General features: G+C 46.6%; 2 protein-coding genes across 2 annotated transcripts in view; both read right to left on the minus strand.

Moving 5' to 3' along the window:
- Nucleotides 1–1,543: 1,543 nt before the first annotated feature.
- On the minus strand, nt 1,544–59,431 carry LOC131286345 (protein commissureless 2 homolog). The gene is made up of 2 exons (XM_058315286.1): nt 58,870–59,431; nt 1,544–2,500 (listed from the first exon to the last, which is right to left on the minus strand). Exons 1-2 carry the CDS (start codon nt 59,363–59,365, stop codon nt 1,893–1,895), a joined length of 1,104 nt encoding a protein of 367 aa, XP_058171269.1. The 5' UTR covers nt 59,366–59,431; the 3' UTR covers nt 1,544–1,892.
- An 11,704-nt stretch (nt 59,432–71,135) lies between these two features.
- Nucleotides 71,136–72,089, minus strand: part of LOC131285556 (zinc finger protein ZFP2-like) — a 2,047-nt gene continuing 1,093 nt past the window's right edge. Inside the window, exon 2 of the mRNA XM_058314414.1 lies at nt 71,136–72,089. This exon is cut by the window's right edge and continues 846 nt beyond it. Coding sequence (XP_058170397.1) covers nt 71,136–72,089 — 954 coding nt within the window.

Raw genomic sequence — 72,089 nt, forward strand, 5'->3', positions numbered from 1 at the left:
GCCAAATATTTGAAAGAGCTGCATACAATTCTAAATAAAACTAGTTATTCCTTCTAAAACGTTATACGTGTTCAAACGAATACTTTATGCGGAATCTAATGGACGAAATAAAATTGCATTATTTTTCCACTTCAAGAAGTCCGCCACAAAACTTATTGATTTTAGATTAAAAATAAAAACTAACGTTGATTGTGTTGAAAAACATATAAACAAGACGAAAATTTTAATAATTATTTACGGTATGACGTAGGAGCCCCGTTTATTTTACCGCTTTGGGCCACAATGAGTGTAAACCCGCCACTGATTTTTGCATCCATTCCCCGAACTGAAATTCCCTTTAATTTATCCAACCGACTTTTCTTTCACGGAATCTTTCATAAAACAAAAACACGCAAACAACAATGTTTTAATTAAAATTTCTTTGAAATATTATTTTTCCAATTTTCACTCCGCAAATAATTTATTGAGCTTCGATTCTCGCCTCGGAGGATGGAGCCTATTGGACCAGGGGCGTTAACACACTACGCGGGGCGCGTCCCACCTTCCCTCCCTACATCCCTCCGCCGGCTTTCTATCAATCCTACCTAACTCCCGGTGCAGGAGAAATCCCCACAAAGTTTAAAAGTCTTCGCTCTTCCAGTCAATGGTTTTTCGTCCGCTCCAAACGCACCCGGGGATGTACGGATAGCTAAAACTATCTTTGCGCACTCGCTCTACACAGTCTAAAAAGGAAAATGCCATAGGGAGTCTTTTAAATCTTTTCGTTACTATGTCCTACCATCGATCACCGGATTTCGTTACACAATTTTTTTTTTTCGTTCTGCTCATGCCTACGAACGCATCTACGAGAGCGAGACAAAACCAGTGCGAACTTGGAATAAGAAACAATCTTCACGTTTTGTTCTTGTAAATATATGTTCGAACTCGTATGTATAATGGTCTAATAATGGGCTAAAGTTTATCCGGAATTTTCATCGTTCGTTAATTTCTCTCGCTTTAAAACCTAATCTCTCAAGTAATTTAACATTCCTCGCGCGATCATCTATCTGCTGGTAGTCTGGTATAAGTAAATCGCTCTATAAACAATCTATCTTTCTATCTCCCCGTCCCCTGGGCCAGTCCGTTCCCAGAAACACCCACAACAGGAGAGTGTTATGTTGAACAAGTGAAACTGTCCGTACGGCTTCGTCCACTTGTCTTGCGGTGAGGCAGAAGAGAAGTCACTTGCAGCAACACCAAAAACACACTGTACGAAGCACTGTACGTCCTTCCAAGTGCACACACACAAAACCCTCATGGGATCGGCCTAGTGGGACACGTCGGCTGGAGCAAGGGCGTGGGAGAAACGGAAAAGGTAAAATCGCACGTAAACCCGACTAGAACCCTTAAACAGCTAATGTGCACACACGCACGCGTGTCTTAACTTTATAGTCGCTTTGTATCTATTTCCGTTCGTGCTCGTCCATTGCTCGGGTTGTGAAGCGTTTGGCTGTCTTTTGCGGGAAAGGACTCTCCTGCCACACATGCCGGGCTATCCTTGGGAAAAACTCACTCGGTTAAACGTCCCTAGCACGGTGACGGTCGAACTAACCCCGATCCGGCAGCTCGCCCGTTGGCGCCTCCAGTCTCAGGTGCGTGTGAATATTATGTGATCTAAATCCTGTCCCCCACTTCAATGTGCCTTCGCTACCCCACGACGCGACGTGGAACGAGCTAAATAGTACGCTATCCTAATAAATTAATCGTTAATAACACAGTCAGTGATTTGTAATCGTCGAGCTTTGTTCGGTAGCATTCACGTTGTTCAGTTATTGTACCGGGCGATGGCGTCGTACCCGGCCGTCCTCCAGCCACGGGTCGACGACGATGGCGAACTGGAGCGCGGTCGGTCTTCAACTGCGCCCCGCCGCCCGCTCGTTCTCCACCGTGTAGTGACACACGCCGATCTTCTTCTGCGGCCCGCGGATCGCTCCGGACAGCTCGGAACCGGCGACGCCACAGCATGGCGCGTGAACCACCGTGCTGCCGGCCGTGCTCGATGTGGTGGAAATCGTTGAAATCTGACTCTTGTACGGTGGCGGTGGTGGCGGGGTTGTAGTCGACGATGGCACCGATGTCGCTGGCGGTGGCACGACGGTCTCCCCCGTGGTGGTGTCAAGCTGGCTCGTACCTTCGACCGCGATGGGCATCTCGTTCACGGACAGTGGGCGGGCAAAGGTGTACCGGATCTCCTCGAGCTTGTGCGCGGGGTTCGGTGAGGCGGAAACGACCGCCGGACCGTTCGCCAGCAGGTCCTGCGACTCGAACAGCTTCATCACGCTCGGCCGATGCACCCGGACGGGCTCGTAGTACTTCAGCCGCTTCTGCTTCAGCTGCTCGATCGCGTCCTGGTAGCTCGGCAGGCCCGACACGATCGTGTAGCTGGGCAGTGACTCCACGTCGTACGGTGGTGGCGTTTCGATGTCCATCGAGGAGAGCGTCTGTGAGCGGGCCGTCAGCACTGTAGGGTGAGGAAAAGGGGAAAAAACACAACCGATTAGTTTCAAGACGTAAGACTGCATGTTCAGGTCCGTTCATTCCCCTCTTTCAAGTGGCAATCATGGGAAGTATGGTCAACAAATACGCCCGAGGAAGGGTGTGCTGTGTGTCAAAATACTATAAATATTATCATCCCCTATCAGTATACATTTATTCCAACGTCCCTGCCTTGTGCACCTTCCCCCCGGTCCAAGTGAATTTGATTAGATTCGATTCGAGTACGTTCCAGAGTTAAAACACACACACACCCCACACCTTTGCAAATCGATCCACATGCCTCCCCTTCGGCAACCTTCGAGTAGCTGAAAGTGTGGCAATTTCCACTCGGATGATGATAGTTTCTTTTCATGCTTCCCACACACATGCGGCAAGTTTTTCCCGTCCAGACGGAGCCACCGTCGGAGGTTTCCGATTGCGTTCGCTTCGGTCAGCACTTGGCGCTTCCGCCGGGTTTTAATCCGATGTAATGTGCACCGCCGCACACACACACATCTGTGTCGTCCAGGCATCAATTTTCTCGGAAGAACTCCGACCCAACCCGGCGGTTGGCGACAAGTGTTGCATCCATTTCGCTTTCGGACTCTCTCGGCAATAATATCTTGGTAAGTGTCCGGCGTCTTTTACGTTACCCTCAACAAAAAGAAAAACCTCACCGTACCGTGTTCCACCCCAGCGCGAAAGATGCAATGAGGCCGGTTTTCTTCTTATAAGATGCGGGTCCGACGGGAAACTTCCCTTTTGCTCCCTTCCCAACCTTCGACCTTTTCAGCTGCCGGATCGATTTCGTGTTCCAAAGAAAGCATCAATCATTCGATGGCCCTTCGGCGGGCGAAATGAAATGATGCCGGGCACACTGTACAGCACCGTGACCCCGGAGGGAGTTTTATGTTATCGGATGCAGAGAAGTTGGCTCCGTTATACCCTATATACGGCCTCGGACATTTAGGCAATTGGCCCCGGCGCTACCGGGCGCAATCGAGCGGCGTCGTGGAGCAGCAAGTTCGGTCATTTTTCATTCCCAACTAAAGAAGACGGCCGGAAAAAAAAAACATGTGACGGGCCGCACACAAAGGGAGCAACTCCATCATCCCTCGTGGGTGCAGGGGTTTGGGGGGTTTGGGGGACGCGAATGCAATTTTTGAAAGCAAAAGAAAAGGAAAAACCCCAGACCGAACCGAACAAAAGGATCTTCCTGACTCGGCCTTCTCCATTTCCCGACGGCAATGTCTGGAGTAGTCTGGAGTGTTTTTGGTTTTTCCAAACCGGAGCGCTGCCCAATGTAGCGCACATCTAATGTCCGGCCGCAAAACGGAGCACGCGGGGTCGGCCCTATTGTGTTCCCATCCCCGGAGCGAATCTAAGCACAAAACCGCCAACCGTTTGTGTGGATAAATGGAACGATATTAATAAGCGACCCGGCGGCTCCGAGGGGGTTGTTTTTCGTGCCCGAGGACGATTTCGCACCCCCCCAATGGGAGGGCGATTTTCGATATTCGCGCCACAGGGAAGGACGAGCCGTTGGAGCTTCTTCCCTAACCTAACTTTTCCCGTCCGTTCGTCGGTTCGTGGTCCGATCGATACCGAAATGGAAATCGATTTTGATGCTTCAACAACAAAACAAATATAAAAAAAACACACGTTTCGATCACCCTCGAATATTTCCTTGGAAACGAGTAAAAAAGCAGGCAGTAGGCCCATTTCTAGACTACTTTTTTTGATTAAATAAAATCCCTTCGCATGTAAAAAAAAAAAGTACAAAACAAGAAAGGGCGCGCACGGAATAGACATTTTAATCAACGTCAGCCACATTCCGAGGGATAGATTTTCCCGTATTTCCTCCGATTCTGTCCATTCCATCAAATCGAATTGATCATCGCCTCGCACCACCACACGTTTCCCTCGCTCAGGCTCATCATTAAGATCCTTTCATGCACAGATTATTTCCAAATTACACGATATTTGTTTCCGCTTACTTTACCCGGGATCTCACCATTTTTCACCCGGCAGCGGGAAATGGGAAAAATCCCGACCCGACCCTCGATCGATCAAGATATCGTTTCGATCGGGTTTTGGGTTGCAACAACCCGTCCCCGGGCCCATTCGAAACCCATCAAACCCAGCGTGCATATAAAGCGATCCATTAATATTCAACAACGGTTGGCAGGCCCGGGGCTGGGCGGGGTGGAAATGAGCGGACACAAATTTTGAAATGGACAAAAACCAATGTATTCCAACTCGTGCAGAGGATCCCCTGCGCGTCATTCATTCAGTCGAAACCCTCATCGATCGCGAGCGCGGACTTCGGAAAAGTCGGCCTCGCGGATAGTTTTTCGCTCCCGGGCAGAACGAAGGGCTGTCCAGGGCCTGACTTCTCGGAAGATATCGATGGTTGCCAGCAACAGGACGAACGGGCTCTTTGTTTGCTGCCGGACTGTTTATTCATTGCGAGCCAAGGGCCCATTCGTTATTCGCTGAACGGGACGGAACCTGACCCGACCTAACCACGCCGGGGTTGCCAGTAGGCCCGGTGAAACCCACGGTCATCATCTAGCGTTCCGCCGATTTGCACCGACCTCCGAACGCCCGGGGTTCGAAGGGTCGTGCCATAAATTGAAAGTTTGATGACGTGACAGTTTGGCCCGAACCCAAAAACCGGCCGGCCCTGGTTACAGCACACCACCGCCAGAGGAGGCCGGTTTTACGATCTCTTCCCCGAAAGATGGTGGTTATGTTGTGATTTGATCCTTTTTTGTCCAGAAAACAAGCCTCGAAGGATACGTAGCGCGAAGCGGAACGGAACGAGGCGGGCTTACACAAGAAAACACAAGACGCTCCAGGGGTCCACGGTCTCCCGGAGAGTCGGTAGGCTTCGCTTTAACCACGGTAAAGTTGGACAACATGTGGAACCGATCATTACGCACGTTCTATCCTCTCGTAAAACACACGTCGACATACTCCGGGACGTGATTATGCGATCAAAACCGAGCCGATGAAAAGGGATAACGATTAGCGGTGCAGTGAAGGATCTGTCGGTTTCAAAAGGATTCGAAAACGAGCAGGTTCGTGTGTACCTGTGTGAGAACACTTGACACAAGCTGCGGGGAAAAACCCTGCACTGGAAAAGACAGACACACGCAATTGGGAAGAAACCTTTTGGCAGCTCAAATGTCGAGCACTCTTCGTAAGAACCTTTCCAAACCGCTTTACTCATTCCTGTCAACACATGTTTCCAATTCCAGCCTCCTTTAGGTTCCATCGAATGCAAGATAACGGCGTTGCTCCGAAGAATATGATTTCAATAGATCAACCCTCGGAGGAAAACAAAACAGCCGAAGAAAAGGTTCCTCAAAAAAAGGGACATCCCCTGGGAAACGGAGAGGAAAGCAGCAAAGAATGTAAAATGAAAAAGGCTGAATAGAAAACCCATTAGATAGTAAACCCTCTACCTCTTTCCCGGTCGTTTTGCGGAAGAATCGGAGCAAGTGTTTGCGGGACAAACACCTCCCGAGAAAGAAACCTTCACTTTTCCCCGGATTCCGGCCGGGAAGGTGACAGGATTATCAAATCAAAGCGAGTCCCCGGAGGGCAAACGCAAAAGAAACACCTTCCCGATACCGAGCGGAGCAGGTTGACAAGCTCAGCAGTCCACAAACAACACCGAAAGCAAAATGAACTAAAGCAGGGGTCGGCAATGTCCGGCCCATCAACTGATTCTACCCGTAATAATATTTTAATGCTTCATACAATTCCTTTTCAATTCTTATCGGATTTGTTCACGATGTCAGGTTTTTAAAGATGATTAATTGTTGAACGAGTAGTTCAATACCAAGTGACTTTCTTGTACACTTTTTGTTAGACCTTTTTTCTATCGTATTTGCATTATTGAACGTTGTAAAATTTCCTACCGTCGTGACGGCAATAATTTGTTTACTTTGCATCCAAAATAGCTACATTCGAGGAATACAATTTTCATATCGATCAGAAAATAATATAAGGCCCAGAATATCTGAAACTTATCGAAACTGAGTTACTTTAGTTATTCAGAGAGAACGCCATTAAAACTAAGATATTTTAAAAAAATGTGTGTACAGGATTAATTTCAAATACAATTTAAACCATCAACTAACAATCAAATAAACCAACCAATATATTGATCAAAATTCAACGAAAATAAGTTTGGAAATGTTTAAAAAAGTTTAACGAAATAAATTCAAATAGATTTGCTTATATCACTATACTATTTATGAAGTTGAAACTCTATTCAAAAGAGTTAAATGTTACTTTGAAAACATTAAATATTCGTTTAAGGCATCCGACCCTCGCTTTTTGTTCTTTTTTAATCTTTTGGCCCTTTTGGGAAAACGTGTGCCGACCCCTGAACTAAAAGTGTGGTAACCGGGAAACAGGGCAGGGGGGAGCCACAGAAGGAGCCTTTTACTTTGGTTGGCAAACAAAAATTGGCATATTTTGTGTGTATCGGAGAGTGTTTCGCCCCCCGGATAGGGAAGGGAGTATGGGGCAGGAAATTGGAGAACTCCATCCAACTTCCACCGGAATGCGGCATCTTGCTGCCGTTGCATTCCATTCCTTAGGCGTGAGAAACTTGGTGAGATCGGAACATGGATGGGAATAAATCGACCAATCAGCCGGAAAGAGGTTGAGAGCAGACAAACTTTGCGGCACGTTCCGTCGAGCGCCTTTCGTTGTGGCGAAGGACCCTCTCTACCTTGACGAGAGGGATAAGTGCATCGAGCAGAACAATCGATGCACAAATGCGTGCAAACATTGTGAAGAACCTACCGAAGCATGCAAGTTCAACGACTTCCTCGACTCCTGATGAGTTGGACGCGTTCGGGGAGCATCATCTTTGATGGCGCTCTCGTTTCACTTCGTGGCAGACACGCCGGGTTCGCCCACAAGCATCCTTGATCACTGGGACGTGAAATTATTCAATCAATAGAGCGGTCTCGAGCATGCCAGGCGGAAACTTTTAACATCGGCAGCACTTCAAGTTCGCCTTCACCAAGACGTCTGACAAGGAACAAGGACGTGCCACACAATCCAACGGTGGTCCAAGGTCGGGTAGGGGGATCGGGTTCCACAACCCGGGAAGCCAGTAAGGTGGTCTCGAGTGGTTCCGCACGACAATGGCAACGTCTAATTACAGGATGTTGTTCCACGCCGGAGGGAAGCCTTTCGGAGACGTCACGGACGACATATTCGTCACAGTCTTCTTCCTCCCCCCCCACCCCGAATACCTTCCGGCTGCTTTTTATCCCTTTCTTCCGGTGTCGATTGCGGGGGAAATGCTTCCCCGAGAGCTACCTTACCTTAGTTTTACGCTGGTTTTACCGAGTTCACCGGGAACGTTGCAGGTGGTTCTCAAATTTCCAATTTCAAAGCCTTTCCTCCTCCGAGAGTACATGTCGTGTTGCGGCACGAGGAGTTCCGCTTCCCCCGGGTGATTCATCCGGCCCTGACAATGAAGACATTTGGCCCATGGGGAGGGGGGGCTTGGGACGACGGGCAGGCGGGCGGGGTAACATCGCCAAAAGCGTCAGAATCAGAGAACCCTGCCAGAAACAGAGCCGTACGCAATTCATCTTCTCCTGCTGTCCCCGCTGTCCTCAGACCCCGCCTCCAGTCCCCAGAATTCATAATCCCGAAACCTGCCCGATCTCATCTCAATCACAGCGGCATACATCCACATTCATAGTCATCTTCCTCTTCTCCTGCTGCGTCAGGTTTTTGGGCAATGTTACCAATTTTTTATTCCATTTCGAATGGAAAATAGTTCTACATGGTTCTACCCTCCCCAGGCAGGGGGACAGTAGTGGCAACCGGGTACCCTGCGGGGCGGGGAAAATGGCAGAATATTTATCGTCCCTTTCGCATCTAATCCCAAACGAATCGCGAACCGATCGGTAATTCTCGGGAGTTGAGTTGAGTCGCTGGGGGGTGTACCGACCACCCGGAGGTGAAGGAGGGGAGTTTTCTTTCACGGTCTGGCAAGGGGGGGAAAGGAAACGGGATCCATAAACCGGAATCTTACCGAGCCGGGGTGTGGGAGTTCGGTTGGAAAATAAAAGAAAATCCCATATCCCACCTAAAATCGGAGACCGACCGTAGGCCCGGAATGACAATGACGGTATGATAAAAGGGCGAAATCTTGCATTCACGCAGGGAAAAACGAACAACACACGCACACCCACACATACAAATGGGACAAAAACGACAGACAGGCTAGGGAAGCGGGGGAGGGAAAACTCACTGGTGACTCCCGGAGATTGGTATATGCCGGAGTAATGGATTTCGATTCCATTCGGATCTCGGGCTTGGTTGATTCCACGTCGATATTTATTTTATGAAGTTTTTCTTGTTTTCCCTTTCGTCTTCTTTTCCGGTGAGTCCAGGACATTTCGTTTTTTTTTCGCATTCGTTCTATATCTTGTCGAATTTCGAGCCATCATTCGCAAAACTCGATCCTTACGGCTGGAGCCGGATGATTTCGCTGGTTTTTCACCCACCGACCCCAAATCTCCACCCATCCGCCTTCGTCGGGCGGGGAAAACCCCGGGTTGGAAATGCAAGTTTCTTTTATTCTCCCATGCGCCGGAAAGCAGGAGAACGACATCGGAGCATGTTTGGTTTTTTTTCTTTTCATTCTTATCCCCGTTAGGCGAAAATGGATTGTAAACAAATTTCCCTACCAATTCGAAGCAGCACCAGCGTCATTCGAACGACGAGGCCGACGACGAAGGACACGGTAAGCCTTCGCCGGAGAACATTTTCCCGAACTTTTCTCACCCACTTTTTATCTCCTCCAGACCGGAGGCTTCGAACGCAGTGTCTGGTGATCGCGTATTTTGTTGTTGCAGGGTGATCAGGGGCAATAAATTCCATCTGAATCGAGATAACATTGATTGAGACAGTATGGTCGAAGGGCATAAACCTTTGAAAAAGACTTTAATGATCATGACTTTATCTAATTGTATCACGGTTTAGCGATATAGATGAGAGAAAACACATATTTGAAATTAAAAAATGTTTTATTTTAATTTTGACACCAACTAAGGCGTTGACATTTGAGCATATTTAAAATTTGCGAAAAGAAAAATTCATAGAGCAGAAATATAAAAACCCGTATGATTTCAATGAACATGTTTTAAAACGCCATGTTCAATGGTACAAAGAACTGTTAAATGTGTCAACTTCTTCAGAGTGTACAAATACTTTTGAAACCGCACAAATAAATTCTAAAACCATTTAACAGTCTCAATTTGTTTACCTTAATTAAACACAAAGTTGGTGAAGATGGACACAAGTAGAAAAAAAAAAATTTTATCACTGTTTTGAGTTGTTTTAATCGTCAGGATATTTTTGTTTACATATTAAAATTGGTTCATCGAACGTGCTGTCAAAATTCCCGCTAGACATTTCCTAACGGTTACCCTCAAAACTCTTCAGCGCGTACAAAAAACTCCCAATTTTTGTATGGGCCGAAGTCGGCTGAAAAAAAATCAGGAGATTTTTCAAGCTTTCGAGCAGTTTTTCGGGTAGAATTGCTGTTTCGAGCAGAATCGAATTTATGTAACTTTCTTAAAACAAAAACAACAGAAAGTTAATGAATGTATCTTCATGTTTGAAATAATTTAAGTCTTGTAATAAAAATGTTGAAAAAGTACAAGTACCTGATTCTGCCCTCTTATCATAAACACCCAAAACGGTCCATTTTGCCCCAAGCAACCCTACCCAGTGCTTTTCAATTTCTCTCTCCCGGTTTGGCACGTCAATGTGAAATGAATTTTCATCGAAATGCATTCTCGCCTTTCCCGGCTCTACAGCCCAACACGGCTCAGGAAACTCTCGACATCGATGTAAATGGCATTCCTGTTTCGCTCCTCTTTTTTTTTCGTCAGAAACGAATGCGGGGCGGCTTGAGAAGCGAAAAAACTTCCATCCAATCCTGCGCGAAACCGGGTGAGATCTATCCATGGAGCAAGTCGTACCGCAAGAAAAACTGTAGCAGAGAGGGGGAATGGGGAGGCAGCAACAGTCATGAAGATTAATGGTGTCTATTGCTCAAAACCTGAGCAATTTCTGTTTCCTCCAATTGCTTCGCGTTGGCGAGGGAGGGAAACTTTATCCTTCAATTTTGCGATAAGCTGCGTCCCGGTTGATTCTTTTCCACAGAACGACTTTGCCTTGATCATCTTTGGAGGTCTGGAGCGTCATTGGTGACGACATTGAGACGGGCCGAACTTGGGACACGGGGGACTGTGATTCATCATGGCAATAATAATCTTCCGAGCAAATAAATGGTCAGCCAATTATCGTGTCTTCCGTCCGTGAAAGCAAACTATCCTTCGTGCATATTGAAATTCCATTCCCCTCTCCCCACCGAGACACCGAGTTTGGATTGTTGGATCACTTCCAAGCTTTAGGGAGGAAATGGAAAATGGACAAGTTTGTATGCGTGTTCTACGACCTGCACACGGCCTCCTGCCCTAATGGATTGTTTGACTCATTGATTTGCATATCACATCCGCCGGTGGACCCTTCGCGAAAGACCACACACGCACGCCACATGGCCGCCTTGGTCGGAAGTGTCATAGAATAGTTTGACCTGACCACCCATTCCACACCGGAGACCCACGACTCCTCCTCCTACCTCCCAAGTCTAAGACTAATAGTTAAGGCGAGCACATTAAGGCTCAACCGTTCCGGGGATTTTCCCATGCCACCGTTTAAAACCGATCCTTCCCACCCCGCCCCCCTATCAGGGTAGCGCTTTTAGTTAATGTATCTAATCTAAATTGTCTCTCCGCTCGGTTGCGTTTAATTTCCTGCCTTACATTTGCATGCACGCGGTCACAACAACCCACAGGCAGGCTGAACTTATTTGTGACCCTTCCCAGGAGTGATTATTGGACATCAGTCCTTCTGTCCCTCCAAGTGGACAACTTCCGACATTAGTCCACACGGCGAACTCCAGGAGAACTAAAGTCGTCCTGAGCGGGAACTTAAGTGTTTCATTTGTGTCCACATCAACTGTCTTTTCTCCAGCAATCCATTAGTCTACTGCCCTTTATTTTTTCGTTTTCTAGCCGTACGCATTCACAAGGATCCCATTCCGGAGCCCCCTACCTACCCCCCACTTCACCGTAATGCTTCACGGAGCGGTCCGGAAAACTTTACCGGTTGTGAAGTTTTCCCCGGGACCAGTTGCTCAACACGACCAACGTGGTCTGGGTTCCCCGAGGGGGGGGGGGGGGGGGGGGGGGGGGGGGGACCGACAAGGAATTAGGGGAGCGAGGCCACCATAACACATCGTTTCACTCAACCTCAGGGACTCCGGGAAGGAGTCGCTTTAGGTTTCATTAATTGAAAATTTATAAGCCCATACACTTGGAAACAACATCGCAACAAGCGTTCAGCGAATAAACACTCCGAACATGGGGAACACTCCGGAACGGCAGGCATGCAACCCGAAAACATAACCTCAACTGTAAACACGCACACGATGTGCGGGTGTGCGTGTGTGTGTGTGTGTGCGTGCTAAAAATATAATGAGAAGTGAACGACGTCCCAACCCGGAAGCCATAAATCGCGCCCGTGATCGGAACGCGTAGGTGCCTCGTCGGTTCCTTGAAGGATATGAAATATATTTTGCAACACTCTGACGTCATCCCTGCGTCATTGTTGCGTTTTTTCCCGGGGAAAGAGGAAAAGACTGCACGCACAACTTAACTTCCGGACTACAAAAATATCCCAAACCTACTTAAAATAGGACGAAGGCAAAAGGTAACTTAATAACTTATTTCATCCGCACGGATGGAAGGAAGAAGGATTCGATTTCCTTCCCGTAAATTCTGCCCTCTCTTCTCCCCTCCCTCCCTTTCCCGGGGGTTTGCGTGCGATCGAGGATCAAAGGCAGTTGGTTTTTATGCTCGATATGGATATACGTTTTGTTGGCCTACCCCTCCACCGTAGACATTTTCACCATCCGGAACCCCTTTTTTTTAATGCTAACATAAATAAAATACACTCAATCGTATTTTCCTCTCGAATTTCGGTAGCCTGCCTACTCTATTTGCCAGCACGGGTTCGTGCCTGTGCCGAATGGTTTATAATTTTTAAAACAAATAGAGCTCGCTTACCGCGCCGGCAATAGTTTATGATTGAACGCGTTGTGGCGCGGGACGGTCGAGGGCTGCCCCGCTTTCCACCCGGCAAACACCCGGACTAATGATTTATAATTGTTTCGTTTTTCCGCTTTTTCGATCGAGTGCTTTTAACGATGCTTCAAAATTGTGTACGTTTCATGCCGACGTCAATACACAGTTGGGAAAAAAGAAACAACCGAAACACACCACTTTTTCGTCCGGGAAGTTTCAATTTCAGAAAAACCCCAACACCACCACCACCGCCGGCCAGGTTTCCGGTGTAGTAGAAAATTAGCTCACGAGCAAAAGGTACCGACCGGGGTTCGGGTGGTTTGGAGTGCTCGCCAACACGTTCACACCTCGCAACCGCCTGCCTCCCAGGACACTCGCTTTTTATTGACTGCGGGAAGCACTGACTTTAAAACCGTAGGAAATTGGGTTTTCCCACTCTGCATACGAGCTGGTCGTCGTTGTTTATGGTGCGGTGTGCTGTTTCGAGGAGAGGAAGGAAATTCGATCGGGTTTGTCGAATCGAGTTGATGGCGTGTCGAGAAAATGATTTCTCCCGGTACCTAGAAAAAGGAGGTTTTAGTGGGTGTGTGTGTGTGTTTTCTAGCCTCAACACTCTGGCCTTTATCCGTTGACTCACCTTTTGCGCCGCTCTAAACCCGGAAGTGTATAAATAATTTTCCCATAGCGCAAACGAGCGCCCGACCGTTGAGTCCTTCCAGAGTTTGAAAACCCAAGGGGAAGAGCTGAGGGATGATGGCGGGAAAACAGGGTGCTATGGTGAGTAATTAACCGGAAGAGTTGTAGTTCCGGTAGGCTGGCAATTCTAGGTCCCCCGTGTCGATCGGACCTACCCAAACCAGGGGAGAAACACTCGACCCTCGTTGGCCGATGAAAAGATGGAGGAAAAACCTCCACTAAAACCATCCTGTTTTCCCACCCAGTACAGCTTCACACTTCCCCCGCCGGGAGGCGAAAAGTTCTCCCGTTCAGAGCCGGGTTTTTAACACCCTCACGGGGGGCGTCGTGGCAACCTGATTTAAGAAGGCGTCCGCTTGAAACCAAAGCTGCCCGAACGCCGGTAGGTCACGTAAACGTGTGTTTCCTGATTGTCCAACAATTCTCTTGTTTGATCGTTATTTATTCTTCCCAATCAGGAGAGCGCAGGACCCTCGATAAATTTCGCTTTTATTACAAGCGAGAGGAACAAGTAAGATGGTGATAAAAGGAACGATATCCGCTAGCTCCCGGATTTCGTGCCATTCTTTTAATACACAATATGCGACACGCACGGATGGGAAAATCTCCCCTCCCGGGGTTCGCTCGAAATCCTTGCATTAGAAATAGATAATGAGTAATTTCGAAACCATCTCCCGGCCGGGGGTTCAGTGGGCCGGAGAAGCCGGTCTACCGAAGCGGTCGAAGGTATAATTGTATTCCTTCTAATAAATTCTTCCTCCCAAGCTTCCGCCTCCTTTCTGCTCTATTATTTAAAAGTTGCGGAAAATACAATTTCCGCCCACCTTTCCCCTAGGGGGGGCGGGTGAGGGAAACTTAGAACAGGGTGATGAACGAAAAGCAATCCACCCGGGCCGGCTGGCTGAGCCAGGATTCCCTTATTCTTCCGGGGGTGGTTCCGTGTTAGATTAGCTTCGGATTAATTTTTGCACCATTCATCGAAATTAAAACCTATCCCGTACGTTGCGTTTTCCTCGGAATGGAAATGGTGGTTTTATCCATTCGCTTCAGAGGGTGGTCGAAGGTGTCCCAAGGCCTTGTGAAATCCAGCCGACTTCAACGGAGGGGACAAATAAATTACGCTGCACGGATTATGACACGTTTTTCCCGAATTGCTTTTGGTAGAAAAACAGGAAAACAGCAGACACAAGAGCGAGAGAAAAAGAGCGGAAATGTGGCACTGCGTAAACTTCCGCCCGCGGGATGAATTCAAGAAAGCCAGGACTCCATGGAGGTGCAAAAAGTGAGGGAAAAGATTTTTGACAACAAAACTCACGCACAAAAGAGTCCACCAACTCCACCAAGTGGTAAAAAAAAGATATTTAAACCTAACTCAACAAATAACTCACCAAAACCAACCCGGCCACCACCACCGTTGCCGCGGAAAACCCCATCAACAAAGTGTTTTCCACCGGGTGTCTGCGCGAGCGGGTGAGGTCCTGAGGCCGTGCGGTTTTTGCACCATGGCTTCATTGTGCATGGAAAACTTTTCTCCCCAAAACTCCCCCCAAAACTCCCCCCTGAACCACAAGCAAAAAGGAAGAAGAAAAAAAACCCCAAACACGGAGAACTGGAACAAGTTGTCTTAGCATTTAATTTCAACGAGACTTTTTCCCGCCGTTTCCGATGGCGAAAGTTGGTGGAGGAAAATTTTGCGCTCGCTAGAAAAATGTGCGTAACCTCCCGCGTTTCCATGGGAGCAAGCGAACGAAGGGAGGGACAGGCGGGAAAGAACACTTTCCCGAAAATGGAGCCGACGACGGCCACGGTGACGGTTAACGGTTGCACAACTTTTCCCTTCCCTTTTGGAGCTGCTGATTGGTCACAACAGTTTCCAATTTTCCTTTCTTTGCTTTATGATTTTTTATGAACTTGGCATAAAATTTACCACTCTCCCACCACCCGCCACCCATCCCGACGCGCCTGCTGATCGTCCATTATAATGCGTTATTTATGGCGCCGAAAATTTCAAGGATAACGAAGTCCTGGCGAAAGCTGACGAGGCCGGGCCGTGGCTTTGTTTTTGCAGTTTTCTCTCCCCCCCCCCCCCCCTCCCCCCAGCGCGGAAAAAAGCCGGACCAGTGGCGGAGTTGGCGAGCTGATGAAAGGATTTTCTTCCACCCGAGCCCGAGCGGAAGGACAAGAGGTCGGCCGTCTGTCGGCCGGGGAGCTCGACGCACACAAAAGTTTTTCATTGGCCAAGCGGTTTACGAGATCCACTTTCACGCCGGCCACCCGTTCCACTCGCCATTGTTCCACCCATCCCGAGGCCGGGGATGACGTAAAAGGTGATTACTCAACACACAAGCCGGCAGATTTTCCCTACCACCTTGCTTCAGCACTTTTTCGACTTTCGAGAAGCAACACAGCACAGCACTTCCAGCCTTAAGGTATTGCGAATTGTGCAATGATCGCCCTCTCGTCGCCTCAAACGATGAGGGGATGAAAAACGCGTAACTGGCCTGTGCAAATCGGACGCCGACTCCTTTGGCTTCCGGAACCCCTCGAAGTTCTGGAACCTGGAGAACCTCAGCGCGGAAACTGTAGCAACCGTTCGGTGTGGGGAGGGAGAGAAAAGCGGAAAGGAAAAAGGAAACCCCCTTCTACTTCGAGCTCCGCAAACGAAATTAAATAAATTTCATTCGACTTTAGACTTATTCCCGAGTGCCCGACGGCGAAACGTTACTTCCTGGGGTTTTTCCCTGTTTTCTGGGTTATCCCCGTTGCCATAAGCTACAGGCAGGGAGTATAGTTCGGGGGAAAACATCAGGAAGGGGGACTGAGCCTTACCTACACAATGTTACGCTACAGGTTTTTCGCACCGTTCGCCAACTCCAACAAGTCCTAGCTGCATCCCTTTATGCCTTTTGGGACGTCCAGGAGGAGTTAAGACTTTTTGTTTTTCACACCACCACCAGCTCGAAGTCGCTTCGGTTTTTGCGTGCGCCGAAAAAGCGACCCTTTTTGATGCCACCGAAGGGGGATGACAGTTTCCCCCAGAACCCTCGAATGTGTTTGAACCGAACACGTCGGTTGGGGAGGGAGATGGAAATTATTTTCCGGGAGACATCCACAATTCGCTAAGCTGTCTCAGGTTGGAGTGTTGATCCCGACCCGGACTCGGCAAAGTCGGTAGAATGTCGAAGGTCGAAGTATAGCTCCCCCTGCTGGTTCGGTAGCGTCGGGACGCGGTGAGAGTGGTCATGAATATTTATGTCGACAAAACCTGCCAAAAAAAGGGTCGGTGGTGACGGGATCGGAGGCAAAGACAGATAGCGCGCGACGTTGTAGCTCGCGTAATGAGTTGACTGTCAGTATTTTCGTTTTTAATTTCACGGAACCTGGAATTCATTTATCATCCCATCATCTACAGGAGGTTAAGGAGGGATTGGAAGGGGCAGTATCGGAACAGCGTGCCCGGCAGCGGAAGTACACGCGAAGGGTGGTGGTAAGTATAGCCCTTCAAATACTCCACTATCGGGATGGAGTAGAAGTACGGGGGAAAAGTCAAGCAGGGCCTTCATCTTGCGAGTCCTTCGTCGTCGATGGTGGTGTTCCATTAACGAATATTATCGTGCCATATCCGGGGCACGTCCCGACCCAGTCCCCAACTCCTGAAGACTCTCGGGTACATGATGGGTTACTCGGTTTGCGTGGCAAGTATGACGAATATTTCCTCCGCTTCCGCTGGCCACGTCCGCCTCGCACGCTTACTAATTCAACCCATTAAGTCCGGGAGGGCGAACATCCGATACAAGTGACGATAACAACCTGACCGGGTCGAGGTCCATAATAATAATAAGTAGCTCTCCGTCGTTTCCCTTTATGGGGTTTTCATTATATTTTTTTTCCTTCGTTACCTTCTTGGGACTTTGTTCCTACGCAGCTGGGAAACTCAAAGTGTCTCACACTTTGATCTCCTCGCGGGAAGGATGAAGACCGGCACGTGGGAGGAGGAAGGGTTGGTTGGTCCTTCGCGTGTTACGTTTCCTTGTGGGATTTGTTGGCCCATGTTGCCTTTTTTATTTCTTTATCGCTCGCGCAGAGAAACCCGTTTGTTCCATCGTTTGTTCATTCCTTCCATTTTCATGTCGTTCCTTCGTTTGCAGAACCCATCCGTCCTTCTTGACGGATTCGAAGCTGAATGGAACAACTACACAAAAACACAAAACCAATCTCTCCCGGGTTGCTAAGGGCCTGCTGCTCCGAGTTGCTCTGCTTGACATTCATGTCACATCAAGTGTAATAAATAATTTTCCTTACAACCCGCGCTCGCCTTCCGTGAATTTCCTACGCGCCGGGGCCAATATTGTTATTATGGCTAATCCTGTCCGATGGGTTGGTGGGGGAAGATCGGGGGGTGTTCGATGTTTCCGTGCTGGTCACGTTTGCTGCTTTTATGATGGATTTAATTTTTATTTTAATTTAATCTCTTCACGCGCCTCCGAGTCCCGACGTCAGCAGGAAAAGCCCTCCAGCCGATGTCCATCGGGTGTGTTGAATTTATTTCCCTTCAGTATCCTGCATTGGTGAAGGTAAGCATTTTTTTTTTGTTTTCATATTTTCCTCTAAGTTCTTGGGAAAGGTCTCCCATGATTCCATGGTTACCCCAAATTTGTTGGCGCTGCGTAAGAAAAATATCACGCTCTTGAGGGATCCGATTTGGAGGTTAAACGCCGGAAAAATGGGAACCATTCAGCCACTGACAGTCGTGACCACCGGGCGTTCACACGACACGTTCGTGGCAGAAACGTGAAGACCGGCCCCAAACACGTAATGACCCGGGCCGGGGTGTATATTTTGGTGAAAACCTCCTCGAGCAAGAAAATCTTCCCTTCGAGCGCGCTCTCTCCCACGGTTTTCTTTTTTCCCTAGCAGATGGTGTATTGGTGTTCGATTTCCTTAGCCCCGTTCGGGGTAAACACACGCACCATCCTTGGCGTTGGCCTTGGCGTGTGGGAGTTAGTTAACGTCCCCTTCGCAGAACTTGCTTCGAGTTCGCCCCTGCGCCCTTGTTGTGCGCTTGTCACTTCGATGTTCGGTCTCCCATGACAGCTACGATCGAAGCAGGCGACGACGCGACGATACAGTGTAACAAGTCTTATCCCGTGCGTCTTCAGATTTCTTTTCATTTTCGTCCCACTCGTTTGCGACCGAAGGGACGCCGCAGACGCAAATGTCAATATGTTTACAAAACAGCAGCTCGACCGAGCGGGAAGGTGGGAAAAAGTCCACCACTGAAAAAGGGAGACCAATCGTATCGGAAAACACGAAGGATAGCTGAAGAAAAGGAGCGCGCCCTGCAAAGGCAGTAAGTCAGTGGAATCGATGAGAAAACTGTCTCCGAGGTTCCGTCGAGGGTGCGAACGAAACATGAGAAGGTGAGAAAATCAGCCACGTCCTCAAGAGGACAGCGAATTAACAGTAAACTACTTCCAGCGAATGCTACTGCCCCGCTGGAAAGGAACTCGAAACATGGCGTTGGAGTTGTTGTTTGTATTTCCCGCCCGGCCGGCACTTGTTCGATCGGTTGCGTATTGAGTTTCACCTTGAGAAGTGGCAGCAGGCAAAGGCAGCAGGGAGATGTAGCTAATGGGAAGATTTGTGCAACTCGACAAAGATTTTGCCACCGTCGATCGGCGTTCCTACGATGGAACTGCGAGAAAATGGAGCGAAAACATTTTACCATTCAAGGATGTAATTGGATTCCTGCAAAGTGGAGTTTGTTTGTTTAACCCAGGGGTCGGCAAAGTCCGGCCCGCCAACTGATATTAACCAGTCCGTAAGAAAATTTCAATTCCTCATACAAAAAACACATCTCAATTCTTACCAGATTTGTTCACGGTACCTGGTTTGTTTGTTTTAACAAATGAGGATTAAAATTGTTGAACGAGTTGTTCAATACCAAGTGACTTTCTCGAACACTTTTTGTTAGACTTTTTCTATCGTATTTGTACTATTTATCGTTCTTAGTTTCCAAGTCTCGTCCAAAAGCCGACGGCATTAACTCGTTTAGTTTTCCAAATAGCTACATTCCAGGAATACAATGTTTATACCCATTAAAACTAAAACTAAACAACCGAATCAAAATAAAGCTCGCCATATTGAAAACTTATCGAAGCTGAGATATTTTAGTTCCTCAGAGAGTACGCTAGTAAAACTAAGTTTTTTTTTAAATAAATGTTATATCGGATAAATTTGAAGTATAATAAAAAAATGCAATTCACAGTACAAAAAACCAAAATGGATATGTTAAACAAAATTTAATGATAATAAGTATGAAAATGTTTCAGTAAGTTTAACGATAAAATTTCAAATATTACAAAATGGCCTGGCCGTCCAAATATATACAAAAAATTCAAATATTTTGGTTCATATCACTTTTAATGGAGCTTAACTATTTAGAAAGTTGATATTCTATTCAAAAGGGTTTAGCACTACCTTGAAAACATTGAATCATCGTTTAAGGTATCCGGCACTTTCGTACTCTGTTAAATCATCAGGCCCTTTTTGGGAAGCGTTTGCCGACCCCTGGTTTAACCCATCGCCCAAACGAACCGGCTCAAAGCGGCGTGGCTCCGGTTCGTGGCTGTTCAACTTTAAACAACGCTGTACTAAGAGTGTACTAAAACACGCCAACGGTACTTGTGTAACCGATCCTGCGCCCCTTTCCTTCCTCAGAATTCATGCCGTGGTACGTTTAATCACGTTTCAGAATTTATTTCCAATCTGTACATCTAATCTGCACGAACAAATACATCCGGCGCTATTGTTTTCCCGAGCTCCCGAGCTTCCGAGATGGGGGAGGAAGTGGCGCAAAATTTACAGCATCATAATTTACCGCCGCTCATAATTGTCCGCGTCGAGCGGGCATGATCCGCAGGATACACGCAGGCATTCACTCTTCCAAAAGTTAATTACATCTAGTTACGGAACGCGCGCGTGCAGCGCGCCATCCTGTGACATGGCACTCGCGCACATGCAGCTGATGTTTCCGCACGCAAAACAACATCGACTTTGGCGGCCTAAAAACACACACAGGCGCACACACGCATATATACGCATCGACGGGATGTTTCGCTATATAACTGTCAGCAATAATTTAGAGCCATCATTATCTCCGCTCCAACTCCTGCAGTACCAACTCCACACGTGCAAGGAGCGGGAACCAACATCGCAACATGGAGCAGAGCATCGGCTTTTGCATGGGGTCGATAAATCAAACATCAAAACGCATCGGGTAACAGGAAACACGTACCGAAGGCTGATACCGAGCGAACGAGAGCAGGCCGAGCTGGGTGGAACACGTGCGGTCGGAGTCTGGAGTTGGATCGGAATCCCTATGCGAGCCGCTGGCACGTAACCCTGCGTACCAATTCGATTGTTCGGTGCAGGCGAACCAGCTGGATCGCATCTGATTCGATGTTGTCGCCGCTGAACCGTACAAGTGGTGTGCGCTGGTACACTTGCTTCCGGTGAATGGACGCACCTTTTCGACCATTCCCTACCTCATTCCTCTCGAGGGAGTCCTCTTTATAGCCTCCAGCTAAAGCAGAAGCAACAGCAGTAGTAAAGATAACGATCACACGAGGGATGTTGTCAGTAGTTTAGGTCCTGAGGGTACGGTCCCCTTCGCTCCGGGGGCAGAAAGGGAAGAACCGGGCACACTATCATTCTAGGGTTGGAACCACTTCCATGGGAGCTTTCGATAGCAATCAAATTCCCATAAAATCCGAATCTACATAATTTGATTGTGTTGACATATTTCTAATTATAAATCATTGCCCGGTGCGTATCTTCCTAGCCCCATCTAGCCATATGAGGGCTCGGTCCAGGTTGCTCCCCCCACCTTCATCAGATAACCGTACGGGGAGTTATATGGTTCAATGGAGCAGCCGGCGGAGCTGTGGAATTCGGTTGATCGAATCTTTGACGGAGCACGAAATTTATTTGACAACATCCCACCCCGATACTGCTCCGGGACCACACGAGCACCCGAACGAAAGAGAGAGAGGGAGAGCGAATCGTACCCGAAAAGAACCGGAGAACCGGAAAACAACTGAATCAATAAAACGCCCGAATTCGACTCCGTTCGCGTCGGGAGCTTCTGAAATGTCGTAAATTAGTGGGGAACTGCTCCACCGTCACGCGGGTTACTTGTAGCTTCCGGGGAGCTTTTCCCAGCATATTTTATGCCCCGCACGTTTGGGGGCCAGCAGCGAACACAAATCTACGATAACATGAGCCCGGACGCATATGGTCGTCGTCGACGTCGTCGTCTGCGAATCATTCCTATGGTAGAAATAGCGAAGACATTGTTGGAAGATCGCCCAATCGTAAGTATTAAAATACGATGCCCAAGACGGCCCCCGGGTTTGTGTTTGTGTGTCACACGGAACGGAACGCACATGCCATCTCGAATGCTGGTAGTGGATCGAATTTCCAGCAGGCCACACACAGAAGACAGCATCGCCTAACGAACTGCGATGAAGTTTAAAAATTTATCTATCCACAATACTCGCGCCATAGGACGGGCTTCGATGCTGGCAACGATACGCAGACGCAGCGGCACATACATACAGACACGAGCAGGGGATATATCTCGGTGCCATAAGGGATATTAAATATGTTTGAAATTTTATTCCCAGCGCACCCCAAAGGCCAGCTGATGCCAAGTGGTGCTCCTTTGTGTTCGCCCCGGTGGACTTCGGCTTCTGATTGGAAAGCAAAAGGGAAAGATTAATTAGTTTTCTTGAAGATTTTAATTGCATTACCAATGAACCGGAGGCTGATTGATCGGGTAGCTAGGAACCGGGACCGGATGCCGGACAGAGCCGTTCCGAAGCGTAAGGGCAAGAAATCAATTCTTCTGCTCCGACTTGGCTCTGCTGCCATCCCGCAATCGATGAATGCCGCATTATTCAAGGCACGCCTCATCGATCGAAGCCGCAAGAGAGGGAGGTGGTTCCCTGAGTACGTGTGTGACAAAACCCATCATCTCGCCTTACACCCCCTCCCTCACGGTGGTGTTGTAGTTAGTGCCCCTTTTTCCCATTCGTAACGGGAGGAAAAGTGTCCCAAGATGCATCGCTGTAAAGCACGGCCATAATTAGAACGAATCAACAGTCGAAAAAGCCGAGCCCAAGGTTGGCCTTCTCGGTTGTACAGAAGGGGACCGATTTGTACCGCTTGCTACTTGAACCTCTGTGCAATGGTCCTTGGTCAAAATTGCCTTTTTTGTTTTCGCCTTGTGCGCTTGTCGAAAGTCGAAAGCGGACGACGGTGAATTCCGGAACCCCTAATCCTCGACCATCCTTGGGAATGTTGCCAGCGCGAGATACAGGCATTACAGGGTAAGGCTCGTTTTGGCGCTTCCCCGGGCGTCTCGGAAACAGTTTGCCATTTCATGGGTCATAGCCATTTCTTGCTGACATAGTCCCTCACGTCTCCGTCCCTTTCCCTATCGTCTTCGCCTTTACCGAGGCTCCTGACTCCTGGCATTGAATGGGCTCGGTCCCCTATTCCGGTTCGGTTCAGTAGATTCTGATTACTTGTTCTTGTGAACGCGAAGAAACAAAACCAAAACCCGGAAAGGGGGAAGAAAGAACCGTTGCGAAGAGGGATTCCAACGTGGTGATGGTGTTGTGTGCCTCTTCCCAAAAACGAGTCCCCTGTAAACTAAGCCCGAGCAGCCGGCAGGGGTAGTCTGCCCCAGCTTTTGCGGTAAGACTATGGAGATGAATGGTCATAATTTTATTTTTATTACATTTCTCCAACTCCCGGACCCTGATGTGAGAATCTCTCGGGCACTCGCCTTGGCAAAGCGAAAAACAAATAGCCGAAAGATGACGACGACGACGCTTGAGCCGAACCGTAATCGGGACTCTTGATGCGCTTGGGAAGCTTGGGTAGGGAAAATATGAAAAAAAAACCATCGTCCAACCGGAGACCAACGCCGGGAGATTGAATGAGTCACATTCACCTCCCGCCCTGTGCACCGATGTCGTTTTTACCGCGAACTTGGCAAAACCGTAACGACCGGCTACAGCTGTGACGGCTGAAACCGCAATGGACGATGGCTCCGGGTGCCAGATGGTGCTCCCTAGATGAAGTTCTGCAGTTCAACTAGGATGAGGTTTATCACTCCATCGGTTGGACCCACGTGTCGGGATTGGAGCTGTAAGTGGGGGACAATTTTTAATTACTCCCTCTAATGCGATTCCATCTGGGATTAGGAGCAGGGATGCATTCGCCGCAATGCTGATTGCGGTCTCGCATCCATCTTCTGCCAAAGTGTGTCGTACCCTCGAGAAGTGGCGGCTGCTGATCCTCGATGCTTGATTAGTTGTCTAAGCCATTACTTATGCATGTAACCAAATACCGCAAAGGGATAATGGAGCGTGTTAAGCGATAACCCACTTCTCCCGCCTCCGGCCCAATAAGGTAGCGGGCAACAAGTGGAAGCAATGCGCATTTACAACGTAATCCGGAGCACCCAAATCGAAGAAGCGAATAAATCATTCAGTTTCAATCCAACCACCCCCGTCCACGCCCACCCAGGGGGCTTTCCGGAACGCCGTAGAAAGAACTTGAAATTAAGGCTTTATCCTCGACGAGAAAACAAAACTGAACCATATTCCGCTTCTGCAGCCGAGCCTGAATCTCCATCTCCTGGCATCGCCAGCAGTCGAACCAATCGAACAAATGGTCCGTGACGAGAAGATCCTGCTCCAAATCCGCTGGCATTATCCTTCACACAGCTGCAACCGCAGCTCCGGGCAAGGATGTCAAGGTTTTCGGCTTCGGCTTCTTTTGCCAAGCCGCTTGGTTTCGTTCCCTTTTCTCCCAAGTTCTCGGGAATTTGAAACGCCTTCTGGCGCCATTCTGCAATTCTGGAAATTGCGAATATAAAGCAACAATTGCTCACGCCGCGATTATTCCAATTCAATCTTCCGTGTGTAATGAGGTTCTGTTGCAAAAACGGTACGATTTTGAGTCGAGCAAAATTTTACACGTGTCAGGCAAATGGTAGAACATGAACCACAAGGATGAGTTGAGCCACTAAAGCACCCCACGGTATCGATTTGATTTGCGGGAATTGTGATAAATGATGATCGATAGCGTGTGCGCGCCTCACGGTTTTGGGGCGCTTTTCGCAATCGCATCCAATCTATTTGTGGAACACAATTTTAGGAACCGCATTCCCCGTGCATGCCTTAACCACGACGTTAATTCGGTTTGGCGAATGTGTTATGATGAATCGGTTCTGATCCCTCGTCTCGTTTACGCGTTCGTCGATTATTTATCGATCCCCCGTATGAACGATTCGATGGAGCATCCTTTCGGATAAATCATCGCTCGAGCTATTATTCACGATGGAGAAGCGAAAAGGCCATACAGGTTTGTTGCAGATTCCCAATCCCGGGAGGGGGGAGATACGATACGATAAAGACTATATTTTGTAGCGTTGCCAGTTCTTTTCCCTCGGTATATCCCATTACCGTAGGATGCATCTATTTATGCTCTTAGTTGATTAGGGATGGTCGGAAGGGGGCATAAAAAGCTATATCGCACATTAAGCACATCAAAATATGCCACCTTCACCATATTTAGCGGTTGAGAACCCCTTTTGGACCGGGGAGCCATAAGCACTTGCTGTGGAGGAGTTACACTCACGTTCGTTCACCAACAAGGCGAAGGTCGACCGGTCGTTAAAAGTTACCGCTAGTGCTGCTGCTGCAACTGCACCACACGTTACCTCCAAAGTGCCGTAATTAATAGCCCGATGGGTGTAATTTGCAAACCGGTACACTACGGCTGGAAATAAAACGTTTCAAGAACGCTCCACCCGCCATAATCGGCCTGTGCAGCTTCCTTATTAGCATACATTGATTACTGTTTATTGAAGAGGGAGAGAGAGACAGAGGCCACAGAGTAATCCCCGAGGCGGACGAAGTATAACTGTCACCAATCTTTGCACCTTCCGTGTTGCATGTCGAGTAAAAAACCCATTAGGCTGAACCAGAATGTCTCTCTAAGCTTGAGGGTATTTTAATTTTTACAACGTCAACACGTGTACGACATCCAACCGGGTAAGGCGAACAGATAAATCCTTCCTAGAGACATGGGACAGATTTCGGGATTGAACAAAGCGTCCAAACCCCTTCCGGTGGAAGGGATATAGACCAACCAGGAGTACTCTGCTGTACGCAGCGATATAGGAAAACCTCTTCCCGAGTCCCTTGGAAGCTCCTTATTTGTATTCCATCCAGCATGCCCACACAGTACTTTTTGTTGTTTAGGGTAAGCGCTCAGGTGATAAGCTAGCTGATTATGCATGAACACGTCGGCGTCACCAAAGTGGATAGAGGCCTCATAGACAGGGAACAACAACATAGTGCAACAGTATGTCTAGCAGAAGGACGGGGACCAGAACCACCTCCAGAATCTCCTGCTTACGTTGCCCAAAAGGGTTCGGTAGGGCATCTGCAGCATTATCCAGAACCCAGGCACGACGCACCGGGTTCCATTATTTACTTAAAATTCTATCCCCTAACCTAGTTGACTTCAAGCAGGACGTGGAGGAGAGCGTAATTTTCGGTGCTCTCTACCTTTAAACCAGATAAATATGGGAAGCAGAAACCAACATTCAAAAAAAACCCAAACACTTATGATTTGTAACTACGAGCTGCGTCTGCAGATGACAGTGTGCCTACCACGCGCCAACAAGCGTCGGTGCGTCACGAGGGAGGCAAACAACTTGTTCTTCATTTTTATCTAAATATTTATCCGCTTTAGGACCGGAGTGGAAAAAAAACTGCCCTACGAACGTCGTTGTCATCGTCGTCATAGAGAAACACACGCAAGTGGAAGAATATGTTCACTACCGCCCGAGGGCCCTAAGCAACGTCTCGCTTTCCACGCGGTGGAAAAAAGGGGGAAAACCACTTGCGCCACTGGAGAAGGAGAAAAAAATAGCGGCAGCAGTTGTAAAATATGGAAGGTAAATTACTTAAGCACAAATTGCTTCTGGTTTGAGGCACTTTTGCGTTATTACTCTTTTTTTTCCACGTTCCAAAGCGGACAAACCTCCGGAGGGCGATCGTACCGCTTAAACTAGTTGAGCTACTTTAAGGTTCCACCGGGTCGTTATATGTTTCCTCTTCGCTCGTTTTCCCTCCCGCGCTTATGTTCAACGTTGGTTTTCCTTTTCCGCCCACTTCAAGCGAAGCCACTCCACCCCGGCTGTCAGTGTAAGGATATCTTTAATTTCGTTAAAATCTTTCCATCGCCATCCTGGTCGCGCAGGTCAAGGTTTGCCGTTCTTTCTCTCCGCTCGAACGGAAGGAAGGAAGTTCCACTCGAGCCTTGGCTTGCCCCTTCCGCTTTCCTTCCCGCCAAAGCTAATGTCACGCGCGTATGCAAATGCGTAATGACTTCCTTGGCGAGGACTGTTTAAGACTTGAAGCCTTCGGAACTTCGAGGACGGACACTAACCAGACACACAGCTCGACGGCAGATCATCTTTTGGTAAACATTTAAAAACGACACCCAAAAGTAGTGAAATAACGAAGCTATCTCGAGAATTTAAACTGGTACGAATGGCTAACGATTTCCCTTTCGTACAGAGGGTGGAAATTGCGTCGCACAATTCGGATGAGTGCTCGCGTTTCGGCTCGTATGAGTGTAAACAACCAATTTGTTTGTTTCTCTTGATTCCAGCGCAAGTTCATGGGTATTCGGGCCGAAAGTTCAAGAACGAGTAGTAAAAGAGCAAACAAACAAACGTCCCGCATGCCGATAGTGTCACTCAGCGTTATCGCAACAGAGGTACTTAAGAATGCCCACAAAAAAAAACAGCCTTATTATGGTCTATCGCCTTACAGCGTGATGTGCTCCGGAATTATCAGTTGGAAGGACCTCCTCCACTGACCCCTAGATTTGGGCTTTAATCAGTTCGAGTTTTTTTCGACTACCTTGGAATCCAAGTTCAGGATTTCGAAGGTCGTTCGGGTTGACCGTGCCTTGTTTACTGCGTCGACGTCGTCCCGCGTGTCGGCGCGTGGAGTTTCCGAGGTTCACCTAATCACATTTTCTTACATCACTTCCCTATCATCATCCGCGGTAAAGTCGCTCTCCCGGGGACCTTTACCAAACGTTGGTGCTGATAATAGCGTTTCGCTTATTCAAAATAGAATCACACAAAATCGGGATCTCAAACGCAAACCGGAGCCACCCGAGGGAGTGGATAAATCCTGCCGGAACTCGGCATCAGCGATACGCGCGTAAAGGATGTCGTTGTGTCGATGAACAGAGAAAAAAAAACCAAGGTGCTAGACACCGGGTCACCTTTTCTGATATACCGCACAAACCTTGGTCGACCCCGTCCTGGCGCCACCATTCTGTGGCGTAATTTAATTTCCTTTCGTTGAGGTGCGCGCCCGGGGTTTCGGCACAGGATATCTGTTTTCCTACGAGGTCTATCTAGCGAGCCTGCCTGGATCCGTTTCGCACCGAGCCTCGGCGTACTTGCACGGTCCCAGAAGCAAGTCTTCTCTAGCATCTACCGAGGACTTTCTTCCCGCAAAGCCAACGACAAGCTGAACGTGCCGAAGCGCAACCGTATCATCTTTTTAAGTTTTCACTCGTCGCCCGCGTCTTCGTGTCCGCGCTCGGCGTGGCATCTGCGGGGGCGAGGGTAATCGAATTAGAAAGCTACTTCCATTGCACATCGCCGTTTCCTCCGTCGTCTTGCGTCTCTGCATTTCGCCATTCAACAAGAGAGGCAGAGAAAACCCCAAACGGCTGCACCGGCGGCACTTCAAACGCGCGGATCCAAATTCCGGTCCAACCAAGAAACAAGACACTCGCACACACAAACACACAGAAATGAAACACTTCTTTCGTTGGTGCTATGGAAAGAAAACTCGAGGAAAATCCCAGCGTAGGTTAAGCACGCGGTGCACCAAAAAGATAAGGAAAACGTCGCGACCGTTCGGTGGAAACTGATTCCTAATGTTTTTCCTCGCTTTCGCTTCATTTGCGGCGGGAAACAAAAGGGCGGGACCGGGTGAAGGTTTGTCCACCGTCGAAAAAGAATAATCCGAGATCGGGGGAGGGCCGCAGGGGAAAAACATTATTAAATGGGGAGCGGGGGGAAGGCACCGACAACAACCTACCGGTTGCTCCCAAAACCCCGTGCGGAGGAAATTGTGTCCCAAGATACTTTAAAATCATCATTGCCCGACGTTTGTTTGGTAGGAAAAGTGTCGACGACGGACCGAATGGAAGCGGAAAAGTCTACGAATTCCAAACGATAGCACACACAAGCGCGCCATGTACACCATTAACCTTTCCGTTCGTATGCGGACCGATTTCGGGTAATTCATGGTGGAAAATGAACTTCCCGGCAGCTTAAAGCAGCTTGGCCGGCGTTCTTTCCACACGTGGAGCGCCAAACCTTGGTTCTTCGAAACACAATAAGAAAAGAAATGGGTGGAATGGGTTGAGGAGAGCCGCCCTCCTGCCCCCTTGGCGGTGGAAAAGAGTGAAAGAAAATTCTTTACTTTCACTATCGTAGCATTCTTTCCGTCCCGGACCGCGGACGAATAGAACCGAGCGGAAAAAAGGGCATGTGTGTGATAACCCGCCGTTCACTTAACCGAATCGACATGCAAACACACCACCACCCACACTCACACACACACATACACGGAGACATCTTGTGGGGAAATTTGTTGGAAAACCAAATTTTACCAACGTTGTGGAAAGTGCCTTTAGCCTTTCTTTTTCTGCATACACGCTTCGTTCTAAGCCCTATGCGGTGCGTTCCCGTGCGTTCGGGGAAGTTTTTCGCCTCGCCACAGACCGAGGACCGAGGGTCTCGATTTTCCGCTGGGAAGAAAATTTATAACCAACCCGAAATCCATCCAAGCCTTTTTATAACCGCGGCATTTGGAACGAGAAGATTTGTGAGCGCGCGCGCGAAGGCCAAAAAGAAAAACCCATACCCGCACCACAAGAAGGGGTTTTCCATCACCCGATCATCTAGAAGCGATTTTCCACCAACCATACAAAACCGGGTAAATTGAGCATGATGAAACCGGCTGGAGAGTAAATTAACGTTACGTACATATGGGATGATGGCCGTTTTGGAGCCATGTTTTCCCCACACCTTTTTTTTCGCCCCACCGTAAGGAAAAGGTCCAGGTTTCCCCCCCGTTAGCTAAGGGGACCCGTGATGGATTGTGGTTTTGTGCCTACGTCGCTCAGCCGCGGCCATAACCATATACGCTTAATTTGAATACGCTTCGGTTAAATGGTTTTCACGGTGGACACTTTGGGGTGGAACGAAAAACGAGATTTTAATTATTGAATACGGTGGGAGGAGTGATCGACAGTGGAAATGATTTTCCATACCCGGTTTGGGGGGGGGTGAATCAAAGGCTTGAACACGTGTGTGCTCATCCTGTTGCGTCCTGATCCGCCGTTGCCCATCAGTTCCACGACTCGTTTGATCCAGTTTTTCAATTTTAAATTAGTCCTCTTCATCCTCCACACAGCCGGCTTTCGATGGAGCCGGGATCGCCTTGATGATGGGTTATTTAAAATCATTTTACCTACTTTCTTTTTCATTGGAGTCAATGAGTGCTCGGGAGGGAGAGAATTAATTTCAATACACAACATAATCAAACAACGTAATGGAATCCTCGCCCTTCTACGGAACGAAGCGATGTGGACTAATTTTTACATATCCGAGCTGGAATTAATGTCAACGAACAGACAACGGAATTAATTAAATCACGCCCCCTCACAGAGACCATGGTTGAACGTTTCAAACAATTGGATGCCATTTTAAAATGCAGATTGCATTGGTCAGAGAGAGAGAGAGGGAGAAAGAGTGTTCCATTAGGGATCGACCGATGGAAATGTCGTACCCAAAATGGCACAAAATGGGTCCACAAACCAGGTGATGACCATCATCAAAAAACGATTAGAGAACAATCAGACGCAACATTCATGTCGACGAAGGACGCTACTCTTTACCTCGTCACCAACGACGACTCGGTTGGCAGGATTAAAAATGAATTCCCTCGTTTCCCTATATTTGCACACACACACACACACACACACACACACACACACACACACACACACACACACACACACACACACACACAAAGAATGCTTTCAAATTAACACAATGGGAACTAAATCCGTTGACCCAAACAGACTAAAAAAACAAAACCAGCAGGAGACGAACGGGTTCTGCATATTGGGTTCGAATCGCAAAAAGTATCCTCAAGCACAAAGTTGCACGAATCTGAATGTCATCTTTCGGGACACACGAGGGATTCATTCCCTTCGTTCGAAATGGTATAATCCCCCCCCACACACACACCCAAAACGAGCTGAAAGATTGACAAATAAGGTGTCATATGGTGACAAGCTTTCCGAGGAACTGATGCCATCATGCCGGCAAAGGGTTTTGAAGGATCCGGTGCGACGTTGGGTGGAAGCAATTTTCCAAGTTTTGCACATCCGATTACAACCCTGCTTTTGCACTCAATCACTCGCCAGGGAACAAAACGTCACACACGGGGGGCTGGACAGAGTTCTCGCTCCTTGAAACGGGGTTCGCCGGCGGCAAATCAAATAACTGTCCGAACCCGATCGGATAAAAGTGCGTTAAAACAATCGTACCGAACAATATAAACAATCGATGCTCGAAGGTGGTTCGTAACCGGAGTTTGTCCGAACCAGAATGGGAATGAACGCCGACGAACCTACGCCTATGTGAAATGACTCAGGGGCCCCGGAACGGTAACAGTTAATCTCACTCATATCAAAACACTTACTGTCAGTCAGTCGGTTAACCCCTTTCGGGAACCTCACGTGTTTTCGTTCTGTTTTTGTGTACCGCTTTCATTATTCGCCGCTGACAGCTTCCCTTCGGCGACTGGGCCGCCGGGGTCGGCCAGTGGACTGGACCTGGATCGAAATAACAAGGTCCAATGAAGCTCAACCTGAACGATGCCGGGTAGCAAAAGTAGAGGCGAAGGACCATATTGTGTCCACTCGCTCGTGTTGACACAATTGTGCCGAAAGTGTTTGCCTTTTGTTAGCGGACGGGAAGAGGGGGCGAAAGGATGCCCGATGCGGAATCGAAGCGCTGACCCTCGCATCGAGGACACGACCGCAGGACAATTCGGTATCGCTGTTCATCACCGACGAGAGCCGCATGTCGACGACGTTGATTGTTGATCGAAAATTGCTGCACGCGAAATATTTATTTTACCTTCACTCGCTGCGCCATTATGTCCTCAGTGTGTGTGTGTGTGTGTTTGTGTGCGTGGTGTTTGTGGAAAAAAGCAAAAAGGGCTCAGCAAATCGGCGTGATCCATTTTCACCGTATGGCATCCGGCATGCCGCCTGCCCGGAAAATCCCTCCCCGGCCTGAAAGAGGTCACCTTTTAATTTGATTATTTAAACCGATATCGATAGGAGAGAACATGGCCGCAAAAATGACCAACCCTCAGGGCCAGGATTGGGCGTCGACATCCCCGTCAAAAATCATCCCGAGGAAAAATCGGCGAACCTCAATTCGGGGCTCGTTCGGCGCAAAGCGAAATATCGGTTTGTCGAACCGCAATCGGTTTGTGTGTCGCGTCCATTAAAAAGGATTTCCTCGCGTCCCGAGGGCAGGGGGGGCGTGCGTACGCACAACGGGTACGCTTTATGGTTATGGTCAAAATGATGTTGTAACACATGTTTCCATTTTCCCCCGCGCGCGTGCTTGAGCGAAGCGTTAATCCGTTTTCCCGTTTGGCGCAAGTGGTGAACGGTTTCGCTTTTCCCAGATCTGCGAAAGACCCTGGGAGACTAAAGTAAACAGTTACTGCACTCAACCTTGCACCTCCCGTGTGGTGGTGCAAGGAACTTTATGCAAACCCCCGCTCTTCATTCCCCCACACCGGAAAAAGATTACAAAAAGGCTACCAGTACCAAAAGAGCAATAGAGCAAATTTCGGGACAAATACTGTCACTCCTGTTTACCGAAGGATTTGGGATTTACATTTGCATTTCACTCCGGGTTGACGGGCAGCTCTTAGTAGTCTTCTACCCGCTCCCTCTCTCCTTCCTTTTTGCTTTCCACATCCCTTCTTCCCATTGGGGTGGCCATTCGGTTCGGATAAGGATAAAAGTTTCCGATGTAACATCATCATCATCAACATCATCGTCGTTCCGTCGGGGTTTGAGGTTATGTCGGGTTTGCATCTGCCGTTTTGCCGAACCGGAAGCGAACCGGTGGCGAAAAAGTTTGCTGCAACCAGGGCCGCCGCATGAAGCCATCAAACGTCACGGGGCGTGAGATGCTTGGGCAAACCCCCCTCTTTGGTGGTGGAGAAATGGATCATTCGCTCGCATCGCACAGTTTGTTTCCCGGGTTGGTGTTTTTTCCTATTTTCATTTTCCTTCTAAACTGCACCCGTTACGATTTGAAGCGCCAAAGGCCATTACACTAACGATTTGTGACTTTACCGACCCGCTACGAGTGGGCCTTTCCTACACATTGAACTTTCCTGTTCCTGTTGGGTGGAATGATTTATGGCTTGTGGGGTATCCCTTTTTTATACTCCGTACGGACGTGAGTGAGTTTTCTCCGATTTTCTCTTGTTGTTTCGTTTTAAAACTCCCATTTGTGACCACTTGCACCCCATCTCTTGTTTTCATTTCGAACACAACTTTTAGTCGTTGTCGTTTGTTACTGTTTGGTTTCTCAATGTACCGAAACCTAAGACTTGTGTGTGTTTGTTTTAAGGGCACATTGATGCACACTGTGCTCGAATTCATCGCGTCGATGGTTGTCATGCATTTTATGCACTTTATGCACTTTATATGCACTGCTTGATGCGCTGCTTGACTCTCCTTTTGACCACGTGTATATGTGTCTCCATGCCCGTTTGTGTGTCGTCATTTGCAGCACACTTATTCTTTGACCCGTTTGCTTCCGTTTTGCCTGGTGGACGAGAGATCTCTTTCTGCTGTCATATGAACATTTGTACCACTCGTTTTTTTTCTTGCCCTTTTCGCCTCATTCTTTTGCCACGTTTCGGGGTACGCCACTTGATGTGGTTTTGCATTCGGTTGAATGCATTTGTTTTCTCTTCCCTTCAGGTTGGGCTCTGCTCTGCTTCCCAGTGCTCGTTTCTTTTTCATTGCACCGGGCGGGATGGGGAAAAAAGATATGTTTTATAGAGTGGGGGTATCAAAAGGAAGTCCTTGCTTTTTCCTTTATTTCTCTTTTTTTTGTGGTGACTATGTACATGCCAAATGCGAACGGTTTCGTCCTTTCTTGCGACCCCTTGGCTTGTTTAATGAGTGCTGAATGGGTTTCTTGCCGGTGGAGGAATGGCAAGTTGGAAGTTGCAGCAAGAAAAGAAGACAGATCCATTTCAACCCTGACTAAAAAAAACAACATACACACACCGACACACGACTCATTACTCCCATGTTCCATTTTAGCGACATCGTTGACGACAACGACGTGAAAAGCGACGTTCGGTTGCATTGGAGCATAGTACTTCGGTGGTATGTTGGAATTTTCATTCAACGCTGTGTAGCGCCTTTATGTAGGCACTAAGCAAATGTTTAGTTTATAGTTATAGGAATTAAAGTTATAGGAATTATAGTACTAGTAACTAGTGTTAGTGATAGGAATTTATAGTTATAGGAATTATAGTTAGATACTAGTGTTAGTGATAGGAATAGATATAAAAGGACAGGGGCAAAGAGGCAAAGGATCATTCGCGAGTCAACCAAAACTGAAGCAAAAGCGCGTTACGAAAGATCCAAGAAGTTACTAATAAATAACTACTTAAACTAAAGCCACTAAAGTTTAGTTCGAACGTCACGATACGAAGACGTCAGTATATAAAGAAAAATAAAGATTTGGAAGAACACCACATGGCGACCGTGACAGAGTGAAGAATCCTGTGCCACGAGAAATTTAGCCACGTGCTTATTAGTGGCTTTGTGCTGCGTGCGGTGTGTGCCCAACGATGACCTTACGATAACCTAATGCAGTGGCAGATAAAAGACATCCGTGTATGGGAGTAACGCAAGATTGTAGTGCGTTTCAGATAAAAAATATCCGTGTACAAAAGTAACGCAAAGCGGCAACGAACGAAAAATTTAGCCACGTAACCTTACGATAACCTAATGCAGTGGCAGATAAAAGACATCCGTCTATGGGAGTAACCCAAGATTGTAGTGCGTGGCAGATCAAAGATATCCTTGTATAAAAGTAACGCAAAGCGGCAACGAACGATAAATTTTGCCACGTGCCGATTACTGGTTTTATACTGCGTGCGGTGTGTGTGTCCTATGGTGACCCTACGATGACCCTACGATGACCCTACGATGAAGCAATGCATTGCGTGGCAGAAAAAGGATATCTGTGTGTGAGAGTAAAGTGGCAACCAACGAGAGCAACGAACGAACATAGTCAGGAGACGACGGAGAACTACTACCAGCAGAGACAACGAAGCTTGACAAAGTGAATCGCCCATGGGAAAAATGCAGGAGAAAAGGTAGAGAATATAAAATTGTAACTTGTTCAACTGGGGTTTCCGCATTACTTCATCGATGGTTGTAATATAAAAAAAAAAAAAAAAAAAAAATTATACATGCATATATATATATAAAAAAAAAAAAAAAATTATTATAATAATATTTCTTCCAAAAATAGTTTTACTAACAATCTTACAATTAACCCCAGTACGTCTACGAAAATCCTTATGCTCGCAAAAATAACTCAGAAGCTAAACCGATTACATGAAATTGAAAAAAAATTAAAACCTGGTGAGAAGAAATTTCGCAAGTGCTTGCTTGACAGTTATAACTCCACAGCCAACGAATTATTCCTAAATATTCAGAATCTCATTGCTAAATTAGAGAACACGGATTCAACCAATACACTTGCAGATCTAGAACTTTCCACGAACACCTGTTTTAATACTATCAAATCATACTTAGATATCCATCTAAAAGACAGAATACATTTTAAGTTCAAGACCTTAGCGAAAGTTTGCATTGCATTACACAAGTGGAAACCAAACAAAATGGAGGACTTTGATATTAAAGTTGCTGCCTCATTGATCCAACCCTACGATGGTAAAGCAGAAAGCCTTGATAATTTTATTGGATCAGCAAAATTGATACAAACACTCTACCCCAAGGATCCAAAAAATATTCTAGTGCAATTTTTAAAAACACGATTGACGGGAAAAGCACAACTAGGGCTAGCACCCAACATCACGGATGTTGACACGCTAATTAATGACGTTAAAGCTCGTTGTGAGGAAAAAATAAATCCGGACAAAATAATAGGCGAGTTAAAGTCAATCCGTTACACAGATACAAAATCACTCTGTGACGAGGTAGAGGCTCTTAGTACAAAGCTAAAATGTATGTACTTAAAGCAAAATATACCAAATAACATTGCAAATGAAATGGCAGTCAAGCGAGGAGTAGAAACATTGGTGGAGAAAGTAAAACTGATGGAAACAAGAATTATTTTACAAGCAGGGCAATATGCGCAAATTACGGATGCAACGGAAAAGGTTTTAGAAAGTGAAAGAGTTAACGGTTCATCGCAAGTCCTCTCTTTTAGAAGGAACCACCCACAAAATCGTTCCTTCTTCAATAGAAATCCAAACCAATATACTACAACCTACAGTGGTAAACCACAATATCGAGGTACTGGTAGGTCTTACAGACAACAAAACAATAGATACTCAAATCAATACTATCATAATAACAATAATAGATCCACGCAACAAACCCAAAATAGAAACCATAATAGAGTTTACACAACACAAGCCAATAACGAAACATCAAATTCGGCTGCAGCTATTGAAAACGCGTCTTTTTTAGAGAACAACCTGCAGCCTACAGATTCCCAATCCTAGCATTAAACTTAAATGCAAATAATTTTATTAAAATTAGAGTAGCAATGGCCACAGATGAGTTTAGCGACCTCATAATAGACACTGGCGCAGACGTGTCTTTATTCAAAATTAATAAAATAAAACAAAACCACCGATTACATTCCCAAAATAAAATCAATTTAACAGGTATCACTACTCATTCAATTCACACTTTAGCTACAGCAAACACCACCTTACAATTTGGAAATGAAGCAATTAATCACATATTTCACATCATTCCAAAAGAAATAGATATCAGAGCAGATGGTATACTAGGAAGGGATTTTTTCGCAAAATATAAATGTGTTATTGATTATGAGCATTGGCTTCTTAATTTTAATTTCAATGGGGTAACAATCTGTCATCCTATAGAAGACAATATAAGCGAGGGTTTCATCTTACCAGTAAGAAGCGAGATAATACGAGAGGTAAAACTGCCAAACATAGAGGAAGACTGCGTAGTCTTTGCAGAAGAAATCAGACCTGGAATATTTTGTGGCAACTCGATAATATCTAAGGAAAAACAATTTGTACGGTTTATAAACACAACCGAAGAAGATATCTTCATCAGTAATAGATCGTTTAAGCCACAAATAGATTTGGTGAGGAATTATAACGTTACATGCAGAAAATCCAATGAATCTGATAAAATTCTAAGAACAAGCACAATTTTAAATAAAGTAGATACACAAAACATTCCAAAATACATTCAAAAGGAGTTAAAAGAACTAATTGGAAATTATACCGACATTTTTTGCATAAACGAGGATCAAATCACAACAAACAATTTTTACACACAGTCAATACAATTGAAGGATAAATCACCATGTTACATCCCAAATTATAAGCAGATTCATTCCCAATCGGAGGAAATCAAACGACAAGTTGATAAGATGTTAAAAAATGACATAATCGAGAACTCCGTCTCTTCTTATAATTCTCCAGTACTCCTTGTACCCAAAAAATCAGATGAAGGAAAAAAAATGGAGGCTAGTAATAGATTATCGTCAACTAAATAAAAAAATTATCCCAGATAAATTCCCCTTGCCTAGGATCGATTCTATATTAGATCAACTAGGTAGAGCAAAATACTTTTCAACATTGGATCTAATGTCAGGTTTCCACCAAATCCCTTTAGAAAAAGAATCAAGGAAGTACACTGCTTTCTCGACCTCTACGGGACATTATCAATTTAAAAGGCTACCATTCGGACTAAACATTAGCCCCAATAGTTTCCAAAGGATGATAACCATAGCTATGGCAGGTCTAACACCGGAGTGCTCGTTTGTTTATATTGATGATATTATCATCACAGGATGCAACGTCAATCATCACCTGGATAACTTAAAGAAAGTATTCGATAGGATACGGCAGTACAGCCTTAAACTAAACCCAGAAAAATGTAAATTTTTCAGAACAGAGGTAACTTATCTGGGACACAAAATTACAGACATAGGAATATATCCGGACGACTCCAAGTTTCAAGTAATAAAAAATTACCCCAAACCATGTAATGCAGAAGACGCCAGAAGATTTGTCGCCTTCTGTAATTACTATCGCAAATTTATCCATAATTTTGCAAAAATCGCAAGACCCCTCAATGAATTACAAAAAAAAGGGAAATCCTTCGATTGGACAAAAGAGTGTCAAGAAGCCTTTGATACTCTTCGGTACAAACTATTGTCACCTACAATTCTGAAGTATCCTGATTTCCAAAAAGAGTTCATTATCACCACAGATGCTTCAGATGCAGCGTGTGGGGCCATACTTTCGCAAGTCTATCACGAAGACGACCACCCAGTGGCATTCGCTTCTAAAAGTTTCACCAAGGGTGAAAGAAATAAGCCTACCATTGAAAAGGAGTTGACTGCCATACATTGGGCGGTCAACTACTTTAAACCATACGTTTATGGGCGGAAATTCAAGATTCGCACCGATCATAGACCCCTAGTCTTCCTATTTAACATGAAAAATCCTACGTCAAAACTAACTCGCATGAGGCTAGATCTCGAGGAGTTTGATTTTGAAATAGAATACGTTCCGGGAAAAAACAACGTAGGAGCAGATGCCCTGTCAAGAATTACTTTTACATCCGAGCAGCTGAAATCTTTAAAACAAAATCAAAGTGATGGTCCTGAAAATCAAACATTAATAGTGAAAACACGATCAATGACTAGAACCAATAATGATGAGGAAATCCCAGTGCCAATGACGGCACATCTTGAAAAGAAATATACCAATACTCCATCATTTTGGCAAACTGAGAATCCCTCAGAAGTTGACAAGCTACTAAAAATACAGACTAATATGCACAAAGGTTTTACAAAACTTTCACTGTGTAATCATAATTACAACAAAGAATTAGGCAATGTCGTTATTCCAAATAACCAAAATGGAAGTCAGGCGATCGAGCTTGCTCTTCTAGAAATATGCTCAATAGCGAAAAGATTTAATAGAAATAAAGTTGCCATCTCTCTAAACGACGAAATATTCAATAACTATGCGTATGAAACCATAAAGGAAATCGCTAATAGAGCCATTTCCGGTTGTGAAATTATCGCGTATATTCCACCCAAGTGGATTACAAAAAGAGAAGAGATTAATGAAATCCTAAGAACTTATCACATGCTACCTTCAGGGGGGCATGTAGGCCAATATCGACTTTATTTAAAAATTAGAGCAAACTACAAGTGGAAAAACATGAAAGAGGAAATTAAAAGTTTTGTAAGAAATTGTCAAAGGTGCAAGACAAGCAAAACTCTCAGACACACTAAAGAAAAAACAGTGGTAACAACAACCCCAGCTAAGCCATTCGAAGTTATTTCAATTGATACGGTTGGTCCATTGCCAAGGACGGTAAATAACAACAGATACATTATAACGGTCCAATGTGACTTGACAAAATATATAATACAGATACCAACCAGCAATAAAGAGGCGAGCACCATATCCAAGGCACTTGTAGAAAATGTAGTATTGAAATATGGAAAATTCGTGGAATTTAGATCTGATCAGGGGTTGGAATACAATAATCAAATATTGAAAAAAATAAGTGAGTTATTGAAAATCAAGCAGACATTTGCGACTGCCTACCACCCTCAAACCATGGGAGCGCTTGAACGAAACCATAGAGCTCTCAATGAGTACCTACGAGCATTTACAAACGAGCATGGGGACGATTGGGACGACTGGGTAAAATATTATGAATTTACATACAATACCACTAACCATACCGATACCGGTTACACTCCATTCGAACTAGTTTTTGGAAGAAAAGCTAATTTACCACAAGATATGCTAAAAAAAATAGAACCTGTGTACAACCACCATGAATACTATAATGAAATGAAGTACAAGCTACAAAAATCGAATGAAGTGGCGCGGAGAAATCTAGTTGAGCGAAAAGAAAATCGAAAGGAAACAGAAAATCAGAAGATCAATCCACTTAAAGTAAAGCTAGGAGACCTGGTATATTTAAAAAACGAAAACAAAAGAAAACTAGACCCATTATATATAGGTCCATATATAATTACGAATATCGATAACCCAAACTGTACTATAAAAAATAAAGTAACAAATAAAACTAGCGTAGTACATAAGAATAGGTTAATTAAATGATGAAAATTCTACGCAAGAGCATAATTTTCATCTATAAAAGGGGGGAGGTGTAGCGCCTTTATGTAGGCACTAAGCAAATGTTTAGTTTATAGTTATAGGAATTAAAGTTATAGGAATTATAGTACTAGTAACTAGTGTTAGTGATAGGAATTTATAGTTATAGGAATTATAGTTAGATACTAGTGTTAGTGATAGGAATAGATATAAAAGGACAGGGGCAAAGAGGCAAAGGATCATTCGCGAGTCAACCAAAACTGAAGCAAAAGCGCGTTACGAAAGATCCAAGAAGTTACTAATAAATAACTACTTAAACTAAAGCCACTAAAGTTTAGTTCGAACGTCACGATACGAAGACGTCAGTATATAAAGAAAAATAAAGATTTGGAAGAACACCACAGCTGCACTCGAAGGAAGAAAGTCATCCCCCAGGGAGTTCCCGGGTGAAAGTTGCAGATCACATATGGGTTAAAACTAGTTCGAGCGGCTGACAGCTGTGAAACAAAAACCTCGTGCTACGAGTGGTCCATAGAATTTCCCGACTCATTCATTCATGCCACCAGAACCACATTTTCAGCATGTGCTTGTGAGGAAGGTATTTTTTTTTTCTTTATTCGGGAACAACCGAACCGAGCACAGAACACTGCATGCTGCCACTGTGTGAGGTTATGTAGGGCTTCCTGGTTTCCTTCCTGGTTACGTTTGACCTCGGGAAATCGGAGAATCTCCGCCGTTATTATGCAAACCTAGTCGAGGAAGACGTTTTACGACCGGCGAGCGATAATCAGTTGTGATGATTTTGCAAATAACGCGACGTGCAATGGGCGGTGGTCGTAATCTTCTTCGCCAGGAAATCGTTTGGCAGTTTGTATATAAATACACGGGCACCAGAAGCTGGACATGGGGTTCACCGTTTTACGATCGAGATCGCATTTCGTGACCACATAAAGTTCCACTCTTGCAGCCGTTGGGAGCGAAACCAATCAACACTTTCCGTTCGTAAAATCACGGCCGCAGGATCGCTTGCGCCATACCTCACCCTCACCCTACGGCCAATGAATCGCCGACGTGCCTTAAAGACGGGTTCTAGCCGGGGGCTGCGACTCCAATATACCAAGCCACCCACATTCCCTCGAAACTGCTGGACGGATTTCTTGCGGTTTTTGCGTCAATAAACCGACTATGCATATTTATGAACCTATGCGAGACGTGACCGCACCGCGAACGTCATTCATACGATTCTTCGAACCCACAGAAGGGAGAAGTAGTTGGAGTATGACGAGCTTACCCCGGTTCAGTCATTGACGCTTTCGGTAGCCGGTAACTGGTTAACGGTTTAACTGGATTATAATGCCGTGCCGTAAATGAGCTTGCCGATAGATCATGTCGCATTCGGTACTACTCCCCGATCCGCCATCGAACAGATCTTGTTGACAACGACGGTGGACATTACTTGTTCAACAACCGTATTAAAGGGGGTTTTCAACCTCTCGAGGAACCTAAGTAGTCGAAGGCAACCTTTAGAACGATCGACGCAACGCACGTCACCTGGGCTGGGAGATCTCTTGGACATTATTGGAACTCGTTTCTAGACCTGGTACCTTTCCAGAAGTCTTTACCGAATGACGCAAGTGAGCGCAGTAATCGGCAGCGCAGTAAAGGGCACGCCAATTTCTGGTCCGTAGAATGCAAAAAGTGTCTGGGACGCAAAACTGAGGGCGGAGAAAAAATATTGTATAAGTCAATCGGCAACAAAACAATGTTCGCTCGCTGTTCAGTCTTATCTCCAAACGATGGACCGAGGAGTCGCGGCGGTGAATCGAAGGCATCCGATCATCAGCTTGTGCTAATGGAGCTGTTGGATTGGCAAATGTTTACACTGTCTCTACTCCCGGCTTTGCGTTTCCACTCAAGAACGCGCGGGACCGGATTCCTCGCGCGACTAAGCAGGTCATAACCGAGACCAAACCACGATGGTGTGATGCACCCCGACGCCGCGTTGGTGATCAGTTGCGCAATAAATCGTAGCCACCTCGATCACGCCTTCTTCTGCTCGCCGGGAGATGGCTCGAGGAACTGCGACTCGAAAGGCGGCTTCTCCTTCTTACTTGACTTGAGGAAGATTAAATAATTAAAAGGGCCAACCCTCTACTACGTCGCTCGAGAAGCTCCGGCAGCTTTACGAGCGATAGCGGAGAATTGGAGCATTGTGGAACTACGTCATACTTTGCTCTAGTCACAAGTTCCCGGTTGTCCCAGTGACTTGCGAAGCGCAGAATTGCATCATTGTTTGCACGTCTGTAAGGCAACCATTGTAGCGGTCCACCTTCTCGAGTCCCATAATGGGCGGCGTAAGGAAGTAATTGGGTTCAAATGGATCGGCCACAATTGTCACACCGGCACGAGGCAACCGCCGCCCGGTGCATTCAGGTTAAATCCACAATTATCAGCCCATCGGAGCGGTGATTAGAGAGCAAGCACTCTATTCGCTCTATCCAATTCCGCAAATAACCTTGCATTACCTGCACCAGCACTTCATCATCGACGGCAGCAGCCGTGTCCATCCAAGCGGATGTTAGCCGGAACAATTAGCGTTACTTGCTATATCGCTAGGCGTACACGCCATGTTGACGACCACACTTTTATTATGTCGTTGATACGGATCGCCTATAATTCAACCTTAGAACGTCCTCTCCGCATCGGGGTTTTTGAGAAGCACCTGACATCGGACCGGAATGCGTGAGTCAGAAAACCTGCTCGCTCCTGCACGTCGACCCTGTCACATGCCACACAGTTGTAGGGCTACAAATTAATTTTTATAATCTTCCCTGTCCGATCGAAGTTCACCACCGAACGCGCTCGTGGGGTCTCCTTGTCCGGCACCGGTTGTTGAGAACAAGACAATGCGTTTGGTTCCTTGCTTGGCCTCAAAGCATGGAATGTCTGGCGTCAGGATAGAAGAGGCGAATGTTGTTTTCCCTCCGTTCGAGAAAATGAAATTAATTTCAGGTTATCGTTTGTTTACAGGGCGAACACGATATGATGGAGCCGCGCGCGGACCCAGCACCCGAAACGAGTGTACCTTCCGGCCCTGTCCATCCTGATTCCGGCTGCCTGATGGCTAGGCTTTATTGTTTCACATTGCTGCACGTTTGCCACAGTTCATCCCGCAATATCGCAGGATCTTGCCTGGCTATGTCTGCCGTGTCCGAGCCGAGGAACAGCATGTCGTAATAATAATAATAATATTTTACTCCACACCATCCTTTTTCTACTTATTCTCTCCTCGTTGTACTGCTTCGTCCTTTCCGCCTTCCGTCAGCTGCTGCCCGTACTTATATCGAGGATAAAAGTGGAGAAATAAAATGAGACGAAATGCGAGATCGTCCTCGGCGTGCTCGGGCGAAGAAAATAACAGACCAACACCACGTCCCGAGATGGTCTGCAACTGTCGGCTCAAGAAATTAAGGCACGCACTCGACCTGTTGCATCGCAGGACCCTCTTTCTCTCCCTTTCCCTTTCCCGTCGTCTCCGTGTTGGATGCCTTCCCAACAACGATGAAGTTTGATGTCTGAATTCAGTGTCGCTTCCATTCCTGCGCAGACCATCGACAGCATCAACGGTGTTGCACGAGTTTCTTATTATGAATCAAATTATTATCGTCCCCTTTTCAGCCGTCGCAGCCTCTTTGCTTTCCCATAATTTTATCCTCTCGGCGCTTTGTTTGCGTTCTGCTGGTCCTGCGCTTCCTTTCTCCTCCCAATTTCCCACCGAAATTTCCTCAACTGTTTGTCGTATTGTTGGGAAATCGTTCTTTTTTTCTCATCTCTCTGTACTTCTTTCAAGGGATTTCTTTTTATAAATTGTTCTGGTTGCATCTGGTTGGTAAACATTATCCCATTTTTTATTTCACTCTTTTGTCTCTTAGTTTTTCCTCACTTTCGTTTATTAAGCTTAATTTTTTTGATAACTTTTTACTCAAATAAAAACTTTTTCCCTTTACTTTGCAAAACCGCTCCCGGGCAAGCGGCCGTGGGCTTCGGTCTGACTCAATAGACGGATCGTTGTTGTTTTTTTCTCTCTCTTTTTGTATTCTCATCCCCGATACAACGGTATGCAACGCTATCCTGATCCAACCGATGGTTATATGTCGTTTCAGGTTGTACTTTTTTGCCTCGGTGTGAACCAACTCTGCTGAATAACTCGCGGGCAAAATGCAATATTGGGATCATCATGGGCCGGTGGGTGCACCACTGCCCGAAGGCAAAGCACCGAAAAGGATTAAAGTGTCGTCCTGCAGCACGGAATCGCGATCAGGAACGCGGCCTCCATCGTTTTTTTTTTTGGTTTCAGCTGTAGTTTCCCGGTTGACGTAAATATGGGTCCGACGATGTTCCGTTCGCCTAGAAACCCGGTGTGTCCAGCCGCCAGGATCACATCGTTTTCCCTACTCCACCGTCACGGGGGAAGCGACGAGGCACGGGAGGGGCATGTTTCGTTCGAAAACAATGTTGATTAAAATTCATAAAGCATAAATTTACCTCGACCCTCGTCGTCACCCCGCTCGATGGAGAATATGTATTGCTCGCGGGGCGCATACCGTCGATCATCGTCGGATCATCATCATCATCGCTATCATCAACACCGTTGCTTTACGTCGGCGTCGATGAGCGTCTCCCTGCGTCACATCCTTCCACCAGCCCAACGTCCCTTGCCAACGCGGTACGGGTCGAGGCATTGTGTTTGATTTAGCGTCCACTACAAGCGCCATCCGACATCGTCACCGAACCACATCACCGCCTCCCACCCATGAAATCACATTTTCTTTCGACAAATTTCCTCTTTTTATAAACTCTCCCCTCCTCTCTCTCTCTCTCTTTGCACTGCACACCATAAGCGCTTTTTCACTGCGAAACCCGCCGGCAATGGCGGTACCAATTTGGAATTTCAAATAGTTTTGCACAAAATCAGTGTTCCATCCTTCCAGAATGGGAAGGCACGGAACCAGTTCTACCCAGTTGGGGTGGATGCCGACGGAAACGGCGCACGTTACAGTTCAGGACCGAAAGAGCCCGAAAACGTGGCTGGAGAACCGGTGACCGGGAGGCAACCCGGGCACAGCATTTCAGCAAACGACGCGATGAAATAAATTTGTGAGTCGTGTCGTGCATCGGGAATAAATGTTTGCCGTGCATCCGTATTTTACCAGATGATAAATTAAACGCTTCATACTGCTTTTACCACCGCCGCAGCATTGATGTTCCATGCCCGGTTACAATCTCTCGTTTCGCACTTGGTGGGTTTTATTGAAGTGCAAAAAAAGGGGTTTCTTCTGTGGTACATAGCATTTTAGAGGCACTTTTTTAATTTGGCCCTTCTTTTTGCGCAAAAAAACACAGATGTAACAACATATTGTACGAACGAAATCGGCTTCCAGTGATTCGTACCGCTGCAAATGCCCATCGGGAAGTGAACAATCGTGTATTGGAGAAGAGGATTTAAGAGGATTTTTTGAAACAATATAAAGAATAGGAAATGTGTACTCCGACTGTTGTTCGTACTAGACATAAAAAAGGCAAAGGAAAGCTTATCTCGATCGATGGTTTCGATGCGAGAGATAAAGGAAATTCCCAACAACGTCTAATGAGTTACACATACAAACACACACGCACATGTGCTGAAAAGGATCGAAGTGTACATCGAAATGCTTCCAACAAACCCACCCCCTGCCCGTAAATCCGAACCACATTACTCGGAACGGATGGAAAAATCCTAATCCTCTACATTCGGCATTATCGTTCGATCTTGCTTCGATCTCGCTAACCATCAGGCTACCAGAACTCGTTAGAAGTGGGCCACCAAAGTATGTTCTAATTTGTTTCGGTTTTTTTTGTTTTTCATTTCGGGTAGTGCATGTTTTTTGTTTTGCTTTTTCCTATCGACTCCTTGTCAGCTGCTCACTTTTCGAGCGAATATCCTTGCCAGCGGCGAAGGAAAGATCGGACCAGACCGATAGGAAGCGACGGGTTCAAACGGTTCCATTTCCAATCGCCCGAACCGGGATTCGAGATTGGGATGCAGAAGAAAAACATGAGAAATGCATTCCAGACGGACGGACGGCAAACTTGTTTGCTGCTGCTGCTGGAATGCTGGAAGCGGTAGAAGTTGCACACAACAACAAAACAACCTTCTCTCCCTCGAGCCAGGAAGCTGCAAAGTTTAGAACTTGCAAGAAGCACAACAAAAAAAAAGAACAAATCCCACCGTCGAATCAAATCCGTACGACCGAAATTTCATTCCGAACGAACTCCGATACCGTTTCGCCGGCGGGGCTTTCGAAGGCCTTTATCCGCCTGACCCATCGAGTCGTGGGCTTATCGCGACGAAAAGGATCAGTTTGCAGCAGAGGATCTTTCGGACGAACGACATTGGGAATGCATCGCGTGGAGTGCTGGCATAATCTCAACCTCCACGGCTTGTCAATGGTGGCCTTTTCACGAGCAGCGGTGTAGGAGGCCCAGTTTTCCGTCAGTCACCACACACACAAGTACGAAGGATGAAGGATCGATTGGAAGGAACGGCACGAACATAATACAAATCATCATCACCATCTTTTCCACAATGCGATGGAATATACACACAGTTGGATAAAAGATGGTGGCAAAGACGGCCAACAGAGTCCGTGTATCAGATTTCTACGTAGGAAAAGTTGAGCTCCAATAACTCGTGGGAGAGAGAGGAAAGAAAAAATGAAAGGGTATACTTTCCTTTACATCCGCAAGCGATATTCATTTTTTTTCGATTTCAATAAGAGATCGGATGAATGGGGAAGAATCGAGAGAAGCAGAGTGATTGCATACAGAAGTTCCCATCTGCAATGGACGCAATTCGCGAAGTTCTTCAGGCTCGCCAGGAAGTATCGGGGAACCGCCTGGGGTTGCGAAGTGTGCATGCATTACACTCCACTAGGATTAACTCTACAGAACTGCAGGCGAAGTGGCAGCAGAAAGAAGTTAATGAAAGTGCTATACAGAGAGTGGCCGGTCCCGACCGAGCGTACCGAGTGGCAAAAGGAAAGATATCATCTGCAAGCAGTCCCTCGAGGTGCACTCGCATTTTCACCATCAAACCGAACGCCATCGTGTTCATCATCATCATCGGCATCATTATCGCCATCGACGTCAGCGAGCGCATACTCACAAGTGCATGTTAACATTGTCCGAACAGACACCAGATTGCGTCGGATATTACAGTCCAAGTCAAATGACCATGGTACTGACCAACTCAGTGTACGTCGGGTGCACGCGGTCTGCGTCTCCCAGCGTTACTCCACCACAAGCGAACGAAGTTCTGCTTCATTCTTCATGCGGTATCTTATGACCGGAGCGCGGAAAGACGAGAAGTGAACCTCAAGAAATGTTTCCGGTCGAAAAACCGGTGGTTTCCAGATAGTTTGGAACGACGGCTGAGATAGGATAGTATCCTGCATCGAATTCTCCATCCCCGTTTCACCGGTCCTCCGTACAACGCAGTTCCTCTCCGGAGGAGTGGTTTTGTGATGTGACGGTGGGATGAAAAATCTCCCAAAAACACACATCCCGCACAAGCCGTTAGCCAGAGCCAGACTAGAAGGCGCTCGAACATCCTCCAACGACCACAGCAGCAGCTCGGTTGCCAGCACAGCTGTGGTTCCGGTTTGTGGTTTCAAAATCGTCGAACTCGAGCTCCCACCCAGGCGTTTTGTGTGGAGGTAACAAAGTTCGGTGCTGGAAGTCCCACCGCTTCTTCACCAGTCCAAAATCTCGCTCCATCTCTTCCACTATCGAGTTCACCCTTTCCGGTGGGCGGAATTCAACCGCAGACCGTGGAAAACCGCACACATCCTGCGGGGGAAAATGTGTAATAATTAATGCAAATATACGATGATCCAATTCGTGCTCATCCGGTCCGAGGCACATCCGACGGATTGGACTTTAATGGATATTCACAGCAAATCCTTTGCCGGTAGGACACCTCTTTGCACCCGAAGCACACACACACACAGACATACATCGATCGATGTACGGTTAGAGATGGACAGATAAATCGCGTGTTCAAATCGGAGAAATTAATTTACGGACTTAGGCGATGGTATCAAGAGAGCGTTTGACGTTTCCGGGAACTTCAAAGTACATGCCTCCAGACAACGATATGGCCGACGTTACCCGGAGGGCCGCTCAGTTACGTTGCTCCTGGGGAAAGGTCATTCTTTAGCACAAGAGCATGTCGCTGTCAGGATTGCTTAATCCTTCATTCCTCGTCCACCCTGCGGGACTCCTGGACCCCTTTGTACAACTCTTCGGGTATAATCAGTCACACGCGGTAATAAGCGGATTGAGCAAGAAAAGATGCAATCAAGCAACCTGCAATAAGCTTCCGAGACCGAGAAACGATGGCTATGGGCAAGAAAAATGATGATGATGATGATGCCTGCTCAATGCGGACACCGCCGCCGGCGGGGTACATCTTCCTTTGGAGGCGAACCAGACGTAGCCGGGCTACCGCGTGTTAAAAGCTTCCAAGAAACCACCCCAACTCCGTCCGTCTCCCATGGCAAAGGCCCCCAACTCCACGGTTACAACCCGTAACTAATAGGACTAAGGAGACGTTCGCTCTAGCTTCCGCAAAAGCGGGAAAACCATTCCACCGCCGGAGAATGCTAAACGAATTCCATTCTCATCGTCACCTCGCGGTACCGGCTTTTGACGCGCTGGGCGCGCTTTTACTGCCGACACCTCCACGGAGATCCGGCCGCTCGGCCGATGTCGGTGTCTGCTCCACGAAAAACCCGTCGGCAGGATTAATGGGAATTCATTTCGTAATAATCCACACGATCCAACGTCCCGGACACACGGATCTCCCACCGGTTCCCAACATCACCATTACCTCGGGTGGCTGCCCGAGAATTCCGCGGTCCGGAGAAGACGCTCCTTATTATTCACCAGCAGCCAACCAAACTGTCCTCCTCTGTGCAGCTGAAAATGTCAGGTTAAATGCCAACCGAGCAACCGACACCGAAGAATGTTACGTCCGGAATGCCGGACCTCAAAAAATGTCCATTTTCGAGGGAGCATTCCTCGTCGGGCGCGTTCACCGAACCTGCTACCAGAACAATATCCTACCGAACTACCAGCCATTGGGTGTAACCGGAAGGAGGTCCATTCTTTCCCGTTCGATCCTTCTTTTCGCTCAAGTATCCATGAAATTTGGCTTCTCTTGTTCGGCATGGAAAACACACACAGCAAAAAGGAAAAGGTTACCGGAGCCGTTGCATGACGGTGTTTCTTATTTTGGGTCTTTTCCTCCTCTTTTCGGAACAACTACGGTAAAGTCCTCGTCGACCCACCGTCAACCGTTGGACCTGTACATACAACCTAATTAGGATTGCCATTTTTCATTTCCACGCAGCCGGGCTGAGGAAAAACCCTTCGGTAGGAACTACTTTCTTCGCTACTATACTACGTCAATCATGATCAACGTTAAGATGTTTCGTGCACAGAGCAGGACCGTAAAAAGTGACGCCTTTCATGTCGGTTCACCGGACGCAGTGTGTCTCCTTCCTGCTTCGTCGGCTGAACAACAGTAGCCTCATATTTTTCCCAGGAAACATTCAGTTTCTTTCTTTTTTTTTGTCCGGTCCTCATTTCTTGTGTCTTGTGCAAATTTTCTCGAACTCAAACGCGTCCCTGACCGAACGCGTCCCGGCCCAACGAAGCGAAAACTTTTTGCTTCCGATGTACTCTCCACACCACGGATACTACCTCCTAAGATGCCGTAAGGCAACACACCGAACTCGACGAGACATCATAAACGCCAGCGGAGGTAGGAAGAGACCTCGCGCAGAAAAAAAAGGCTCGCTTCTCGACCTCTCCATCACTATTTCTTTCCATTTGCCGACTTTGGAACTGGGTGGTCGCAAGGCAAAAAAGGAAAGAAAGTTTGTTAGCGAACATTTCTGCCACCTTCCCGACACCGGGAAGTGGCGTCTTCTCCCTGGTCCGGAACGAAAGTCGCCCAGGTCTCGGCATACCGGGACAATTTTTAAGGGAAAAACGTGAGAAAAAAAAACTGGAAAACGCCCAGTGGCCAATCAATTTTCGGCCAAACGCATTTTGGGATGGCAGGAGGAGATTTTGCGACAAAATTTTTAAATTGCCACCCAAAAGGTTGTTCCACCCCATCCCCCCAAAAGTCTGGTGGATCCGAGAATGAATGGGTCTGGTGGTCCAGTTCCAGTATCTGGCGTCGCGACGGTCCGACTTTCCCGGGCCTTTAACGAGTCTGTAACGAGCGCCGGCCGACGGTCGATAGTCATTACTTAAGTTTGGCGCACAAACCCTCCGTCTCACGATTCCTACCCTCCCTGTCCTCCGCTCCGTCTTCCTCCTCCAAAGCCGAACGACATGCCAATTAATTTCATTTCTTTGCGATACGGCCGGCTATCTCTTAGGGCGCGAAACGGCACTCGCCATATTTGGCAATCAATTGTCGCAGTGGCGTTTGGTACAATTTAGTCCATTTTATCGCTTCCCGGGGGGTTGGGCCAATGCTTCTCTTCCGGCGCGATTTCTGCTGCGGCGGGATATAATGAACCTTCGAAAATAGCTTCACATAGCTTGGCATGGATGAATTTCGCGGATGAGCTCATTCCCATTCCACGGCAGGGCAAGGGGAAGAACTAAGGAGCGATATTATTGGTACCGAAGGACCTCTACCGTGTCGAGTTTAAGTTTATGAAATTCTTTACAAAATGATTACCCTCGTCGTTTCGGAATCCTAAGGGAAGAGAAAGACACATCAAATGGGCGAAGGATATTAAGCCATGTACAGGAGTGCACTGGAATGAATTGCCCGTCCGTTCGGAAACGGATAAGGAACTACAAATAAAACAAAACTCAAGAAAGAATACACCATTCCGTGGTCTTTGATGAGCCAAAGAATCGAGGTTCCGGTGCGAGAAGAATCCAACGGACGATCTACCATCACATTTTCGCTCGATTTGGCACGAAAGAATTCACTTGCGTTCTCTATCGCCTTGCCTACGGTCTCTCAAGCGTGTCCCCTCAAAAGGACTTTGAGGAATCGAGAAAAAAGTCCTACCTTCGCCTAACCTCGAGAAAGTCCTCAGCAAGGAAGCAGTGATTCAAAACCAGGTGTGTGTGTGTGTGTGTATCTGTGAGAGTGTTGCACAATTGCAGCTGGCCTGCGCCAGGATTTTTCCGACATCGATATAGGTCGGCTTTTCTCTGAAAAGCCCACTTTCGTGCGAAGCGTACTGATTGATTCCGGAATTCCTGCAAAGCCTCGACAAATCGTTTATTTATTTTTTTTTTGTTTTTCCCATTTCTTTAGAGTTGTTCTTGTCAGGATGACAGTTTGGAAAAAAACAGATACCCTCCAACTTTGCCCACCGCGAACAGGGACTCAATTGGAACGGTATTGGAAAAGCTTTCGATTCAATTATGGGGTGAAATGGTGTACGATTTTATTTTTGTTGCCCCTCCCTTCCCCATCCCTCTCCCTATTTACCACTGTTCAATTTAACTGTATTTCATTTTTTCCACGCTCGAAACTTGCCCGACCCTTTCCGATTCGCCCGCCTCCCCCGGGGGAGACGGAACGGTCACACAATCGAAGCAATTTGGAAATCCGAATCAAAGGGGATCGAAATGTGTCCGGCTAGCGTTGAATGAAATACGTTTTTCATCAGTTTAGTTTTCATTCTTTGCTGGTGTGCTCTCGGTCATCATCATTTCATTTTAATCCCCCTCTCCCACTCCATCCGCCTCCCGGAGGGCGGAAAGTCAATTGGAAAATGATGAAAAATTGGAACCCGCCCCGGAGAAATTGGAGTGGAAGTTCCTGGAAGAAACAAAACTCAATTCAAAAATGACAACATCATAGACACACGCACACACACAGCACAATGATGTAGCGTGAAGGATTGTAAGGGTTTTTTAAATGAATAAGGAATCGGGAGGAAATCGTTTAAAATATGAGACCGGGACGATAGACCGCGGGCAAAGGAGGAGGAAGTCCAGCGCTATTCCCTCATCATAACAAACAAATTATGAGTAATTTATGGAAGTAATGACGGGAGGGCTATGAAGAAAAAGGACTGTGTTCTATCGGAATCGTGACGAAATAGGAACAAAAAGGCACACCATCATCCTAACTGATGGCGCTTTTGGCCACATGCCGAGAAGTGAGGTGCCCAACATCGCGTCGTGTGCAGAGAGGATGTGACGTTGATAAACGGGCGCCACTTGGTGCGACGGGTTCTGCTGCAATGGCCACTTCTTTTTCTTCCTTCTAATGTGTGTTCCGCTTTCCACCGATTTTCAATGGCTTCACAACTAATGAATAAAGTTAATGGACTTTAGCTTTTTTGTTTTGTTTTCGGGGTGTGTGTTATTTTGCTTCACCTCTCTATTCCTTTTCCTAACCACCCGCCATTAGCTTTTACGGTGCAAGGAAGTGGCTTGAAACAAAACAAAAACAACACAAAAAACCCTTACCATCCGTAACAAAGTCGATGCAGTTGCCGTTTTTTTAAACAAATGGTTCGGTGCTTGTTTGCACGGTTCCACAACGCAACGATCCGGGCCCCGGAGCGGGTCAATAGTTATTTCGAGTAGTTTGATTTCGATCAGCTCATTTCCGAATCGGTTACGGTAAAACAGGCTGGAATCGGACGGAACGAAACGAAAAACAGTCGAAACTATTTTGAAACTTCTACCAGAAACAAATTTGGGTGAGGAAACAAAGTAAAAAAACGGAGCGTTCAAAACAAATGCTGGTTCCCCGGTGTACGGCAGTTCCCCCGCTTGAGGTAGGTTAGGGTGGCCACGATGATTAATGACCTACTTCCGTTGGAGTTACGTGGTTCACCGTTCGATATCGGACCGCCTGCTAATGGGACTCCCCGTCGAGGGTCCGTCGCCACCAACCCGGAGTTCTACCTCCTCCTCTGACCATCTTCGGTGTCGTGCAGACTTTGGTTCTAATTGTTGTTGTTCCCCGGCACGTCAGAGTGCAAAAGGGAACAAGAGGAGAAAAGGGACAAATGGCGACGGGAAAAAAGAAAACCGTAAAATGTCCCATAATGCGCTGCGCAGTGGTTTAGTGCACGCGTGCAGTTTCAAAAACAAAAAGGTCTTTGGTAGGGACAGTTGGAAATAAAAATGGACACACACACACAGCTAAAGGTGACGGTCCAACGACCAGCTGATTGAATCGAACGGACATATGTCGAACGATAACGAATTACGACAGAAGGTCAAGGGTGAGCTGGAAAGTCGGCGACGACAGCTCGCAACGGAGGGGGTTTATAAAGCCTACTCAAGCAACACCCTTCCGACTCTAGGTTCCGGGGCCCTTTCGTTGAGTCTATTTTGATGTTTAGGAAAATTAGTTTCTAATAGCTCGAAGCAACTCACAGCCACAGGTTGCGTAACGCCTCCGGTTGCCATAGTCACGGGTTGGCCACGGTGACCTTTACACTCGTTTTTAATCTCACTGATAGCACGTCCGAGTCCGAGGTGGCGATAGAGCGTTCGTTACCCGAGCAATTAACCGATCTTCTCGAACCGATCAACCCACCGATTTGGAATTGGTATTCTAGCGAGAAACCAACTGAAATCTGCTGCACTTAAACGGACCAACCGAGAAGGAAAACCAAACTCGGTAGTATAAGCCCCGCTCGGATGGAGTTGGCTCCGACCCCGGGGCGGCTAGAGACAACATCCATTTCCATCCATTAGACACGCATAAAATTTTATTATATTTTATTCCATCCTGGCCACAAACGTAAGCACGGAGGGTGCACAAGCTTACCGATCACCTTGTCATCTTAGTGGCATTTACTGACACACACTGGGAAAAAAAGGTTGGGACAAGTGGAGAAAAGGGTGACTACAAAAGAGGCGACCCAGAAGCTTAACAAAAAGGCAATAATAATATCGAGAGAGAAAAAAACCCATAGATAGAAACCTTGAAGATGGGTAAAGAACACAAGAAACAGTAATCCAAATAGAGCGGAATCCATTAGTTCCAATTACCATTCGACGGCCAGGACCATGAAAAGGATTCTACGGGTCGGTTCCGCTCATCCCCCGAAAACACTACCCTACCTCCGCTTGCTGGTGATATCACGGAAATGGTTCGAGAGATAAAAGGATTAGAGAAGGTACGAGACGAGCGTGGCTTTCTATCGAAAAACGTAGAAAAGAAAATCTTCAAATAAAATAACCAAAAACCTAACGCTCGAAGAAAGGCACACACGGACAATTTTCATGTGACCCGTTCACAGCAGACACGTATTATTCGATTGTCTTTGAGCCTACGGTTTGATGGGCTCATCTTTTTTTCATCTCGGCCCTGCCCGCCCCAGAAGATGCTGGTAATAATGACTGATGGAGCTGGTAACGACCTTCTGCGGCGTGTTCACCGAAAAACAGCCCGGACGTGTTACTCTCGATGAGTCATTCGAGACCCCGGCAACGGATCTCCAAGGAAGCATATCTCCCGCTTGCAGGAAGTCACATTTATTGTTGCCTTCTGCTACTAATGGCGTCCTGGGCATCACGGCAAGGATACTTAGGAGATGGTGCAAATAAAATCAGCAGCGCGTTCTTGCGTATTTGCTCCGGGTACCGGGGCACACACACAGTCACACGCCGAGGCACGGCCACGAGCTGACCTAGATCAATCTTCATTTGCGAACGTTCGCTGATGCCCCCCGCCATACGGGGGTCAGATCGGACACTGCTCGATAACCTCCGCCACTGGGAAACGACAACGACTCGTACGCTACGCAACACACAAGCACGCAGGCACCGCACGCGGTTCTGAGCCGATTCGTTTCGTGTCGAATGCACAATAGGAATTTCTCCGGGCAGCTGCCGGCAAGAAAGTATCGAATACGGTTTGAATTGTGAAAGATATTGAGGAAATATTGTTGTGGGTTTCAGATTTTATAAACTATGCAACGAACTAAATATTCATATGACCATTTTGTTAATATGTTGTTCAATGATAAGAGGTCTAATGATACGTGTTTAGTCCAATGATGATAAGACAATACCAATGATACAGCAACTCCACACCCCGGAGTAAACATCAACCGCTAAGAAGAAGAAAGACCCATTAGAACATCACGCTCAATCATCTGTATTAAAGATAGAACATTAAGCAATACGACATGGCCGTTCTTTTTGATATAAACAAATAAAAAATGTTAAGATTTCAACCTCCACTTTTTCATATTAACGCACATCTATCTATATAAATTGGATTGTTAAAACTTTAACTGACTTATAGCACAACACGTTTACAAAGAAGAGCCCCGATGCTTTTCTGTTCCCACATAAACTTTTCTGTATTAGTCATTTCGAATATTTGTTGGTGAAATATGTTATATATCGAGCAATTGAAAATAATAACACTATTTAAATGACAGTCGTTTCCGCTGATGAAATGCCAATATTAACAGACGTGTAAAAAAATTGTGTTTCAAAACTTTCAACATCCTTAAAGGGTCCTTAGCAGCTGTACTGATGAACTCAAGTCCTGGAACTGCGTGGAATCTTAGATTACAAATGTTATTAATACTTTTAAAATTTAAAAAATCCCATCATAATCCTAGCGTGCGAAAGACAGAACCATACACCGTGGTGCGAGGTAATTGACACATTCGATTAGTATTTATGGCGCGCGTGCGATGCGTGTTTTAACGTGACGCTGTTCTAACTTGAACCTTTCCACCTAGCAACGTACCGGTGTTGTGTACGTACGTGTGCGAAATGACTGACCACCGGTGGCCACCAGACCGGCTGATGTGATGCTGTATGCGAGATCGAACCACGCGGTCGACGATCGCGACGAATCGAACGAACCGCGCGCGGTTCCTCACCGGGGGTCGAAACAAAGCAAGGCGAACCGGACTCGATTTAGTTAAATTATCGAAGGGAAACCAACCGTTCGTACGGTTTACTTCCTCGCGTGCTCTCTCCCTCTCTCCCAATCATTGCTACCGTTAGTTCGGACTCCGGAGGCCCCGCTGGGCCGTTATCGAATGACGGACGTAAATGGTGCATAAAAACATCGACGTGATCGAATCGAGAGCCAAGGTTAGCGCGCACTTCTACCGTGGCGAAACCGATGCCAACCGGTTGGTTAACCTTTTTATTCCGGAGGGCAGGACCACTGTATTGCGTCCGGTGTCCGCGGGATACATCGGCGTGCGTGGGGAATTGGCGGATCTGATGAAGTTGTCTTCTCGCGCACGCGGAAGTCATCCGGACGGAATACGGAATGAATGGCAACGCTTTAACTCTCCAACGCGAAACCGAGCCGCCTTCGAAGCGTGAATTGCACCGAAACGTGGTCGCGGGAATGGGCTCCCCCGGACGGTTCGTCCTTCCCCAAAAAACCACGCTTGATCGATTCACTCCCGTTCTCCCGTCCCTCACCGTGCCTAGTAGCACGCATGATTGCGCCTTGTTGTGTCGTCCAGCAACCAAACACGTCCTCACATACACGCACACATACACACACTAACAGAACACGATACCGACGTCCTCCCCGTTAGGTATGCGCTGGGAATGCATAATTGAGCAACCGGGCCAGCCAGGCCACCCGGCTTCCTTCCTGCTCAAGTGGTGTTGTGGTTATTCCGCATCGCCAAAAGGCGCGTTCCCTGCGTTAACCTTGTTCGGCGAGCATCGGGAAACAAATATATCGATGGATATTTATGGATCTTCCAGGGCCACGTTTGAGCCAGACACGTTGTTGGACCGACTGACAGGTGGATGCTGGTGGGAGGCCTTGTTGTGTGTCTAGCGGGCATTTGCGATTGCTCCTCTCTCCCACACACACCTACACCCGCACTCACGCGGACCACACGCTGCGGTTTGATCCTTTTTGGAGCAGAAAATATATGTATGCAATACCTTCCTCCAACTACCCGGCTCTACAGCTTCCAGCCCCAAAATATCGACGAAAAATCAGGACCGGAAAACGTTGCCGCTATCTCGGCGTAGGCAACAAAAGATAGAGCGACGAACAAAAACAAAACACCAAACAGAAAAGCAATCGGTAAAACACACGGGATCCTTCGAAATCAACCGACTGGATGGATGAATGTTTGTATGTGTGTGTGTGTGTATTTTTGCGGCATTTTGCCTCTTTCATTTTTTTTCCTGAACGGTTTGCTAACTCCGTTCTGCTTCCCGGAGCGCATAGATTGGAAAGAGTTTATCTTAAATTAATGCCAATCAGTCAGCGTGGGTGTTTTTGGGGTTTTTTTTGCTAGCTTTATTTTCTTGTTTTTGTTTTTAACAACATTTATGGTTTTTATTTCTATTTCGATTTATTTTTTTCCCTCACACAAACATTCCGCACCTAGACACACACAAGCACACATATTACGTGCAAAAACTTGTGGTACGAAATGAATTCCTGTTTTCCGAATAAGTTAAGTTTGTTTCGCTTTTCAAGTACTCGCCGGCTGTGTCGCCGTCAACTTTCCCATCGGGTAGTTTTCCGCATCCAACAGCTTCCTTCCCGTGCACGTGGGTAAATTTTGATAAGCCACTCGCCGGGGCACGTGGAAAGCACCCGAGGCGTAGAACAACTTTCCAGCTCCCCCTTCAGTCCTCAGTGGGTAAAGCTGGCGGAGCTAGCTGACTGTTTTGCCGGGGCAGAACTGTTTGTTAGTTTGGGACTTTATCGTAAACCCCGAACGAGATCTCGGTCCGTTCTAGCTCCGGATCCCAACGTAAAGGAACGGCAAGGAGCACATTTTAAGAACCCAGTCCACCAACGCGCGATAGGCGAAAAACTTCATTTTCTTATCATTCATTTGTTTTGTTTCCACCCAACCCCCCCAGTCCGACATCGGCGTACCCTTTGCCACGTTTTCCGTCTCCGGCGTAATGCTATTCCAATCAACATTCCCGGGTGAAAGCTGGTGTGGGGAGTCATGCTGCCCTAGCGCCTCACCATTCCTACATGCCAAGGGAAAGACACCCGGAAACGATACAGATGTGAACGGCGGTACACGCAGCAACATATGGCAAAATTGTGCAATTTGCTTCGAGACTCCTGGGAAACGAGACATAATCAAAATAACATCCATTCCGTACGTACCTTTCCACCTAGGGTACGGGCCTGGCCCAAGACAAGAGACGCCCAGTCTGTAGGATCCAACAGGACCGACCGGTGGGTTGTCTCCCGGATAAGATTCTTAAACTTTTGCCCGTCCCCGACGCGATGCACAATCGTTTCCATCGCAAGTTCTCGAGAAAGACACCACGAAGGGACGAATGGGAGAAAATTCGCCCCATCAGTTCGTCGTCCGTTCTGTCGTGGTGGTGGAGGAGAAGTTGTTCAATTCAATACTTCCACGACAAGTGTCACAAAAGGAGGATCCACAGGATACGGTGGCTTTATACGCTTCCGAGAGGCGAAAGTTTCCGGTTGTGCCGCGATATGGCACCCGATGATTGGCCGTTCGGGGTGCAATAGTTTCGGTCGTTCCATATGGGGAAACTTTTCGACATTGAGGTTTTGTTCCTTCCCCGAATTAATGCTTCCGATTATTGCTATCCTTTGCTCGTGTTGTAAGGTGTTTGTTCTCAACCCATAGATCTTGGGTTGAAGACTCTTTAAACATTTCTTAAATCCTTTAAAAGCTAAAACCAAAAACAGGTCAACAGGTAATTGAGAAATTATATAATTGAACCCCTTTGTAAATATTACAACCACTTACCATTTCGTTGCCACTGGCGAAACTTGTGGTACAGGAAACACGAACACATGCAGAAGATCGACGAGAGAATCATCAGCGTCAGCACGATGCCGACCCACACGTCCCCGATGAACCGCTCGTACGTCGGATCGAGCATCTGATCCGAGCCACCCATGCCGCCATCGCGGCCCCGGTTCGCAAACGACTGCAGGCTGTTCAGGAGGCTGTAGTCGCTGCTTCCGTTGCTGTAGTCGATGCCACCGAACAGGCTGGAAGACGCCGACGAGCCACCGAATCCGCCGAATCCACCATCGACGGCCGCAGCCGCTGCCGCACCTGCCATCCCGAGGGCTCCACTGCCGATCCGGGCGGCACCGGCACCCATACTCTGCTGCTGTTGCTGCTGCTGGTGCAGGTTCTGCCAGAACAGTGTGTAGTTGTTGCCGCGGATCAGCTTGTCAAAGTCCAGATTCGTCGGTATTTCGAAGGTTATCTTGGACTCAAAGTTTTCGATCATTTTCGCACTTTTTGAAGACTTTCAAACAAAAAAGCAGGAAAAACCGCACAAACCACCAGACCAAAGCAGCCACTGGAATCCAAGGGCCAGTACACTCGTCTCCCTGCGGATCCTTTTATGTTTCGATCAAACGACCACTGCGAACGTGTTGGTTGATGAAAGTAACGATAGTGCGCTCGGTTTCGCGCAAAAAACGAATACACCAACAACCTCGCCTGCGTTAATCTTTGACCTCTCTTATCGGCACCCGGTTTTACCACAGACACGAAGATACTTTCAAAACACTTTTATCTTCTTTATCGGCGCTAAAGGTATTTTTTTATATTTTTTCTTCTTTCACGCACAAACTCTACCGGTATTCAGCTTTGAACGTGTCGTCCTTCCTTCGAGAGGACACTTTGTTCCACAAACAAACACAAATAAAAGGACTGCCACCGAATCTGGTGTACGTGCAATGGAATGTGCAATCACAGCTTCTCCCCACGAGAACACTTTCTTCACCCAGAAACTTTACGCACCGGGAAAATCATGCACACTGCGCTGTCGTATCCCTTCTCTTTGGTCGAAGGATGCTGTTTTGGCGCGAAACTTTGAATAAACAATCACGTCGTCCCGGTAGTCGTCGATTTTTCGTATTTTACGCTCGCGCTCTCTTTCTCACACACCCGTTCGCTCTTCGGCGCGATGTTGAGCAGCGACGCAAACGCGTACTTCGTTCGAGAAATGGAAAATCTTTCACCTCCAGGCAGCGGAAAAGCATCCGCACGGTCGCACGCTTGCGATTGTACTAAAAGCCTGTGCCGTCGCAAGCGCAAGCGGTGATGCCGTTCTCGACGCGAACGTTTCCGCACCGTACACACGCACACTGCCGCACTGATCAGCTGTTGCCGGTAGCAACGTACACGACGACCGAAATAGGGGAGAGTATTCAAATATGTACCATGAGTTTAAAAGGCCCTATACGGAATTTAACAAAATTGTGCAATACATTTGGACACGATTTAAAATTTCTTTTTCCTTTCAATTAACAATTTTTCATATCCTAAGTAGTTTTTTCATTTGAGTTTAATTCAGGTTTAGTCGATTCTGTTTGATTTCTTTTTATTGGTACAAATTAAGGCTGACTACTTATGACGTTAAAGCAGAAGTTTTGCTGTTTTCTTGTTTAAAAAAAGGATTAAAGTTAATTAACAAACATAATAAAGCAATATTATAACAGAAAAAATATTTTTTTTTAATAATTTTCAACTTTTTTACATTTTTACTCACCTTTCTCTTACTAGTCCAAAAATGTTGCTGTTAATTTAATACACTTTACCAGAAATATTTCCTTCATTAAATTAATTTGGAAAAAATAGATTTGATACCTCATTGCCTTTACTAATTATCAATCCTCTTAATAAAAGCGTGAAATCCATTTTTTCTGTTTGTTCTACCACTGGACATGTCGGGGGTCTTTTCTTGTGCCGATGTGCTTTCCCAGCTTCACCCGGGCCAGTGAAAGGCCAAAAGTGCTAACGAACGAATCATCCATCCAGCATCATCATCAACACGTCGGCGTTATCGTCATTTTTCGCACCATCAAACGGGCAGAGCTCGTGGCCCATGGCAGGAGGATGTGTTTGCCGTGAAATGAGTAATTCCTATCGCGGATACCGTGGTCTGAGAAGTAGAAACGGAAGAACGCGGGGAAACAAAAAACGTACCGAAAAGCCTAAAGCGACGGCTAGACACAGCGGTATTCGCACGAATATTCCCGCCGTCCAGCGGGAATCCCGCTGGACGACGGGAAACTCCATATGAAAAAAACGGATTTCGTTCCCGCTATGTTTAAAAAACGCGAAACTACGACCCGGCGGGAACGGACGCATTTGCTTAATTGAAACGTTTCATGAAAAGTTTCATTCGCTTGCTACAACAACGTCGGTATGGGCAACGTATATGGATGCGGCCGATGTTGTTGGAGAGAAACCAAAATGCGAGTAGTCTTCGACGCAAAATTTTGGAGGAGGAACTCAACAACACCATTCATAAACTTTATATTTGATAATGACTCACAATTCCACTTTTACCTGCCGCCAATTTAGATCACGTAAACAAACTAAAACGTAAACAAAGCTTCACTTTGACAGATCGGACGAATAAGCTCGTTCCCGCTGGATATTTTGTCGAATCTGGGCTACTTTTTCCCGTTCCCGCCACCGGGAATTCCAGGCAAGTTTAAACAGCGGTTAACGTAGAAAAATGGGAAAAAGCATCCGTGACGAATGGACGGAATGGCCAGGCGTGCATGTTGATGTAATTACACACGCAGGTGATTCTGATAAATCGAGCTATTTCCACCGGAATGAATGTCACCGTGGTGGCGCGGTCAATTCTTCAGGTTGCCGTATTTTGTTGCCCTACCGGGAGTGCTTTACTTTGCCTTGCCAATCGTTTACCCTGGTCGAATGGGGAGGATGTAAGTTTTCCTTGCGTGTCGTACCGCTCTAGGACATTCCTGTTTAAGAAAGTTCGCCTAAAGGATATAAACAACCGAAGTGGAATGTGGTCTGAATTTCACCACTTGTCACCACTCGCATGAGAATATTACCAACTTATGATAATGGTTACGCAATCTAAATTGCTCCTGACCCACCGGAAGCCTATTTCAGTGGCAAGTGATTCACGTGTGTACTTTTTCCTCCATCGTAAATACTGCCAACCATGTGAAGTGAATAACTCAGGCGCGATAGACCTACCCACCGGTTATTCATCTTGGCTGTAAGTGCTGTTATAACATCAGATAAGGATAACCGAGATAATATCCAGACTATCCCTGTGCATGTGTGTTTGTTTGTGTGTGTGTGTGGCCTTGTACGTTGATCTCGTTAAGATGAATCACAAAGAGCGAACCACCACCGTTGGTTGGCCTCCTTGACTCTAGGAACGCACCGTCAACCCCCTAGACGGTGTCTATAGCAGCTTATCTCTTTTGGAGCCTTGGGGTGATTGCTTCGCCTGTAGACACTCACCGGTTCTTGTTCTTATCGTCTCACCCAGGCCGAAGCGGATGTCCAGAGCACCAATCAAGTGTTACCGGTCGCGTCACAAAGCCAGCTCCGAACGCGATTCACACGCGAGGACAGCTACCTTACCTTGTTGTGTAGGTCGAGGTGTGTTTGCCTTAAATCCGTCTCACGGGGCTAACGATACAGAATCCGTCAACTTGACTCTGGCGTCGTACGCACCCGCCCGGTCGGCAGTTAGCCACCCCGAAATTGGCGTGTTTCATCATCATCATCGCCATTATCGTCATCGTCCGATCGTACTGTCATGTCGTACGCCGTGTTCTCCCATCCTCTCCAAGAAGGTCACGTTAAAATGGCATGCCCTATGGCCACTATGGGCCATGGCGTGGAGAAAAGTACCCCTTTGGCCATTTTAGCTTCAACTATTCTTTTCTTTAAAAAAAGGTCCTTTGGAAATAGAAACGACAAACAATCGGCTGCATGCGGTTTCAATGTTTGAGGCAACTGAATGTTTGTTTGACTATAACCACCACATCGAATGGGGAAAACTCTCTGTGCGGTGGTTGATATTGTGACCTCCCAACAATACACACCCACACACACACACACACACCGCCCGAGGGAAAACCTAACCTTACTTATGCAAACATTTTTTCCGGCGCTTGATCGTCAATTTGGTTTAGTTGCTTTTCTACTTTTCCGTCCCCAACCGGTTTCATTCGGCAGCATGGCATTGTGAACATGCCGGAAAAAGGGCTCCCAACAGCCAGGGCGGACGGCATCGTCTCGTGTATAGTGTGCGATAAAACAAGTGTTTATCGTGTGCCACCGGTATGATTTTTACTGGATGCATTTATTGCTCCATCATCATCACTTTCGTCGGGCCTTTGGCACATTAAGGGTGTGTGTGTTTCGGTTCATTCTTCGGCCGGCCGGTTAAAACGAGCCACCGGCCACGAATGGTCTCTGGTTCCGTTATTGGCCTCCACTGGGGGCAATATATAGGCACCATGCGTCAACGTCGACATCCCGTTTGGAGAAGGACGTCCGGGGCAATGGATAGGCGGGCGGACAATCTTTTCACCATGGTGATAATTGAGAGCGAATTACATGTTCCAGCCTGATGAGTCTGTAAAACGGGTCGCCAAGGGGGAGCGTGAGGACAATGGTGGTAAAATAAACGAAACACGAACGGCAGAACAAATTAACAAACACAGGAATCGTCGCAGTGGGAAAAAGAAAATAACAAAACAGTATAACCGGGGACGAAATAAACCGCCATTCCGAATAATGGCTACCGAGCCGGAAATAAAATTCCGAATCGCAGAACAAAACGATAACAAAATGTGCGTCATGCCATGTGGTGCGCTAACGGTTGCATTCCAGCCGAAAATGGTGGGCCATAAAAAAGGGAGACAATACCGCGGTAAAGTATCGTAAGTCTGCCCTGGTTACGTTCGCCATGACACGACGGTTCGACATGTTTGACACATATTTTCCGCGGGTGGAAACTTTAAAAAAATGGTCACACACACAAATATTTTACGATGTAATTCCGAAACAAACAAACCGATCCCGATTTAACGTTTCGTGTGAGAAATCCCCATGGGAAACCGGACACCGAAGGTTGTTGATGGTACGGACGGATCGCCATTACGCCCGTTTACATAAACATAATAACTTAACCCCCCGTTTGGAAGGGTCATTTTCCGAATGGAAATGCGTCCCATCGATCGAAAATTGACCGTAAATTCGTTAATTTGAAGGGGCGCGAGCGCGCGTGTCTTATCGCATTTCAATTGCACCAAACAACCCGGGCTGTGGAACGAAAGTGCAGCGTTGGTGCATTTCGGTCGCTACACGCAAACGAACGTGCGCACGGTGGAGTCAATAATCGTTTGATCCGACCGATAACCTAACCTCACATGAACCACCACGGTGGACACGTGGCCCGAGCGTGGCGGGGGTGAAGATAAAAATACATGCCGATAAAGCCAGCTCACCAAACCCCTTCGCACAAAGGAGAGCTGTGGTGGTGGAGGAGGAAGATTATCAGTACTTATTTTTTTCAATTTTAATTTACCATTGCCACGAATGTCCGACTGTGACCTTTTATCAAATAACTGCTTATCGAAAGAAGACCGTGTACGTAACCACCGGCACGGAAATAACACCACAACAAAGTTCGCTGGATAAACCGTGGCGCAAAACAGATTGTAAGCATCCGCGTCCGGAAAAGAGCAGCAAAGTGAAAGCCAAATGATCAGGCGGGACCAGGCGGTCTGCAATCGGATTAAAAACACCCCGTCAAACGCGACGGCAGGCCGACTTAGAACGCGGATCCCACCGGGATTCCACAACGGTGGCAGCGTTCGGTCGAGGGGTGAACATTAGCTAATTGAATAATTTATTGCATTCGAATTGAATCTGAAACAAATAGATGCACACACGAAGCCGACGGGGGTAGTAGAAAAATTTACACAAAATCTATTTCCGTTCGAATCAGAAACATTCGGCACCCACTCCCGAGGTCCCGAGGGTTTGGCTCCGGAACAAATCATTCCTGGTCGTGGTCAGGAAAGTAGGAAAACTGTGGAAGTCCCTTTGCCGAAGGCATGACGAGGCACATCACAACAGTTTGTCGAGCATGGGGTGTTTAGAGTTTAGAATACTTCGCCGAAAACTTCCAAACTTCACGTGTTGAGGGTGCGTTTCGTCCCGCAAACTAGGTCCGGTGAACAAAAGCCAACTGTTTGCAATTTATGTTCCACTTTGTGAAATGTGCGTGCCTTTAATTTGATTTAATTTGCCGACAATGGGATCTCGGGTTCGAGGAAAATGCCCCGGGAAACCCGGGTTCGTCGGTTTGACAAACGAGCCCCGGAGCCCTATACCTGACCCGGGCCAATTGCCGGGATGAACTCGGCTCGGCACAGCACCCACACCACACACACACGTAGCCAGATGGGCTTTTGGGACACAGCGCACGTCTCCTTTCTGCTCTTTTGTTGGTTGCCGAGAGGCTCCTAAAGCTGTTCCGTGCGGATTGGACAATTAACATATGGCGTATGATTCAGCTGGGCTTCAACTGCAGCTAAATAGGACGATCGTGCTACCAGTAGACAGGACAAAGTGAGCAACAACAGCCCAGGCGAAGGATATGCCGGATAATTGCGACGATTTATCGAGAAGAAAAAGTGAACAGTGCCTTTTCTTTCTGTCGGGAACCTGAGGCCCAACAATGGGCTCGGAAACGCTAAGTGGTCGGCTGGTACAGCAAGCAGGTAGGGACGCTAGAAAACCGATGGGTTTACCAAACGGCCAACCAAACACTCCTGAATGATCCTGTTTCGGTGGCAAAGATAGGCTCTTTTGGTCGCATCATCGTTTTTTTTCCTTTTTGTGATGATCATATGGACTAAATGAGGACAGTTTCTTGCCACCGCTGGATTTATTTGGCAAAGGATTTTTAGCCGCAGTATGGCTCGGGACTGTAATGTGGTACAAGATTTCTTAATTCCAATTAGTGAGTATATAATCAGAAGATCCCATAAACCCAACCCTTAAAGCAACGTGCTGAAAACTGCTGAAAATATTAAACACATTTTTAATCGTTAAAAAATTTCCTTTATAAGCGGTTGGTGTCACAACATGTAAAATCTTAAACTAAGGTCCATGCTTCTTATTGTTAATGACAAAATAATTCTCCTAATAAGAAGGAAAATATATATCTGGTAGTAAAATAAAAGCAACGGAATTTAATTGTTGAATACCCCCTGTTCACAGATGTTTCAAACGCTAAAACTGTGTATGTAGTGCCAATAGTATTTATCATAACAAGAAAATAAACTGTTTCCCATTTGCAATCGTAAAAATATAATTATTAAAGAAGTATTTTTTACAGGTGACTTTATGTATCTTCATCCTAACGCACACCGCTTTTTATGTACATTTTTTCTTTAACATGTTGACTGCCATGGCTATCATTTTTGCTAGCCAGCTGTCAGTAGTTCTAAAAAGTCGTCCTAATAATAAATGAAAATGCAACATAACAATTATGGCAATATTAAAAACTAATTCTATGAAAATCTAAACCTTTGCTTAGCCTTCGAAAACCGTCGGTTTAATGAATGTTACAAACGAAATTTATAAAAGAGGAATTTCCTTAAAAAAAAGTGCGCTAAAAACGCTTGGCTGACAACGTGTTAATTAATATTTAAAAGTTGATAAGAATTCGATCCAACTTTTTTTGCTTTACTACGAGCTAGCGGAATATTTAAGAGGTGATTGAAAAAACCAAAATTGCCAAAAGATACATTTAAATTACAGAGTGAAATTTAAATGAAAATGTCATAACATTTGTTTAAAGCGGTCAACAATTGTTTTAAGCGGACTTCTAAAAATCATTTGATCAAGACTCCAACGCAGTCTATTCAAGTGTTAAACAACATAGGTTACTCTCAATTATAACGCTTTATTTCTAAAGGTTTTCAGTAGTATGATGCTACAAAAGGACCAAGCCTAAGCAATACAAAAATCATTGACATCTGCGTAGACAGCCTCCGAATTCACCACCCGGAGAACCTGGGTCGTACCGGTAGCCCAACCATATAACTACCTCAACATAGCCACGGTTACCGAACATCAACGGTAACATCGCCGATAACCGAACCCGGCGGGAATATCGGGCAGTTTTAAAACAACCGAAGGCCTGGGTGGGCGCACAAAGGACAGCCGGGGTTTGTTGTGTAACCGTCCCACAATTGTGACTTCAAACGTATCGCAAAATTCTTTGAAGTGCAGTCGCCCCGATTGCATACGTCCTTGGTGGTCGGGTGCAGCACAGTGTGGCATCAAAACTATCCCATGTCTGCAAGCTTTTTTTCTGTTTTTGTTCTTCTATATACACGGTCGGTTAACCTTTGGATCAAAAATGAACACCACAAACCCCATGTGTGTGTCCTGCAGGTACCAAACTATCCGAAAACAAAGGGGAGTTCTTCATTAGGGCCATCATTGTCCCGTGAAGCGAAAAGTTCATTGATGTTCGAAGGACCTTTCGCAATCGCAACAACACACAAACATGTTATCGAATACGTTTGAATCCCCATTTTTCTCCGTACTGTGGGCAGTTTAGTTACAATGTCCATTGCAAACCATCAAACACACGTGGCGCATAACAACAGGCAACGAAATATTCCACTGGCCACACGAAAACCACAGCCTCAACTCGGTAACCACGGTCCAATGCGTCACAGATTGGGTGGGCCATTAAATCAAGCATGAAAAGCCTGTCATTATCATGTCATCGTAAATCTCAGTCGAGTCGCTCAAGTGAGAGCTCTAACGTTTTGGGGCACTAACCGCGGTCGGTTGAATTCGGTCGAGTTGAGTGATAATAGCGGAATGCGCCACGAGGTTGATGATGACAAAGTGTTTAAACTTTGCGCCACCGAGGTAGACGAATTTGCACATTACCATCCACGACGGAACGCGCCACGGGGATTCGCGTGCGTCTTATCGTCTCCTGCCGGCACACGAGACACGGGCACGCAAAGAGCGTGTGTGTGTGTGTGTGTGCGAGTGTGTCTCACGCAAGTTCCGTCTCCTCTCGAGAATGAAATCACTGATGAAGCATTTAGTACATTCAGCATTTAAATCAGTATGCAAATAGACGAGCTTCGGCTGGCCAAAGTTAAACGACTCTCGGGGTTGGGCTTCCTTCCGACCGGGAAGGACAGGCGACAAACAAACACTCACCGGGGAAAAAAGGGAGGGAAAGGAGTGACGGCAGCGCCAGCAAATCCCAACTGCTAACCTTGCAAAAACCTGTACTTTTCGTGCGGCTCTTGCGAATCCCCCCCCCCCTTTTTGCAGCGAACTTTTCCCAACAGACGACCTCCCCTGTCCTATCCACCCGTTTCCGTGCCGGTGGCCGCCAGCAAGAACTTCCGACACAGTGAACTGTCGCTTTGATTACAACATACAAAACGGTTACACACCATGAACCAGTGAGGAACCGGCTGAACGTACGCGAGCACTTGAGGGCGTACTGCACGCATCCAACCGAAGGACACACACATCGATATGCGAAAGGTACTTCATCCACACTTTTCCTTTTACCATCCGTCCATCGCCATTTCAGTGGTGATTTAAGATTTAAGCACTGGAAGGTACAAGCCCACGCTACATTAACTCCCAGAAGTCAGCTTCCATCGTCCTCCGCCGGGAGAATGCATGTCAGCCGGATGGCCATGTCCCGTGCACAGGATAAAGAATCAACATTGAGTGAAGAACGTCGCCCGTGGGAAAGTGGGAAATGGGTAAGAGAGCAACGTTATCATTCCACCGAAACCGGACTGCGTTGGTATTGATGTAACTGGCGCATTCTAGTGGAGAAGCGTGGACTGCATCGGATTGCATTCCGAACCGGAAACGGTGCGCTCCGGTACGGTGTGTCTACTATCGGCAAAGCATGCCACCAATCGATATGGGGCAAGCAGGGGCGAAACCATGGGGTCTTGTTGAAACTGGCCTATAATTTATGACGATCATGTCCGTACGTAGTGGTGCGTGCTAGACTGTTCCTTCCTAGCAATTGGGTTTCCTGTCCTTTGAACGACACGTCCACTATGTCATGGATGGCCAACCGAAGGTTCATATTTTCGAAATCATCACAAGGATATACATAAATAGAAGGTAATTTCCACTGAAAATAAAAAACAGGTCAACGGTCATACGCACTTTAGTGTGCACCGTATTATGCAGAATATGAAAATTAAATTAAGCTTCACTATCACTCATCAGAATTCAGCGGTTAAGTTAACCGCAAATTTCACCGCTTTGATTTTACGAGCTATTTCCATTTATCAGCAAAATTAACCAGTACAAAAGCAACATTCACAAGAAAGAACATTAAAAAAAATTAAAGACCTTTTTAAAATTTGGCCTAACGTATTTCATAGTGTTTTGGTTGCTTGCAAATTAAAATGAAATGATACGAGATAACTGAGCACTAAAGGCAAGATCTAAACCAGAGCCATAAAGGGTCCGAATGATGAAAAAGAGCCCGAAACTGCCACCCAAACACCACAAACGATGTTTCAATGGTAGAATTTGATATTTTTCCATTTTTAAATAGAGTTTACCTTTTTACCAAATCTTTTAAATTTAAGAACAACCAATAGTCAAAACAAAATCGAAAAAGAATACGAAATATAAAAAAGGGGCACGACGCAGCTATATTGAATCAATCTCGTAATGGTTTTAATGATAAATTCCACAAATAAGATCCACAAAAGTATTCTTACAGGCTGAATAAAACCATCTAACGGGTACGAAGGACATTGTCGACCTCTGGTCTAAACTTATTAAAATTCTTAAAGCAGAACGTAACACAATACACTAATAACTATCCTGTAACACAATACACTAATAACTATCCTGTATCAAATTAATTAGAATGTGGCTAATCTATAAACAAACATCACGATATCGATAAAGAGAAGCAGAGCCACAAAGCAAACGATTACACTGCACCAGAGCGGACCTCGCCTGTCTTTTTACCAACTTTCAGGAAAAGGAACTTACAATTAGAGACACTTCTTTGTAGATATACAGAAATGTTACCTAATTAAACTAATTTTCTTCAGATAAAAATAAATCGATAACAAACCAGAACCATGTCCTCCATACTCTCCGTAGGGATCTCTGTATCATTGAAGGACGGGAGTGATATTTCTACTTATACATATTGGAAACCGTACTCAATTTACGATACAAATACTTATTTTGTACTTCATCGGCATATTTATTTAGTAAAAAGAGCGTCACAGCGCAGCCAAGTAATCCAGAAATTACAGAATTAATTCATAACATTCCACATTACAGCAAAACCGTTCATTACGTTACCTAACTAAAGCATATATGGTTTCTCCTGTTTCATCCTTACTCATTCACGCGCTTGGGAAACAATAAGCCGGTTGTCCATCGGCAAAACGAACGGATAATGAGCGAGAACCAACACCCGGTAACGCCATCCACTCCGTTAACGATCGGGAACGAAGCGAAAGTGAAAGATGCCTTGCCTTGCCCGGATCGGATTACATTACTTCCCCTTTCCTAAACCAATTCGCCATGGGCCCTAAGCGACGACCCATACCGAGCCAGGTTATCCTTTGGGTTATGGTTGGAATTGGGAAAAAATCTCTAGAAAAGGAGAAAATTTACATAATGACCAACGTTGTCCCAATCCAGTGGGTGAATAGTGAGAAAAATTGCTACACTCTTGAATGAGAGCACAGTGAAAAAAAGGCTTCGAATTTCACCAACATAGGACAAAGTGTGTAGCATGACTGTGGATGAACTGGCGTTAGCGGTGGGTGGGCTATCTTTCAAGTGAAACGTAATTTACGACAAAGGCTCCTCTTTCGAAGACAGTAACGGGAAAAGTAATCGGACCTTACTGTACTATGTCCCTCTTGTTGTAACATCTTCTCGTAAAAAACTGCTCACTACAAGCTTTTGCGAAAGAGGTTCCTTCGGGAACGCTCCGGGCAGGAAATAAAGGATTCCTTCTAGCCTCGCATTTCGTGTCGCTTGTAAAATTAATTCCCATTTAAGCTCCTGAACTACTGACCCACTAACAGGGAGGAAATTTGTAACTGAAACGTGAGCGATAATTTTAACAAATTGAGAAAGCGGTGCATGTATCCTACCTTATGAAATACTTCACCCCGGGCAATGTGATAGCAGAAAGGTTAATGATCGGCCATGTAGACCGTTGTATCCAGCGCCAATATCTCATCCTCCGCCAATGACACCAGCGTGTCCGTCTCGTCAATGCTAACCCCCAGCCCGGGGAGAGTGCCACCGATGGGCTTGACATCAGGAATGTCGCTCGATGCCGATGCGAGCGTTGAGGGCTGCACCTGCTTCTTCTTCGACTTTGGCTGCTTCTCATGGATGGTCGTCACGTGGCGCATGAGGTTAGACGAGTCCGAAAACGGTTTCGCGCAGTAATTGCAGGTGTAAGGTTTTTCGCGCGTATGCGTCCGGATGTGCTTCCGGAGGGCCCACCGTTCGGTGAACGCACGGGTGCATTCCTCACAGGCGTACGGTTTCTCGTTCCGATGGCGCCTCATGTGCGTTTTGTAGTTCTCGAGCAGTATGAACGTCTTGCTGCACAGCTCGCAACCGTGTGGCCGATCGTTCGCATGCCGCCTGCGGTGCAACCGATGCTGCGAGCTCGTCGAAAACGTCGCCGGACAGACGTCGCAGCTGAACGGTTTGTCGCCCGAGTGAACCCGCAGATGTTCCTTCAAGTTGCCGCGCTGCGAGAAGCGTTTCGAGCAGAACTCGCACTCGTACGGTTTCACACCATTGTGCCAGTTCAGGTGCAAGTCGAGACTGGTCTTGTAGGCAAACCGCTGGCTACACATCGTACACTGGTACCGTTTCTTGTCGGCATGCGATTGCGCGTGCTTCGATAGCGAGGAACTGGTCTTGAAGGCCGCCCCACAAACCCCGCACTGATGTGACCGTTCTTCCACATGCGTTTCCTGGTGCTTTTGGAGCAAATACTTCTCGCGAAACTCCTTTCTACAAGCGCTGCACACGAATGAACGGTTTTCGCCTGCGTGTACCGTTTCTTCGTGCTTAAGTACGGTGGTCAACTCCGGGAACGTATCTTCACAGTTATCACAAGCGTACGC

Source organism: Anopheles ziemanni, chromosome 3, assembly GCF_943734765.1.
Source record: "Anopheles ziemanni chromosome 3, idAnoZiCoDA_A2_x.2, whole genome shotgun sequence".
NCBI classification, from domain to species: domain Eukaryota; kingdom Metazoa; phylum Arthropoda; class Insecta; order Diptera; family Culicidae; genus Anopheles; species Anopheles ziemanni.

Excerpts from the sequence above, each read along its gene's own strand:
- LOC131286345 (XM_058315286.1), bottom strand. The coding sequence starts at position 59,365 with ATGATCGAAAACTTTGAGTCCAAGATAACCTTCGAAATACCGACGAAT. Across the intron at positions 2,501-58,869 it reads TCGCCAGTGGCAACGAAATG|TGCTGACGGCCCGCTCACAG; the intron begins GTAAGTGGTTGT and ends CTCACCCTACAG.